Source organism: Tachyglossus aculeatus, chromosome X1 (genome assembly GCF_015852505.1).
Source record: "Tachyglossus aculeatus isolate mTacAcu1 chromosome X1, mTacAcu1.pri, whole genome shotgun sequence".
NCBI lineage: Eukaryota > Metazoa > Chordata > Mammalia > Monotremata > Tachyglossidae > Tachyglossus > Tachyglossus aculeatus.
In genome coordinates this window covers 36,531,972-36,602,772 of record NC_052101.1, presented here as the reverse complement: position 1 = coordinate 36,602,772, position 70,801 = coordinate 36,531,972, and the positions used below count along the sequence as shown (strand labels likewise).

The window sequence follows — 70,801 nt, the reverse complement described above, 5'->3', positions numbered from 1 at the left end:
CTGTATCTACCCCAGTGCTTAGTACAGTGCCTGGCACATAGCACTCAACAGACACCATAAAGAGAAGAAAAAAAAAAGTGGCAGCAGGCTTAGACCAAAATGAAGGAAGAGCTGTCATGCTGTCCTATGCATCCCAAGGTTGTTGAAACCTGTACCTCTGACATGCCACATTTAGCTCTTTGAGCAGTTCCATTAGCGTCAGTTAGGGCCTAATTTGTTATAAAGTGACAAGAGCAGGTTATAAACCGAAGCCCTGGAAGTAAGTCAAACTACTAGGTAGGACATGTGAGGTACAATACCCAAACAGTTGAATGGAGTAAATGAAAGCAAGGGGACCAGAAGAAACACTTTAAAGGTGTAGTAAACCAGTTTAAGATGACAGCTGGCTAACTTGGTTCACAGCAATTGAGAATGGAGTACCTCTAATCAAGAGGCTTGTGAAAGATTGAGAAGGCGAGGGATGCTTTAAGCAAACAAAACTATGACAGCACAACAAGGGACAATCTTTGTGCGTATCATGCAGAAGCAGTGTGGCTTAATGGAAAGAGCACAGGCTTGGGAGTCAGAGAATATGGGTTTTAATCCCAGCTCTGTCACATTTGCTGTGTGACCTTGGACAAGCCACTTAACTTCTCTGTGCCTCACATCATCTATAAAATGGGAATTAAGACTGAGCCCCAAGTGGGACAACCTGATTGCCTTGTATCTACCCCAGTGCTTAGAACAATGCTTAGCACATAATAAGCACTTAACAAATACCATAATTATTACTATTAGGACTGGGCTTCTCTTGGCTTTTTTTAATCACACTTGGAACTGTAAGTAAATGTCACTGAATTAGCATCTTTGAGTAATAATAATAATAATGATGGCATTTATTAAGCGCTTACTATGTGCAAAGCACTGTTCTAAGTGCTGGGGAGGTTACAAGGTGATCAGGTTGTCCCACAGGGGGCTCACAGTCTTAATCCCCATTTTACAGATGGGGTAACTGAGGCCCAGAGAAGTGAAGTGACTTGCCAAAGTCACACAGCTGACAATTGGCGGAACCGGGTTTTGAACCCATGACCTCTGACTCCAAAGCCTGTGCTCTTTCCACTGAGACACTCTTTGAAGGCAAAGTATATATCAGACAGTGTTATAGATTAGTGTATTTTCATATTTTCATGGCTATGTGTCTCAAAGTGGTATATTCTGGAATTGTTCAAGCACTTGGGAATTTAGGACTGGCTTAAGCTTGCATTACATGAAATAACTGTCTCCTTGATTGTGCAGAACTGGTAGCTTATCCACACTTTTGAGCTGTTTTTTTCTGCACATTTCTACCCTAAATTTTAGGGATATGGAAAAATGAAGCTCATGAGGTGAATTTAGCAGTTTAGCATTTCTGATTGAACAAAAAAGGGTTTGAGGGTAAATGTTGCAGCGTCGCCTAAATGAGGTTTGAAATTTTCACGTAGTTTAATCCGTGTTATTTTTGGGCCTCAGTGAATATGGAAAATCACTCTATATAACCATGACACAAAGCGGCTGTTTGCATTTACTTTGTACAAGCTCTAAGCAGTGGAAAGAGTGTTTCGTATGCGTCTTGACTTGTGTCAGGGCATCTATTAAAAAAAATAGCACCTAGATGTTCCATAATGTGTTTGGACATTTGAAAGTGAGATCAGATCCTTGAGTGGAAAGTTGGGAAAATGAACATGTTCCCTCTAGTGGTTTAAGAGGATCGTGGAGAAAACCAAAGTCTGGGCGTATTGTGAAACAAGAATTTACTTGCAAACCTCCGGTTGAGGCAATGCTCGCCAAAGAATTCTTTGTCAACAAAGAATTTGTTCTGGTTTAGCAGCTCTCCTCAAATGCCTTCAGATGAAGTGCAAACCCTTGAAACATTAAAAAATTGGTACTGTTTTTAGTAGTGGATTTTTGAGGATTGCTAGTGAACTGTAATAATCTTTTAAAGCCTCTCCTTATTAGTAGCATTCATTGAACAAAAATGACTGGCTTCCCGGATCCTTTCTCTTAAAATATTTTCGTCTATGATTCAATGCAAATTGACCATAATTTCATAGGTGATTCTTAATTTCAAAAGCAACCTTTGCTTTTACAATTTGAGATGTCGGTAGGCCTGACGGTAGTCTTGATAATGATTATGATAAAAATCAATTGTTACGTTCTACAGTGGTTGTTCAGGTTCGAATTGCTTTGTTAATGTACATAGAGAACAGAATTATGTCGACAGTATCTTGGAAAGGAGTTAACAGCAACCCTCAGGAAGTTGTAGAACTGGAAAGGACTGACATTTTATAGTTGGCCTTAGAAGTAGCTTTTCTTCATCCTGAAGGAAAATATTCCTGATTTTCATTATAAAGCCCTCTGAAGATTTGCCTGGTATTTGAGTGCCTAATATGTCCAGGGCACTGTACTATAAACACTTGGTGGACTTGAAACCGAGTAAAATACTGGATGAAGGCAATAGAAAGGGAAGAGGAGGGTTTTGACCATTCCTCTTTGGGTATCTGGGAGAACAAGTAGGGATGATTGATCAGTAAATGACATTTAATGGGTACATACTCTACAGAGCACTGTAACTAAACATGGGAGAGGATGAGGCTTGCAGCATCCTCTAAATGAAAATGCCAGGATTAGATGGTTTAGGGCTACGGTCTTGAATATGTGCCCTTGTGCTGGACAGATTTCAAATATTGCCTGATGCCCCTATTGCCCTTGACTCTGGGGTCTCTTTAAAATGTCTTCCTGATTCACTTCCACTTCCCCAGGTCTGACTGAGCAGCCCTGTTACTGTGCCTGGGTAACATCCTTTCAGGAAACTAATCTTGCACTAGAAAGCAGTGTGAGGCTGTCAAATCGATCCCAGGGCTTGCCTTTCTCTAGGCATTTCTTCATTGTTGTGTCCTATGGAAACAACTATTTTTGATTGTTTGGATTCTTTTCCCCCTCCCTGAAGTTCTGAGAACCTGGAATCCTGGGTGGTTAAGCCAGCTTGCTCATGTGCTTAAACGCTGTGTTTGAGGTCCCTCTCCTCCCCATCCCCCCTATTTTAGAAGATTTATATTCATTTTTCCTCTTTGCCTACCTAACTCACCATTGGATTTGAAGCACTTAATCAGCTTGCCCCATCCTACCTTACCTCACTAATCTATTACAGTCTATTCCACACACTCCGCTCTTCTAGGCCAGTTTACTCACTGAGCCCCAATCTTTTCTGTCTCGCCGCTGACCCTCTTTCTCATATCCTCCGGCCTGGGACTCCCTCCCCCTCCATATGCACCAGACCTATGTCCACCTTGTTAAGGTCACATCTCCAAGAGGCCTTCCCTGATTAAACCCCTTTTTCCTCGGCTCACTCTCCCTTCTGCACTGTCCATACAGTGGCACCCCACTGCTAACCACACTTATGTACATATCTTTATACAGCATAAATTATTTATATTAATGTCTGTCTCCCCCTATAGACTGTAAGCTCATTATGGGCAGGGAATGTGTCCACTAATTCCTTTCTCCCAAATGTTTAGTACAGTCCTCTGCGCTTAGGAAGTGATCAATAAATGCCATTCACTGACTGATTGATTAACTCAAGGGCTTGCAGCAGGAGAGGTGGCTTTGCCTTCTTGCCCAGGACTAGGTCTACATTTTGTCTCACAAGTTGTGCTTTCTCCAAACCTGGTGAACTTCCCATTTAAGATCTGGAACATTCATCCCATGGCAAGGAGTCATCCTTCAGACTACAGCGTTGCCCTTTGGGTTTGGCCACCGTGGTCAAGTTATGGGAAGACAGACCCTACTTCATAAAGCTTAATGCTGGAAAGTTTAATGGACAGGAAGGAGAGAGGTGCATTGGGTGTGTTTACCCAAGGCAAATAATATGGTGTCTTTAAGGTCAGGAAAGGAATGGGCCCTTCACTTCCAAGAAAACTAATAAGGGCTTTGTCTCAGTTCAGGGTAATTCGGTGACCATCAGGGTGAGTTCACAGAGACACAATTAGGACCCCGTGGATCAATCAATCAATCAATCGTATTTATTGAGCGCTTACTGTGTGCAGAGCACTGTACTAAGCGCTTGGGAAGTACAAGTTGGCAACATATAGAGACGGTCCCTACCCAACAGTGGGCTCACAATCTAGAAGGGGGAGACAGAGAACAAAACAAAACATATTAACAAAATAAAATGAATAGATATGTACAAGTAAAATAAATAAATAGAGTAGTAAATACGTACAAACATATGTACATATATACAGGTGCTGTGGGGAAGGGAAGGAGGTAAGGCGGGGGATGGAGAGGGGAAGGAGGGGGAGAGGAAGGAGGGGGCTCAGTCTGTGAAGGCCTCCTGGAGGAGGTGAGCTCTCAGTAGGGCCTTGAAGGGAGGAAGAGAGCTAGCTTGGCGGATGTAGGGAGGGAGGGCATTCCAGGCCAGGGGGATGATGTGGGCCAGGGGTTGACGGCGGGACAGGTGAGAACGAGGCACGGTGAGGAGATTAGCGGCAGAGGAGCGGAGGGTGCCGGCTGGGCTGGAGAAGGAGAGAAGGGAGGTGAGGTGATGGACAGCCTTGAAGCTGAGGGTGAGGAGTTTCTGCCTGATGTGTAGGTTGATTGTTAGCCACTGGAGATTTTTGAGGAGGGGAGTAACATGCCCAGAGCGTTTCTGGACAAAGACAATCCGGGCAGTGGCGTGAACTATGGATTGAAGTGGGGAGAGACAAGAGGATGGGAGATCGGAGAGGAGGCTGATACGGTAGTCCAGACGGGATAGGATGAGACCTTGAACAAGCAGGATAGCGGTTTGGATGGAGAGGAAAGGGCGGATCTTGGCAATGTTGCGGAGCTGAGACGGGCAGGTTTTGGTGACGGCTTGGATGTGAATGCCTTGAATGTGGGTGCCTCTTAAAGCCTGGGGTGGTCATGATTGGCAGCAGTATTCTTGGAGTACGGGTGCCTCTGGCCCAGGCTCTAGGCCTGAAGACTTCCAGAAGGCTGAAATGGCCTCTGCCAATCAGGTTGATATACTAAGGGTAAGGGTTCTGCAGTGGGTTCAGAGGTGGGACTGTTGATGTGGTATCTGTGAAGTTTGGAAGAGGGAGTCAGGGAAAAGGGCTTAATTCAGAAAGGCATCTTGGAGGAGATAGGACCCTAATCATATTTATTGAGTGCTTATTGGGTGCACAGCACTGTACTGAGCACTTGGGAGAGTACAAATGTAAGAATATATCAGAGTTGGTGGACTCATTCCTTGCCCACAGCGAGCTTACAGTCTAGGGGACTTTGAGGCTTTGAGGGTGGAGAGTGGTGGTCTGATGTATATGGAGGGGAAGGGAATTCTAGGCCAGAGGGAGGTCATGGGAGAAGCGTTGGGGGTGAAATAAAAGAGTCAGGGCTCAATGAGCAAGCTGGCGCCAGAGGGGCAAAATGTGCAGGCTGAGCTGTAGTTGATCAATTAAGTAGGCGATGAGGTAAGGTAGGAGGGGGCAAGGTGATTGGGCGCTTTGAAACCTAAGGTAAGGAGTTTCAGTTTGATGTGGAGATCGATGGACACCCACTGGAGGCTCTTGACCTGTACTGAACAATTTTTTAGAAAAGTGATCTGTGCAGCAGAGGGAAATATGGACTGGAGCGGGGAGAGACAGGAGGCAGCAGGGTGAGCAAGGAGGCTGATGCCATAGTCAAGGCAGGATATGATGGTGCTTGGATCAGCAGTGCGGCTGGATAGGACAAAACAATTTTAGCAATGTTGTGAAGGGTAGAAATGACAAGATTTGGTGATAGATTGAATAGGTGGGTTGTGCAAGAGAGAGGATAATGCCAAGGTTTTGGGCTGTGAGCTAGGCAAGATAGTGCTGTTGTCTACAGTGATAGGATAGAAGGGGAGGACAGGTTGAGAGATAAGGAGATCGGTATCAGCAGGACATCCAGGTAGAGATGTCCTGAAAGCACGAGGAAATGTGAGACTGTGCAAAAGGAGAGAGGTCAGGGCAGGAGAGAAATTTGGGAATCATCTGCATAGAGATGGCAGTTGAGGCCTAGGGAGCGAATGAGTTATCCAAGGGTGTAGGTATAGATGGAGAATAGAAAGGGATCCAGGGCTGAGCCTTGAGGGACCCTCACTGTCAGAGGGTGGGAGGCAGAGGGGCATCCTGCAAAAGAGACTGAGAGGGAGCGGTTAGAAAGATAGGAGGGGAGAGGAGAGATAAGATTAGAGAACAACGGATTTGGCAAAAAGAAGCTCATTGGTGACCTGTAGAGAAGGCAGTTTCTGTAGCATGGAGGGGGTGGGAAACAGATTGGAGAGAATCAACTAGAGAATTGGAGGAGAGGAAGTGGAGATGGGGGGCTTAGACAACACCTACATTGTTCAAGTCAGTGATGAATATAGGGTTGGATAAATAGAGAAGGATTGTGAGAAAGGGATCAAAGTGGTTCAGAAAATTGGCAAAGAGGCCTGGGAGGGCAGTAGTTGACCATGACTGGTTACTGGAGTGGGTGATAGAGGTGGGTAATGATAATAATAATAATGGCATTTGTTAAGCGCTTACTATGTGCAAAGCACGGTTCTAAGCGCTGATGATATGGGATTCAAGGACGAAAAAGAGGGGTTGTGCAAAAGCAGCACTGGGGGATAAGAAGGATGCCAACTCTACTCCCTTTCCCAGTGTCAAATGGGGCAGGCCACGTTTCAGTAATAAGTGGTATTTATTGAGTGCTTACTGTGTGTAGAGCACTGAACTAAGTACTTGGGAGAGTACAACAGAGTTGGTAGGCACATTCACTGCCCACAGTTACCTTACAGTCTAGAGGAGGAGGAGTGACTGGGTCAGAAAAATGTCAAAGACGAAGGGCAAGTCACGTAACTTCTGTGCCTCAGATTCCTCATCTTTAAAATAGGGGTGCCCTCCTGTATTGTCTCCTACTTGGACTGTGAGCCCCAAGTGGGACAGGAGCTGCGTCTGGCCTGATTAACTTGTACTTACCCCAGCGCTTAGAACAGTGCTTGACACACCTAATAAATAAGCACCTAATAAATGCTAGAATAATAGTAATAATAGTGATTAGTGAGTCACTCAGATGGGGAAATGTTGATGTGAAGCAGGGAAGGGGAGAAGGGAGGAAGAGTCTGGTATTCTCCCCCTTAGACTGTGAGCATCATGTGGGGCAGGAACGGTATCTGATTGTATTGTATCCCAGTGCTTAGTACAGAGCTTGGCACATAGTAAGTGCTTAGCAAATACCACAATTAGTATTTGGGTGGAGAAAAGGGAGAGGAGGAGGTGGAAGAAGGTGAAGCAGTTGGATGAAAAACATCCTTTTAATATCTCAGCTTAGAAACGAGGTCCGATGTGAACCTACATTTTCTCCAACTTCTACCGAATCTCACTTTTTAGTAGAAAGCCAGCATAACTCACCAGAAAATAACAACCACCAACACGAAAACTCCAGAGAGAAAATTTCAGAAAACTTTTATTTTTTTCCTTTCGTTTTTAATTGGATTCAGCATGGAAGAGTGTATGTATGATTCAATAAATATATTTTTATATACACTTACCACAGAAATTGTACATTCCATCTTCGAACTGCAGAAATAGATTTTTTTTTTTACAAGCCAAAAAAATATCTGCCATTACTTTTGTTGTGATTTCATGCAAAAAGGGTTACCTTGTACAAGTTTATTCTGAAGTAAAAATGTTGCTTTAAGGAAGCAGTTGCTTTGCACTCTGCCCGATGTTGTAGCAAAACAGGTCCTTAAGTGGAGCACTAAGGCCATACCAATTTTATACATATATACAAGTAAATTCACATATAAAAGATAGGGGTGTCACATTGTATTCAGGGTAAGGTTGGACAAAAGGAGCTTTTGCAAGCTTGCAGATAATTTTGAACACATGTTTTCAGCCTAATGAACTGAATAAACCCACAGATTGAATCTTGGAGATCTTGGGGATTCCCTAGGTGGTGTGACAATGTCGCAGAGGGTAAATCTTGTATTTCATTACTCTGATAGGGAGAATCTGCTCCAGCTCTCCCCGCAAACCCACACACACCCTTTTAGTGAAAATGATTAATCTCTCAGTGCGGGAGAGATGAATTTCTGATTTGGCTGATCCAGACTGCCTAAGTAATTTATCCCCCACTCACCTGGGTTGAGAAATGATGGGAAAACAGTGGTATTATCTGATTCTTCCAACTTTTCAGTTCCCTTGCCCTCTTTCCCCAGTCAGAGGTGAGTTAGCTGGGATTTCCTGAGTTCACTCTCATCTTCCTGCTTCTGAACAAGGGGTTAATATTAGGGATATTTCTTCAGAGCAGATTGTGAAAGGGAAGTTTGGAGACTAGAATGCTAGAGGTGGGAGACCCTTGAGCTCACTCTCTGCCTCTAGGCAGATGAGTGAGTAAATCATGCAAGATGGATATGTTTGTCTTTATGTCTGTCTCTCTCTCTCTCTCAGTGGTCTCTTGGACTAGACATGTCACAACCTTCCTTGTTAGCCCATCCAGGTGTCTTGTCTTTCCTGTTTACAGCCCATCACCTCCTTTGATCCTCACTGGATATGGAAAACCACCATGTCAAAAAGTCTCCTCTTAAGCCTCTATCAGTTGGCCTATACTATCCAAATTCCTATATCCTTTCTTCATAATTTGGACCTTTTTGTCACTTTTATTGCACTTTTCTCTGGACCCTCTCCAGTTTCATGATGCCCATTTTTCTGGTTTAGAGACTGAAACTGACACTAGAGAGTCTGACTCCTTTAGGGAATGGGGGAGGACTTGCCTCCCTGCCCCTGGGTGGCCACCTTCAATTGCTGCAAGCCAGTCCTATGTCCCCCGATGGAGTTTTTCAACAACAGGATTACACTGGTGACTCATCTTTAGCTTTAGCTTCTGGTCAACTATGGCCCCCGTGTTCTTTTCCATTATACTTGAGCCTATTCAACTTTTCCCAGTTCTTTGATTATGGTGTTTTTCATTCCTGGTTTGTTCCTACAGACTTTAATCTTGTCACAGCAATCGCTTTTCCAATCTGTCCCTTAGAAAGTTGGGATTCTGTTTCTAGGAATAGGCAACCTAAACCCATTTTAGTAGCTGCAGATTTGATTTGAGGCCTCTATCAAAAGCCTACCAACAGAAAGACCCCATCTTTTCCCAAGTTCTTGCTCCTCCTTCAGCCAAGGACCTGTCACCTCTCTCGACTGTTTGTTGTTGTGGGGTTCAACAGCTCTGCTATCTGTGGTCATAGCTAAGCCATCTTAAGTAACACCTGGGGCGGCTTACTGGTCCTTCTGTTGCAATGTGCTGTGCTGTTCTGCTCTCCTAGACTTCCCCATTATGCCACCTCAATCCTGCCTTGGGCTCCCAGCTTCTTTGCTACAACAGTCAAGCCCCTGAGCCTCCCCATCCTGCTGTCTTGCTCCACTCTCTTGTCCTCTTGACAGGACCCCTGTACTCCAGCCTGGCCAGCTGGTTGCAGTGCCTACTTTTTACATCAATGCATGGATGTGTACTTCTACACACTAAACTGGGGAGAAAAGAGAGCTGAGAGAGCCATTTCAATGGTAGAGGAATGCTCCTGCCACCACTGAGATAGGAAATTCCCAGGATAAAGGATTTGGGTTGGATTAAGTGCTTTTGGGATTTATAATTTGGGAAAAATGGACTGTCTTCCAGAGTCACCCTCTCTCTTTGGCAGTTCTTTTATTTTCCTCCAACTAATTTTTTTTCAAATGTTAGTGTAAGCTTGTATTTTATAGCAATATTAGCAGGGATCTGACTACATTCGGGGGGAGTGAGGGGTAAAGGGGGAGAAGGAGATGGAGGGCATGGAGGAGGGGGTGAAGGAGAGGGAGGGCGGGGAGGAGGAGGAGTGGGAGAAGGCAGGAGAGGATAACAAGCGATATCTCAAAAGCCAAGGTCCTTTTCTTGGAAGTGCAAGCATGATTCTGGGATAGGAGTCCCACTCTCTCATCAAATAAAGAACAAGGACAGGTAAGTGCTGAAAAGGAGGGTTGTTTCCCATGAAGAATGTGGACTCATTTGAAACATTTTTCCCGGGATTGTCTTAGGCAAAGAATCTATGAAACTAGGTAGCTCACTCTCCCACTGGGACTGAGCTTGCAAATACCGCAATATTGGCCCTAGCATCCTCAGGGTCAATTAAGATGATGGGGAATTTTTCTGATTAAATTTTCTGGGGAATGAGGCAAATGGACTGGTGCAGAGATGTGTGTTGCTGGCATGTAGTACTGGCTAAATCCCTGTGCTTTTCACTGCACCAGAGTTTAAGTCCCAGGAGTTAAGTGCCTAATCCTGACCAATACTGAAGAACAGTTAACCTCTATCCTACCATGATACTTCTTTGGCATTCGTCAGCTGCAGAGTGCCCTGTTTATCCATCCCACGTTGGGGGCTGCTTCCCAGGAACTACAAATACAGTGATGATGAGTGGCCAAATGAACCTTATGGTACCCTAGCAGAAATTCCGTTTTCATAGTAATGTAGTAGGACAACACCAGGTTTTAAGGTTCTCCATTTAACCTTGCCTATCTCCTATGCGTGTCTTTATTAATCTCAAACAGAATCAGGAAGCAACTTAAATTTAACTTGGCTTTTTGACTCTGGCTTTACTTCACATCATATAGAATAAGAAACAGACTGAGTCATAAATATTGGAATTTGCAGGTCCCTTCTGAAGCTGTCACTAATTCTCATGAACTCAGTGTGAAGCTGGTCCTGGAAACCTGGATAGCACTTATCTGAGCTTAGGACAACTCTGTCTTCCTCAGACAGGTAGCTAACATTCAATTCCTCTGCAAGCTGGAGCAAAGCTTCAATACCTAATTGCTTGTAAGTGCCTTCTCAAAATTCCAAATAATGGGGAAGAAGGCAGTTGGGTCAGGGAAGGATGTGAGTTCAGAGTCATTCTGCCCTCATTCTGTTAAGCCACAGTGTAGGAACTTGATATTAAGGCAAATGAAAGCAAAGCAAAGAGGCACAGTTTTACAACTATTTATGTCTCTAAATTGGGGAAAAATAGCCAGTCAGCCAGCCAGATTATTTGATGACACCACCTTTGCTTATGAAGATTCAATATGATGACATGACACCTTTTTTCCTTTTAATTCCACATTCCAGAAAATAGGGTTAGGGCTAGTTCATTCATTCAATCATATTTACTGAGTGCTTCCTGTGTGCAGAATACTTTACTGAGCACTTAGTAACTCTTCTCAGGAACAAAGTTTAAATCTCCTTTTAAAAGCAATCAATCATTTAACCTTCTCCAAAACAATCATACTGTGGCAAAATGTAAACAAAAGTTGCACTTATTTGTTTTTAGCTGCCTCTTTTCCTTCCATTTCTCTCATTTCGTGAACAGTCCCCTTATGCCTGCCCTCATGAGAGAACCCAAGTGCTCTTCAAAATGGGAATGTAGAACAGGGCTAAATTCCAGAAGGAAAAGGATGGAGGGAATTCAGTAATCCTCTTTCCAGCCTGAAGTCTGCATTTTCCACCTTTTCCACCCCCCCTTCTCTGAATCAAGAGAGGGGACTGAAATGGCTCAGCTGGCCTATTCCAACCGGCCAGTACCTCCTGAGAGCAAAGACAGCAGATACAGATGTAACCATGGATAGAATCAGACTCCTTGGGCTGGAATGGTCAGCTAGTCCATCCCTCTGTCTCCAGACAGGACATCATCCTTATGAATGCCAAAGAAAAATAGAGGCAAGTTCCAGTATTCCTGACTTCTTATTCTTATTGCTGGATCTTGTTTACAACATCAGATGCTGGATGATTAGTGAAGGATAAAGCTGCTGTTTCTCTCCCTAGCTAGAAGGGGCTTCCAAAGCTCAGACTAGACTTTATATGGGCGCTGACAATGTCAAGAGTCTCTTCGTTATCGTGTGGCTTTTATTCAGCCCGTTCTGTGAACAACAACGTGCCTGGGGAGAAGGAAGACTGGTTCCCCGCCGCCCCCCCCCCCCCCCAAAAATAATCAGGATTCCCAAAGAGAGGTGGTATTCATCCTTCTGCAGCTGCAAAATCCTTCCTGGCAGTGCCTGGGATTTGCCTGGGGCAGATTCAGACAAATTATCTGACACAAAAGAAGATGCTTTGCAGCTTATGTGAGGAGCTCAACGGCAGTGGGTGTGAAAGAAGCAAGGATAGAGAGGCTGACTAGTTGAACTGGCAGGGTTTGTTTATACACCGTGCACCTTAGAAGGGGAGTATTAGACTTCTTTGGGAGCACACTTGAGTCACCCTTCCACTGTACCATTCTCAGGTTGAGGATAGACCTGCCTCATAAACTCAGCCATAAATCTGTTCTGTTTTCCCTGAACCTGCAGAGCCAGAAATTGTAAAACATCTTCAAGATTGGGATGGTGGAGGATCCAGTCCCATTTTGAACTCTTCACTCCTCCCATTGCCCTGACTGATTCCCAGGACAGCTCTGGCCCTGACCATAAACTTGTACTGGTCACCTCTTCACAGGATCAAAAGAAAGTGTCTCTGGGGAAGGAGATTTGGCAGGAGGAAAGAAGGCTGCCTGTGAAGGTTGCAGAAACTACAGCATTCCTCTTGTTCTGCCCTTGACATTCTGATCACCACCCACATGTGTATCCCTTATTCAGCCTGAAGATTCACTAACTTGCTCCAGTCCTTCAGACTTCTCTTCTTCACTGGTAACAGTTTTAGAAAGCTTCATCCCATCAAACATACGGACAAACATGGCACCTGTTCTGGCCTACATTTAGACCCAGGCTCAGTAGGGTAAATCAAGATGTTTCTGTTTCCACCCTTATCCTGATCATAATTCTCCTCAAAACAGTTTCCCCAGCTCTCCTTCTCCTCACTGATTTTATCCTCCAGGGCAAGACCTCAGCTTGTGCTAATTGCAGCCCCCGTACCTCAGCAGAGACTGGAGTAAAATGCTTGCTCAGATTCATGGCTTGTGGACTCTGCCCAATCTGCAGACATCAGCCTCTGGGAAGGGGAAGTCTGGAAGAAAAGCCTGTGTAATAATGATTCTTGCCTTTTTGGATGATCCTTTGACATTCAACATCTTAGTTAAAACTGCAGATTTACTCAATCTGTACCCTACTCCTTTCCCTCTCACTGCTCCCTCTTCAGCTAGACTCTCCCCAGGGTCCAGCCCTACCACTCCTCTCCGTGTCTTCCTACCCCTCAGCTGACCTGGTGGCTCCAAGCCCTTCTGCTCCTCAGCTTCCCCCTCCTCTTTTCTGCTCCTCTTCCATCATATCTGCTCCTTCCCATGGCCCCTGCGTGTTACCTGCCCGGCCTGTGGCCCCACTCTCGCAGACACTCATTGGCCCTGAGCCAATTAGAGTCCATTTCTCCTTTATGTGAAATAAAAGAGAAAGTCCTTAGGGGTCTGAGATGTCTGAAAATCATGCTGTTTGAGGGACAGAGAGAAAGAAGGCTGGAGAGGAAAGTAGGGATGAGGAACAAAGAGAGGAGAGGAAGGAGTAAAGGAAAAGAGTGGGGGAGAACAGGATAAGTGTTGGTGTTGGGGAGCAAGTGTAAGTATGTGGGTGGGACAGTTGAATTCTGAAAAAGGAGGGTTCGGAGTTTCTGCAACCAAAATGGTCATCGCTTTTTCACTCACAGTAAGTGACTGCCACTCTGGATTCATTTGCAAACAGGCATAGAAGTCACCTAGTTTATCACCTTCTCAGAACTGCTCCAGCTTTCATGACAAAATTTTTCTCCCATAGCAGCAGGACTGTTTCTGACTCCCATATTTGTATTTTTTCCTGGAACTTAGTATAGTGTTCTGCACACAGAAAACACTTTATAAATACTATTATTCCTCCTCCTGCTCCACCATGGGGAGCAGGGAGCAAGGCCTTAAGGTTTTTAGAACAAGGAGCTTTGCCAGAGCCAGTGTCTGGCTTTGTCTCACCCCTCACAGGGCCCAAAGTTGCTGGCTTATGGCCGCAGGTGAACCCTCCACGCTTCCTCTATAATTCCCCCCATCCTCTCTGATACCTTTCTGGCCACCTGTGTACTTGCTGAGAGATGCCAGACACACCACCATCTCTAGAGAGAAAATAGCCCCCTGAGCCCCCCAATGTCCTTCGAGCGGGGACTATAAATGCTGCTAAGGTTTACCATTAGCACTCCTCCAGGACAAAGTTTAGCTAAGCTAATCCATCATGGTGGTTTCAACATGATTCTTTCTGCTCACTTCCTACAAATTGTGCTGGGAGATGAACAGGAAAGCATAGCAGGTAAACGTGACCATGACCCTTTCCCACAGAACTTGGAGGTGATAACAATGCCGCTTTTAGGGGGGCGGCAGGAGAAGATGCTCCCTCTGTCCCCAGTTCCCTCCACCAGGATTTACACCTCTTCAGCTACTGGCAGCAAAATCTTGCTTTGTCCCTACTCTGAGCTCTAAGCTTCTAATACTGTCCTCTGCCCAATCAGTACAGACATGATGATGATGATACACCCAGACCTCATCAGAGAAGGGAGCTAGCACTCTGTTCCCGGGTCCACCTGTGGGTAGCAAAATCACCCCAGGGACAGCTACTCCTCCACCCCAAAGTGCATGATGCAGAGCTGCTGCGGGCTAGGAGAGCAGTGGATATAGGCAAAGAGCCTTTCAGTAGGCTGATGGTGAAGAATCTGCTGGCAAAATTGAGCCCAAGAGGCCTCTCCAGGTGATTTGCTCCCTGCAGACAGCCCCAAAGAGATTGTTTTCACCTGAATGGCCTGTGTGGGCTGTTTCCAAGGAGCAAATCAAGCAGATCATAGCTTGATTATCCATTTCATTTGGGATAGGCGGTCCCAATCAGAAACCCACATTTTTGCTGTGTGTTTCCTCCTTGTCAGAGCTCCAAATGGTCAATTCTTCCTTTGCATTTCACAGAGAATGAATCCTCTGCTTGTCCAGCTGTTTCTCCTGCTTTGACCTCAGTGCCCTCTCACTGTCGCTGCTGGTAAGTACCAGAACATGGTTCTGCCTTGGGAGGGAATCCCAGCCTATGAAAGCTAGGCACCTCCACTTTTTGTTACCTGACATTCTCCTCTCCTACTGCAAACTAGCCCACAAACTTTGCTCCTCTAATGCCAAACTTCTCACTGTACCTTGATCTCTTCTACTTTATCACTGAGCTCTTGCCCACATCCTACTTCTGGCTTGGAATGCCCTCCCTTTTCATATCCGACAGACAAGTACTGTCCCCACCTTCAAAACTTCGCTAAAGGCTCATGTCCTCTGAGAGGCCTTCCCTGACTAAGCCCTCTTTTCCTTTTCTTCCACTCCTTTCTGTGTCACCCTGACTTCCTTGTTTTATTTATCCCTCCTCTCAGCCCCACAGAACTTATGTAAATATCCATAATAATTTATATTAATGTCTGTCTCCCCCTGTAGACTGTAAGAGCATTGTGGGTAGGGAATATGTCTGTTATATTGTTATATTGTACCTTCCCGAGGGGTTAGTATAGTGTTCTGCACACAATAAGTGCCCCCAAAAGATGATTGATTGATTCTCGCTCAGCTGCCTGGGGAGTTTGTTATCAAGGTATGTTGGAGACTCTGCAATGGGTATGGAAGGTTCCCAAGAGTGTAGGCAAGACCCTCCAGATGTAAAAGTGGAAGGGCACTAGAAGACAGAGGGAAAGCAGAGACTTTGCTAATCTCTCTCAATTGCTTTTCTTGTATCTGAGCCCATTGCTTAGTGCAGCCCTTTGGATGGAGAAAGTGCTTGGGGGAAATTAGTAATAAATAATAAAACCTCCAGATTGCTGAATAAGGGGGAGGATCCCATGATCAAGGCCAAGTAAGGCCAGATGTGGCACCCAACCAAACCACACACAGTGCTGAATCCTCAGCCCTTAGTACAGTGCTCTGCTCACAGTAAGTGCTCAATAAATATGATTGACTGATTGACATACAGCTGGTCTGGATGCATTCTCCAAAGGGAAAACAGTAGCCTGAGTTGAGAAGGGGAGGGATGGAGGTAAATAGGGAGCTTGTGTTGGGGTTTCTGGCCTGTTCTCTGCTCTGGTGGCAGAATGCTTTATTATTGGGGCGAGGGTCTAGAAATGGTGAAATGTGGAGCAGAAAGTAGAGAATGAACTCCCCTCTGGGGTCACAGAGAATTTAGCAAACAACTTTGCTCCAAAGAAACAATACATGGAGTTATTTGTGGTATTTATTATGTGCTTACTATGTGCCAGGCACTGTGCTAAGCACTGGGGTAGATACAAGAGAATTGGGTTGGACACAGTCCCTGTCTCACAAAGGGCCCTTAGTCTTAATCCCTATTTTACAGATGTGGTAACTGAGGCACAGGTAAGTGAAGTGACTTGCCCAAGGTCACACAGCAGATAAGTGGCAGTGCTGGGATTAGAACTCGGGTCCTCAGGCTCCCATGCCCATGCTCTTTCCATGAGCCCATGCAGCTTCTGAGTTCTCTGAGGCAGGGGTGCCACTCTCCATAATAATAATAATGATGATGAGGGAATTTATTAAGTGCTTACTATGTGCAAAGCACTGTTCTAAGTGCTGTTGATGCTCAGCGGGGAATGTTTTTCATGTAGACTAAGCCAGAACACTGGTCTATAAGCCCAAGCACCAGACTGGAGAAAGTCCTCACAGCTTGTGACACCCCCATGGAGTTGGGCAAATGAACACCAGTTAAGGGGATTTGCTATTTTGATTCTAATTTCAATTCTCATTATCCAAAGCTGATTGAGTTTGGAAAATTGAAAGAGAAAAGTTTGAACAACTGAACAAAGCCAGTCAAATTCCTGTCACCCTAACCAAAGCCAATTATGATTGGCTATCCAAACTTCATTTTTTTTTTAAGCTAACCTTCAATCTCCAGTAGTTTGGATAGATTGTATCCTCTTTGAGGACAGGAATCAAGGCAAAAACTTTCACTCAATTCTCCCAAGTGCTCAGTACAGCGCTCCGCCCACAGTGCTCAGTAAGTACTATCGATTAATTGAAAGTTGGAGGCCTACATTTTAAAAAGCAATTTTCAGGGCTGGATGTGTGGGATCAACCTAAGAGATGAGGAGACAGCAAGTGAGAATCTGAATATAAATGGGTCTCATTCAACCTGGAATGCTCTTTCCCTCCTGCTGGGGTTGATAAATGGGTCTGGTGACTGTCCAAAGTCAAGAACGTTCCATGATTGAAATTCTGCCACAGACCTGGGAAGCATTTTTTTTTTTTTTCCCAACCTGGGACTCGAGTTTAACATTTGGTGCTAATTGATCTCAGCCTTTATCCTTGTGATTTGAGAAGAAAGCAACTGAGGGGTTTTCCTGACTTCCTTCCTCAGGAGGAAGGATGATCCTTTGAATGCTGCACTGAGTGCCAACAGAACAAGACTTGGGTCGAGGGAGAGGGGCGAGAGGGAGCATCAGATTACCCATAAACTTCTAGGAGTTGCCTGTAGAGTCCATTCATTTTCCAGACAGGGTTAATCTCCTCTTGCCTTTCCCACTGCATTCCCCACTAGACCTTTTCTTTTAATTGCATTTCAACCCGGTCCTGTGATGTGCAAAGTTGCATGATAAAACAGTTGAATCAGAAGAAAGACAGGACAATAAAAAGGCGAGGGTATGAATCGAAGATGGGGTGTGGGGGGGATGTCATTATGCTTGGAATCTGTATGCGCCCTACATCTTTCATCCTGGATTAGTTAGCTGGTGCTGTTTGGTAGCTGGCTAATGGCCTTCTGCGGAATATGATTTCTATCACAGGGTTCTCAGAAGGGGATATTTTTGGCTCGGCATTTTCTCCACGCTGACTTCCCGATCCAATGTTCTGATGGAAATTTTCCAGAGCAATGAAACTTGAAAATGCGGGGAACGGGTGCAGAAAAATCACGATCGTAAAATGGAGACGGAGAGAAACCAGACATCCCATTCCAGCTCTCTGGAAATAACCACTTCATGGCTTGGTTCATTTGGAAGAATGAGATGTACAAGCCAATGAAACGGAGGAGAGACAGGCAGAGTGAGAAAGAGAGAGAGAGATAGAGGGAAAAGAGAGACAGAGAAGTAATGGCCCAGGGTACAATCTGAAGAAGCATTAATGATCCTAAAAATTATTGGGCAATAATTTCTACTATAGAACTCATCTTCATGCCCCTCAAAATGATCAAGTGCCTTAATTATCTCTTTAAATAACCTTGGCCTTCATCAAAATGGCAGAAAATGATGCTACATATTAGCAGCCTTATATCTTCCCTCCTCCGCCTTCACAGTATGAACCACTTAAGAGTCTGCCAGGCTCCAAAGGCAGATATAACAGGAAGAAGAAAGTGCATAGCTGGGAGGGAGGCACATTCTTGCCTCCTTCATCAGCTCCTAGTAGCAGAAGGGACCTTGTGTCTGTTGGTCCGTCTCCCTGCCTTCAAGCAGGACACGAGCACTCCAGAACGTCCTTTCCTTAAAAATTCTTCCAAAGAACCAGAGACCCACAATATCCAGCTGCAGAGGAAGTTTCGCCTACCCCAATTTTTCAGAAGCCACAGTAAAAAAATAAAAATAAAAAATAAGGCTTCACCCAAAATATGGTTTCCCTGCTTAGGCACGGATGATTCGAGAACAGCCATCTCTACTGAGAAAGGAAGTGTTTCTTTCTCTCCAAGGGCTTACACTTTCATGCAGTTTGCAATTCGTTCTGCCTGCCATAGGCCTCTGCAGTGTAACAAGTCATTCCAGTTTCAGGCTCCCTGACCTGGTGTTAAGAGAAATGAGGTCCTTGGGATTTTCCTCACATTTTTTGGTTCTCGTTTAGAGAATTTTATTTTGAGTTCTCAGTCGTTTGCTTTCAATTCAAACCAGAGCAAAAAGATCAGGCAGAGGGAACCAATTAAAATGTTTTTTAACTTGGCTTTTTCTGAAGAAACTTTATATTTTTGAAATGATGAGATTAAATAGTGTCAAACCAGCCCGTAACCCACACCTGGGAGAAGCAAAGGGCTTGAGGCCATGTGGGTGAGGGGCTGCACCTTACCTAATTATCATTTATCTACCCCTGTGCTCAATATGGTGCTTGGCACATAGTATATGGTTATCATACCATAGTTATTCTTATTATAATTTTTGGTGTGGCAATCCCCTGCTCCAGCTTGTCACTCTTAAGTCCCACTGGAAGTTATATCAGGGAACTAAACCCAAAAGCCAAGACCCAAACATATGCAGACTATCTAGGTGGAAAGGGACAGGGTTCCGTAGGCTACCATAAAGGCGGCAGACCTCTAACAAGCTGGGGGTTCTTCCACATCTCGGAACTCATGCTGATCCACAGAAGTCACTGGCCTCTAAGTCTGCCATCCAACATGGAGTGCCATCTTCAAACAGTGCCACTAACATCACCAACTTTGTCATCGTATTCAGCTCTTTTCAACATCAAAACACTGCAAGGCCTAAGGAACTTTGGTTCCTTGAAAGACAAAATGCTTCCCTGATGCTATCGAACTATTGCAGCAGCCACCCTCAGTGCAACAACACATAGACTAACAATCATAAAAATAATTTTGTATTTATAATGCTCATAAAGTGACATGCTTTGAGGACAGGAAACAGCTTCCCTGCTCTTTGCTTTTTTTCAAGCTTGAAAAAAATACAGTTTGTAAAAAAATACAGGGACCTATTCATAGGCTGTTGGAAGGGGAGGGAACGATAATCTCTCCTGAACTCTAGAGTCCAGAACTAAAAATAGAATTGTTTCAATATATATATACATTTTACTTACTCCTGCTCTTTGGCCTTCCCTTCCATCAACTTCATATGCTGGTTGGCTGGCCAACCAACCAACTTCATTCAGACTTGCAATCACCTCCTAAGCCTAGACTCCATGGAGTGGGCTTGTCTTGTGTGATAATGCACATGGATTGGTAAGAACTTGGAGATGTGCTTTTCCCTACAGTTTTTCATTCGTTGCTGCCTCCACTCCTGCTGACTGCTGCTGTGTGGGTGGTGGCAAAGGGCCATATGAGGGAAGGGGAGAATTTTCATGAGGGCAGAACAAGCTGGACCCTATCCTGCTTTCCTCCCCAAGTCCTCCTGAGAATGGAGGAACAGGAAAATGCAGCAGCTGAATGTTCAAGAGTGTGAGGCATGCGATTATAAAATGCAAAAAGGCAGGGCCTGGGACGTAGAGGTCAGCGTAACCCAATGAGCATCCAGTGAATTTTCAACCCCAAAGCAAGACTAATTTTTCTGGGACCATTTAAGTGGGGAAAGACCCTGGAAAAAAAAGTCCAGTGGAATCCTCCCCCTGCAAATAAGAGGAACTTGGAGAGGAGCTTCTGCCCCGAGTTCCATCCTGTAGTGCAACAAGTCAAAGAACAGTGGCAGCAGCAGTGTCAGTGTGGAAGGCCCAAGAACTAGCTCTCTTCCCCATCCCCTGGTGAAGTGCCAAAGTTCCTGTGGACTGGGCCCATGAATGCCACCGGTCCAGGGCTCCCTGTCCAGAGGGTGATGCCAGGGAAGCCCTACTACATTGGCCACAACCCTCAGTGCCCACAGCTTGCTCTTTTGTGAGGGCCTCACTCAGACCCACTGCTTTGTTACAGAATGAAATAGGGAAAGGATTTTTTTTTTAGGGTTTTTTTCTTTTTTTTAGATAAAGTGAATTTAGTGCTGATGAAAGGTGCTTTTGCAGCAGTCAAATAAGTAGATGTTCTTGGTTCCACCACCAGCATGGAAATCCCAGCTGAGCCCCTACCTCTACCCTTGGGGTTCAAAGCCCTCTGATCCAGGGACCCTGGGGTGATGGGTTCAGGGCGAGGATATCCCTTTCCTCCATGGGCTAAGCCAAATCCTCCAGATGCCACTCTGGGTAATTTGGTTTAGCTTCAAATGGGTGGCCCAGTGCAGGGCAGGGGAAAAGATTGTCCTTCTCTACCAACCTAAATATGGGCTGGGTGGGGTTCTGTTGTAGGGCTTGTTGTTTGAGTCCTTGCGGGCTAAGTGGGGAAGAGCAGGGTGGGGTCATGACCTGGTGGCTTTGGTCTATATGGGAAGCCCCTCTTGATTACCCTTCTCTTCTCTTCCTCCTCCTCCTCCCTCCCACTTTCATCCCTGGGTTCCCAAACCCAGGGTTCTTTTTTGTTTTTCCTGAATTATCCAGATTGTTACTACAAATAGTCCCCGTGCTTCACCTTGCCTGAACAGACCCAGCCAGGATTTCTCAGGTGAAAGGAGGAATTCTTCACCAGGGAGTCCCCTTGGGTGCATCCAGTGGCCTTTGATTTTCTACTTTTGAGCGTGACGTTTCCGCCTCTGTGACTCTAAGACCAATGGAACCCGACTGCTCAGAGCTCTGGGCCATGTGGTGGGGAACCAATTAACATCTGCCCTTCTACTGCTTGTATTGAGCCACTAAAGTGCAAATAAAAAAATAGAACCCGTCACCCTGACCTCTCAGTCTAGCTGCAGCGCTCTCCTCCTGGCTGGCAGCTGGGACACAGGGACAGGAAGAGACAGGCAAGCAATGCAGAGGACTTTAAGCGGACCTGTTTCAGGCACAGAGGTGGCCCACAGTAGCAGCGGTGTGGAAGCTTCATTTCTCTCCTGTAGTGCCACCCCATCACCCTGGCCCTGTGGGCAAGCCATCTGCCAGCCCAAATCCCACCTCTGGAGGGTGGCCATCTGGCCACCCCCTACTGTCCTTCCTGTGAGCCTCCGACTCCCTCTTTCTCCCTGTTCTGGAGAGTCGGGATACTCACAAATCAACCTTCTCAATCCTTAGAGCTAAACAAAGCACCAAAAAAGTTACAAAAATATAATGGGGGGTCATTTCCCCAGCTTCTATAATTACTGCTCTATGTAAATGTCAGAAAATAATGGTCTGTCTTCCTGTGCATTTCCACTTCCCACCCCCGACCATAGACCAAACCGGCCCCAATGGCCAACCTGCAGGCAAACAAACTCTCTGCCTCCTTTCCCAGAGGATGCAGCTTCACAGGTCCCCATCGGCCCCTCCACCTCAGCCATATAGAATCCACTACTTTCCCCCAACTCTACCTTCCCTACCAACCACCCCGTTGCTATTCCTAAGAGACTTACCAAAAAAATAGACCTTTAAAAAAATTGCATCTTTTTACGATCATTCTGTCTGCATATTACTTCTCGAGGTTTTTCTTTTAATTAAAAAAAGATTGCATATTGACAACATTTATAATGAAAAGCCACGATGGCTACCTCTGACCCCTTTTTTGGGGGTGGTGGTGGAAGAGCCCAGAGGAGGAGGCAGGAGGAAAAGGGATGACGATGGCAAGGAAGGAGTGGAAATTCTTTTCGTTTCCAAACCACCTGCGTCGTTGTCCCATTTGCTTCTGCCATGCTCCCCTCTCTGTCGCACCAGCCTCCACTTCCAAAGCAACCTCAGAAAGCATGAATGAAGGACTCTGTGTCCTGAGCCTGTGTTTCTGCAAGCCTGTTTTGAAACTGGTATGGCCTTTGGTGGGGTGGACATTGGGGCAAATATCGGGTTAAGCTCATTTGCCATCATTTCGTCACTTGGAATCGTAAATCACTCCAGTGACTTTAAAATCTAAGCAGTTAATAGGCTAAAACTCAAAAGAAAATTTTTTGCATTATAATTAAGCATGAATATATATTTTATATATTACACTGCTTTCCTCCTTAGACTGGGGCAAATGTGGCCCCTCTGAATTGGAAACCTGTCACCAGCCCCAGAATCAACCCCCCACCCCCGACTCAAATGTTTGAAAGCTTTCTTCCCAAGCCCACTCCCACCCACCCTCCCACCCCCCACCAGTCCTCAGTCCATATGTTTAAAAGACAACCCCCCTCCCCAACCCATCCCATTTTTAAATAGATATTGCCACATTCTTAAATTCATGCATTACTGCATTGCTATTGCACATGTAGGTGTGAAGAGACTGTCGCTCTGCTCTCTCTCACTTGGTTCTTTCCTCTTTCTCTCTCATACTCCTTGTGCCGTACCCGCCCCGGCCCCTGCCCTCCCCCCCTCCCCTCCCCCCTCACTGGTTGTGGACGTCTTCCCTGCGGACAATCTTGTAGATGATCCAGTAGAAAATGTTGAAGATGAGGAAGGCCATCGGGAAGCCGATCCGGGACAATTTGTCGATCTTCTTGGCCCGCTGAATGAAGAGTTTGCGCATCTCCTCTGGGGTCTTGGAGGGCGGTGGGACAGGATTGGTGGTGTTGTTGGTGCCTTTGACCGAGATGCCATCCTTGGCCTGCAGGCAGGCGGGACCCATCCCGTAGGCGGAGAAGTTGAACCGCCCTTCCCCGGCCTCGTCCTCCTGAAACAGATTCAGCATGGGGCTCTACTCAAAATGAGACAGGACCAATGCACCCTCACCATAAGGCTCTCCCAGGGTGCCGAGCCTCCTCTGTTGGCCCTGGGAATTGCCAGGCTCTCTGCCTTGGGGAGGTGCCTTACAGAAGGGTGCCGCTGAGTGATGGATGCACAGGTGCAAATCAGGGGATCCAGCAGCCTCTGGAAAGTGGATTGGCTGGCTTTCTTGTGACCCTTCCCATCTGGAAATTCTTACATATCCCCTGGTTTGCCTCTGCTCTTCTCTCCCCACCCAGCTTTGGTGGCTCCTCTTCCTCCTTTTCCTGGCCAGTCTGGAAGGGGGGATTTTGGAAGTCCCTGTGGAATATCAGGGATAACTCCAGGCTGTAAGCCACAACTGATTCCAAAGCCAGGGTGGTGGTGGCAGGGTTTTTTGGGGGGAGCGGGCAGTAGTGGTGTGTATGGGCGAACTGTTGGGGGGGATGCTGAAACACCATTCTTCCCCTGAATTGTTCATGTGCACCTTCCCCCAACCCTCCTCCACCCTTCTCCCCAACCACTACCCCCAGTCCAGCCCCAATACAGAATAGCTTTTACACGTCACCTCCACTCTGGATCGCACACCTAACAGACTCGGCTTAGAGTTTTGATTTGTTTGCAATTTGACAACAATCAAGTTTCAAAGAAACAATCGCTTTCTTTCACAGCCACCTTCCTCCCTAAAGTGCTCACACATCTGACTCTTAAAAAGACAGACTAGGGCTTCTTCTCCAGCATACAAGGTGTAGGCATGTGTGTGATTGATTATGTGTGTATGTGTGGTCTTACTGAATGGCTTCAAAGTTAGACTGGGTTGTTATACATTTTGAACCTCATGAGCTATACAGAGAGAGGGTGGTCTATTGGAACCAAGCCCTGATTTTTCCAAGGTCAGGGAAAGTGGGGCCCTTGCCTCAGGAGTCATGTACACTTGGGAGGCTCTACTGCTGCTACTGCTGCAAAATGGGAAGGTCACACTTATGAGATGGGGAGGTGAGTGCCATGGACACGTGGCTCATATCTTGGCTGTGGTCAGCCTCTCTTTCTTCTCACAGGCCCGAGGCTTCTGTTTGGTGCTCCCCTGCTAGGGCAGAGCATGGGTGCGCAGGGAGGAGAGGTCAGCCCCAGATGTAGGTTTGGATAGGCATGATCCTGGCCCAGACAAGTTCTTCTTTGAAAGGTTAGCCCTTCCCTCCCTTTGTCCCTCGCAGTAGCACTCTGGGATCTTGACCCCTTGGCCACTGCCATGATATGGCTGTTTCTCATGAAAAAGCAAAGCCAGACAAAATGGTTTTCCATTTCCTTAAAACTTGTTTGTTTGGGTGGCACATTTAAAAAGTAGCTGTGCTGTGTGATGCTATGTGACCTTGGGTAAGTCAATTAACTTCTCAGTTAAATGCCTCAGTTTCCTCACCTTTAAGATGGGGATTAAGACTGGGAGCCCTATATGGCACAGGAATGGTGTGCAACCTGATTATCTTGTACATACCTCAGCGCTTAGAACAGTGGCACACAGTAAGCACTTGACAAATACCATTATTATTATTGTTATCATTGAAGCTTACATATTCCAAAGAGATATCTTGGTCTGCTAACACATACCCTGATGTCATTGTAAATAAGCTTATCTGCCTCAAGGGGGAATCAAGAGTTTGGGGGCAGCTGGGACTCAATTTTCTCCTTGTAATGAGCAGTGACGACCATTCCCTAGTTCCTAGGTTTTCCCTTGAAAAAGATCTTCAAGTGCAAGTTGTCATCTAGGTTCTGCAACCTGAGGTGACTCTGGGCTGGGGAGGAAGGAGGGTTCTGGCACTGGCAATGAGCAGGTTGGGAGGGTATAGGCAGTTGGGAGGGAGAAGAATGAGGATCTGGCTTGAATCCCTCTCACCCAGCCTAGTGACAGCCTGCAAGGCTAAATCCAGGAGATGGTAGATCAACCTGGGGGTGGGGGAGGAAGGGGGAAGAAGGGATGCATCCTAATGGGGGGGATTATTATTATTATAATAAATAGTAATAACAACAATTTATCATTAATAAATAATGGTATTAATCAATAATTGTAATTTATTATTAATATATAATAATAATAATAATAATGGTATTTGTTAAGTACTTCCTATGTGCCAGGCACTCTACTAAGAGTTGGGGTGGATACAAGCAAATTGGGTTGGACATAGTCCTGTCCCACCTGGGGCTAACAGTCTCAATCTCCATTTTACAGATGAGGGAACTGAAGCACAGAGAAGTGAAGTAACTTGCCCAAGGTCACACAGTGGACAAGTGGCAGGGCCAGGATTAGAACCCAGGTCCTTCTGACTCCCTGGACTGTGCTCTATCCTCTAGGCCATGCTGCTTCTAGCCCTAGAGGGGAGTCCCTGGCCCTTTTGGACTTCAACAAAACACTGCCCCAGCTTCAGGAACAATCTCTTATCTCCAGGCAGTGCAGCCAAACACAGGAGCCTGAGAAAATTGGCTACGATCCTCCTTATCTCAGGATCAGCTCAGCTAGCAGAGCTCATCAATTTCTTTACTTTAAACCATTTATTTCTGAGCACTGAATACACTTAGTTCTTGAACAGAAGCGTTCCCACTTAATGCCAATCTGACTCTAGCAATCACTCTAGTGAAAGGATTTAAAGCCCAGCATTTGAATCGTGAGGACCTGGGAAGATATGAAGACCTGAGGAGAATCCCTCTCTCCCTCTTTCCAGACACCCAGGCCCTGAGAGATTTATGAAGGTCAAACAGGTGAAGCGAAACCACTTAGGATATATGGTGGTCATGAAGTAGGATTCCAACAGTTCTGTAAACCCTTCTCTTTAATTCCTTCTCTTCTTCTTGGCTTAGGAGCAAAGCCTGGGACTCTTGCCTTCCTACAGTCAGAACAGGTGGGAGAAGGGAGAGGGAATAAAGAGGGAGCAGGGAGGCTATGGGGAGAAGTAGTTGGAGAATACACAGCAGGGCCACTACTACTCAGGGATTGACCCAGAGTCTCCAGATTCAGTGTTCTGAGCAGGGTAGGGTAACCCCAAGCCCTGTTCAGGCTAACATTGCTCTCCTGCATCCCAAACAGATCCAGTTGTTCTGAACCTGTTCCGGTTCCTCTGTGGGACTACTCAGACTGCTGGAACCAAGGCAGAACACCTAGACACTTGTCTGACTTTTTGGGATGACTGGGAGGAGGAGGAGGAATAAGGAGGGAGGTCTGGGAGACCACCTGGCTCTGAGAAAGGACTGAAATAGGTGAAGACCAGCAAGGAGAGAAAGGGGATGAGGAAATAGTGGGATGCTCCACCCCTAGAGAATCCCTGCCTTGGCCTTTGGTCCCCAAAAAGAGTTGTTTGAGGATACAATCACCTGCTCTCTAAAAATGAGGCATCATTCATTCAATTGTATTTATTGAGCAATTACTGTGTGCAGAGCACTGTACTAAGCACTTGGAAAGCACAATTTGGCCACAGATAGAGACAATCCCTACCCAACAATGGGCTCATAGTCTAGAAGGGGGAAGACAGACAAATGATCTCAATCAATCGATCAGTCAATCATATTTATTGAGTGCTTCCTGTGTACAGAGCACTATTCTAAGTCTTTCAGGGAGTACAATATAATAGAATTGGTAGACCTGTTTTCTGACCATAAAAAGTTTTAGTCTAGAGGGGTGCACACATTTGTATTTTTATTAATACAAATAAATAAATTGCGGATCTGCACATAAGCGCTACAGGGCTGAGGGAAGGGTGAAATAAGGGTGCAAAGGTGATGCAGAAGACAGTGGGAGAAGAGGAGATGAGGGCCTAGTTGGGGAAGCTCTCTTGGGGGAGATGTGCCTTCAATAAAGCTTTGAAGGTACAGAGTATGATCACCTGTTGGATATGAAGAGAGAGGGCAGTCCAGGCCAGAGTTAGGATGTGGGCGAGAGGTCGGCAGTGAGATAGTCAAGATCGAGGTACACAGAAACCATGCCTAGACACAGTCTGTCCCTTAGGAAACCAAGACCAGTCATTCAACTGGGCATCTAGCCAGATGCATTTCTGGGATGTCTGGGGTAATCTGATAGAAGTGCATCTCTTTGAGACTGGGCCAATCCCTGATCTGGGGTAGTGGCACAAACTTCAAGCTCCCTCTGTCCCTCACACTCCTCAGGGGACTTTTAGGTTCAGTGTCAAAGAATCATCCCCCCTCCTCCGCCCCGCCAAAAAAAAAGCTCACACCCTTGGCTTGGTTCTCTTACCTTGCTTCTCTTTCCCTTCTCACTTAGCACTAAGTCTTGCAGGATCTTGAAGTTTCAGTGAGGTGCTCACTTTAAAAGTGGCCCATATTTATGACCTTGAAAGTTGAATTCTGCTCCATTGTAGACCTCTCCCTTACCAATAGCACTCACTTGTTTGCACATGGTAAGACAAGATTCTTAGTAGAAAAGTGAGCAAGAGGTGGCCTGGGATGGTCCCTTTAATAGGGATTTCTTCATTTTGTGATCAGTGAACTAAAGGACAAGGTGGTAGAATATCCCTGTGGGATGGGTATTTTTCATATATTTCCAAGGCTGAGATAGCTAATGGATGACAACAAATATTGTTAAATTTTTTAAATGAAATCATTAGGAGACAGTCATCAACATTTCTTACTAGGGAACTTAATTTTGATCATCAGAGAAATTTGCTTTCAAGTAGTTTGGGAAAATGAGAAGGGTCAGTGAGTTAGCTTTAAAGGAAGTGAGAGTTATTCACTCTGTTACTCTGCAGAGTTACTCTGCAGAGTTAACAGAGTTACTCTGTTACTTACTCTGAGAGTTACTTACTCTGCACACAGTAAGCGCTCAATAAATACGATTGATGATGAAAAAGAGGGTATTAGAGATGGGGGAGGAGATAAGAGGGGTAGCGAGAGAAGAGGAGACAGGCAGTTGGAAAGAAAAATGGGGGGAGGACAGAGAGAAGGCTAGAGGAGGAACATTACTGAGAAAAGAAATCTCCTTGATGTGAATGAATGAAACACTACAAGTGTAAAAGCACAGTCCCCCTCCTCAAAATACTGTGAGGAATGAATGGGGTGGGAAATGTTCTGAAGAAACTGGCTGAAAGCACAGACCCTGTAAAATGAGAACTCAAGTACTTTGCAGTTGTACCTGCCTGGGGAGGGGTGGGGTTTACGGGGGGGCTCTATCTCTGTGGTTCAGTCAGCCCATAGAATTTGATTACCCGTGTGCCACTAGCTTTAATTAGCATGGTTCAAAGCCAAGAGTCCAGGCCGTGGCGATTTCCACAGCCCGGGCACCCAGAAGACACCAATTAATTGCATGTGAAGATGATAAAATGCCCACTCTGAAATTTACTGTGATCAGAGCCAGGAGCATTTCACGGGATTTTGTGTGCAATGGGAGCAGGTGTGAAAGAGAGGAAACTGCTGAAAGAATGAGCAGGAAGGGACTTCGGAAACATGAATGATGACACTCTCCCCTGTTGTAGTTCTGTCTTTCCCTGAGGCCAGCAGGGCTTCCAGGACCCGGGATTGGGAAAGCGGAGAAGAGGCCTGGCCTTCCCACCCGTGGCCAGATGGTGTCGGTAAAGCCTGATTAAAAACGTTGTGGAGACTGGTGAGAAGCCAGCAGGACGAGGGGGTGCAGCCCAGAATCAGGCAGAGGCGCAGAGATCGAATGAGCTAGAAGCTCAGCAGAGGGTTTCCCTGCCTTAATCACCGGGCTGATGGGTTTGAGGGAAACAATGCACATGCCTCCCTGCTCCAGTGAACAAAAATGCTACAGGGAATTCAGGGTGGCCTAGAGGAACCTCATGCCTCCCCGCTCCAATGGAAAAAAAAAATGTTCAGGGAATTCAGCATGGCCTAGAGGAGAGATCACAGGCCTGGGAATCAGAGGACCTGGGTTCTAACCCCTGCTCTGCCACTTGTCTGCTGTGTGACCTTGAGCAAGTCACCTAACTTCTCTGCGCCTCAGTTACCTTATCTGGAAAATGGGAATTTAAACTGTGAGCCCAAAGTGGGACATGGACTGTGTCCAACCTGAGTGCCTTGTGTTCAAGTATCTCGTGACTGTCAGAGACAGAATACTGGGCTGAACGCATCATTGGTCTGACCCAGTCCTAGGTCAGAATCACTGTTGCTGAGGTTCTTAGGCTTTGAGTTATTTTGGGTCTCTCATTCACATTTGTGTTGTGAGGGGCACGTGGGAAGGACTGTTATCAGTTTTCCTGTAACGCACATGTTAAGGAAAGCTCACCCTGCAACTAAGGTCACACACAAGTCCACAACTGTTTCTTCGCACAACACATCATGTCCTAACAGGTAGATGTGCACTGTCAGAGGAACTTTCCCTAATCCCCAAACAATGCTTGAGTCAAAATGCAATAATCAAAACACACATTCTGGCAGAACTAGGTGTATTTTGGGTTCTTAGAGCACCTTTCTTCCCTGCTGCCCTTATTTGTATTAATGGCTTGTTCTTACAGTACCCAGGGGAGGGATTGTTGCACAGGTTTGTTTGTTTCATGTTAACAGTTGGAGAAACCAAGAAGTACAGAAAAAGTAAATATTATTATTGTAACAATAATAATATTTGTTATGTGCTTACCATGTCTCAAGCACTTTTCTAAGTGCTGGGGTAGATACAAGTTAATCAGGTCAGACACAGTCCCTGTCCCTCATGGGCCTCACAGTCTAAGTAGCAGGGAGTACAACTATTTAATCCCCATTTCACCGTTGAGAAAATTGAAGCACAGTCCCCGTCCCTCATAGGCCTCACAGTCCAAGTAGCAGGAAGTACAACTATTTAATCCCCATTTTACCGTTGAGAAAATTGAAGCACAGAAATATCAGGTGACTTGCTCAGGGTAACATAGCCAGCAATTTTCAGAGGTGGGATTAGAAACCAGGTCCTTCTGACTCCTGGGCCCTTGCTTTAGCCACTAGGCCACGCGATGGTATTTATGGAGCATTTACTATGTGCAGAAAGCACTAAGTGCTTGGGAGAATACAATTTAGGAGGAGCTGAAGACCCAGGACTGCCAAGTTGGGGGATATGCAAGCCAGGTATCCCCCTCTGTGGGATGGGAGAACCAGCCTCCCAATTAGCGGCATTAACTCACCCACATGACACATATGTTTGGCAGTGATTGGCAGCCAGAACAGTGAGCCGGTCTAGTCCACCCAGCCCAGAGCCTCACAGGTGAGAAAGAGATAGAGTTTTGGCAGCAATGGCTGTCAAGGATGTCAATGCCTGCTGCCCCTTGCAGTCCTCCTTAGCTCATCTGCTGGGACTTTCCTAGAAGCCTTTTGGTACAGGCAGTGATTTCAGGTTCCCGGATAGATACCTGGAACAGATACAGGAAAGGAGAATCTCAAGGGTCCAGTGAGGAAGAAGGCAGATCCAGGAAGATGTCCCCAAGCACTTGCATATTTGCAATCTATTCAGATTTGCAGAGAATGTAACCTTGGTCACACTTCAACTGGTGGGAGTACTTGGGTTTGATTCTAATTAGAACCGCTGGGAGAATTGCTGAGAGATTAGGTGAGAAGAGAGGCACTCTGTCTCCCATTCCATTTGGGGGAGCCAGCCAGGGTGACTTGAAGACAATCTTTTCTTGAAGTCTTTTTGATAATTGTAGCCCCTTCTTGCGAGCAAGATCTCAGTACGCAGATTACCCAGCTCAGAACGAAAAGGATCTTTATCTTGCAACCAATTGCTTCTCTAGATCTATCCTCAAAGGGTAAAGTTCAAGGAGCCCCTGGGTTTAGTGATCTTAACTTGGAGACTTCCAAGAAGCATCTTCTGTGATGTTGTAATCTGGATGCGGGTATTTTTTCTGCTGTATTTAAGAGGGCTGGATATGATTAATTTGGTCTCCCCTGAACATCTTCTTTCTGGGATGTATCCTGCTGTCTAGGCTTGGTTGCCAGCAGTCAGTTTAATCTAATTGGTGGTTCTTAGAAGCCAGGGAAGCAGCATGGCCTTGTGGATAGAGCACGGGCCTGGGAGTCCAAGGGACCTGAGTTCTAATCCTGGCTCCACCACTTGTCTGCTGTGTAACCTTGGGCAAATCACTTCATTTTTCTGTACCTCAGTTACCTCATCTGTAAAATGGGGATAAAGACTGTGAACCCCAAGTGGAACATGGACTGTGTCCAATAAGATTAGCTTGTATCTACCCCAGTGCTTAGTACGGTGCCTGGCATGTAGTAAGTGCTTAACAATACCATTAAAAAAAAAAGCAAAAAAAAAAAATGAACTGGGTCCTGTCCCTGCAGTGTCTCTCTGGGCCAGTTTACAGGAGATAATAATAATAATAATAATAATAATAATAATAATAATAATAATAATAATAATTATGGCACTTAAGTGCTTACTGTGTGCCAAGAACTGTTTTAAGCACTGGGGTAGATGCAAGGTAGTAAGGTTGGGTACAGTCCCTGTCCCACATTGGGCTCACACACTTAATCCCCATTTTACAGATGAGGTAACTGAGGCCCAGAGAAGTGAAGTGACTTGCCCAAGGTCACACAGCAGACATATGGCAGAGACGGAATTAGAACCCATGACCTTCTGACTCCCAAGCCCTTGCTCTATCCACTAAACCAGGCCTTCAGCTCCGCTCTAGCCCCCTCCTCGGGGCCCAAAATGGCAGCTGGCAGCCACCTTCCATCCTGTCCCAGCCATGAGAGAGCTCAGATCCCTTCTTCAGCCCTACCCTGAATCCCCTGAAACTGTTGCAATAACACCAGCTGTGGCAGCAGGGGAGCTGGGCTGAATACAATCAATTCTGCCAGAATATGCATTTTCACTAAGGGTATTCCCTAAAATGCTGCTCAAGAATTAGATAATGTTCTTCTAAAAAACCCAGCCCATTTGGATGCAGCATATGGTGTCGTTGGTTGGAGAGACTGTAAGGACCGTCTCTATACGTTGCCAACTTGTACTTCCCAAGCACTTAGTACAGTGCTCTGCACACAGTAAGCACCCAATAATTACGATTGAATGAATGAATGAGTGGCACCAGCTATGGAATGTGGACTATAGTGTAAGTTTTCCTTTATGTGAGGTTTTGCAAGAATGCAACCTCCATGTTTTAGCATGGTATGAGTACAAAATATATTTTAAAATGCACTTTATATGCTCTAGTTATAAATATCTTCCATAGTACATTCTCTACTTTATATATTTATATATTATGCCATCACATTTTATGTATATACCCATCACATCTATTGTAGATTATATATATATCCACGTACACACCCACAAAGATGCATAGACCCCCTATTGCAGCACCCCTAGCTAGGCATATTGGTTGCCAGACAGGCTCTGACTGAACACTAATGATTTCCATGCTCACTAGGACTTTATCAGCAGTGTCCATCAGGTGACTTGCTGGTCTGGTATCACTCTGAAGATAGATGGGGCCCAACAGGATGTCATTGATCTCCCATTAGTGCTCCAGAGTCCTCTCTCTCTGTGTCTCTCTCTGTGTCTCTCTGTCTCTGTCTCTCTCTGTCTCTCTCTTTCTCTCAGCAGGGTGGCTCCTTTAAAACTAACCCCAATGAAACAGGTCTTTCTGTGCAAGGCCCTGCTGAGAGCTCACCTCCTCCAGGAGGCCTTCCCAGACTGAGCCCCTTCCTTCCTCTCCCCCTCGTCCACCTCTCCGTCCCCCCCAACTTACCTCCTTCCCTTCCCCACAGCACCTGTATATATGTATATATGTTTGTACGTATTTATTACTCTATTTATTTATTTATTTTATTTGTACATATCTATTCTATTTATTTTATTTTGTTAGTATGTTTGGTTTTTTTTTTCCTCTGTCTCCCCCTTTTAGACTGTGAGCCCAATGTTGGGTAGGGACTGTCTCTATATGTTGCCAATTTGTACTTCCCAAGCACTTAGTACAGTGTTCTGCACATAGTAAGCGCTCAATTAATATGATTGATTGATTGATTGTGCAGACAGTGGAGCCCGTATCTACAGTGAGCAACTCTGGGCCTCAGGTAATACAGATCTCATTAGGACATTCAGAATGCCTAGCTGGACTGTCTGTCTGTCTCCCTCTCTAGATTATGAGCTTTCTGTGGGCAGGGAATGTGGCTACCAACTCTGTTGTACTCATTGTAGGGAAGTAGTGTGGTCTAGTGTATAGAGCATGAACCTGGGAGTATCTGGTTTCTAATCCCAGATTTGCCACCTGTCTACTCTGTGACCTTGAGCAAGTCACTTAACTTCTCCGTTCCTCAGTTACCTCATCTATAAAATGGGGATTAAGATTAAGACCCCTAGGTGGTACAGACACTGTGTCCAACCCAATTACCTCGTATCTACCCTAGCTCTTAGTACAGTGTCTGGAACTTAACAAATACCACAGTTATTACTATTAATTATTACTCTTCCAAGCACTTAGTACAGTGCTCTGAAGTGCTCAATAAATATGATTGACTGAACAGATGAGAACCCTGAGACTTAAGGGTCTCTTGATGGGCCTTGTTTCGAATGGGTCCTCCTGTGAATCCTATTCTGGCATGTGTTACCAACTTGTACTTCCCAAGCGCTTAGTCCAGTGCTCTGCACACAGTAAGCACTCAATAAATACGATTGAATGAATGAATGTGTGGGTGACTCAATAGAGATCAGATGAAGTGGGTGTATGGGAGAGAGGTCCAACTACCTAGCCAAAGTCATTTGGATCAGGGACCACCCAAGGAGGGAGGTCTGGACTTCTGGAATGGAAATAATACTTTCATCTTCGCCTTCCTTGATTCCATCAAGCTTCAGAGAGAGGGGGTACCCCCGTGAATTACACCCAAGATTCTTGAGGAAGTTCTCAACCCAGTGTTTCACAATTTACTGTTTGGGACCTCTCCTTCTGGGGACATAGTCCCCGCAAATAAGATAGCTGTGCCAACAGTTGCCCATTATCTATCAATCCACCAACTTTTTGCTCCTGGTCTGCCCTCCTTCCCAGAGTACACCAGGCGGCACAGATATTCTGGTCTATGTGTTGAGCATAAATAATTCTTCATGCTCAGTGAAAGGCTTTCAGTGTAGTTGGAAGAATGGCTTCCAGAAAGTCTATTGGTGAATGCATTAGGGCGGCAGTGGGAGGACCAGGCCTTTCTTCTATCTTTACTCATGAAGAGGTGACTGATACTCAGTACATTGGGCTGAGCCATCTAGACAGCTGGGCCCCATCAGGATGGCTCCACCTGATCAATGGGGCCAATGACGGGACTCTTACCTTATGATGTCTCCTCTTCCTCCTGAATCTGAGCAGCTCTTTGTGCTGGCGGGACACAAAATTGACGGCGGCATATTCCAGCAGGGCGGAGAACACGAACAACAGGCATACCGCCATCCAGATGTCGATGGCTTTCACATAGGACACCTGTCATTGGCAGAGGGAGGAAGGTTAAACCGATTGCATCAGTTGAGGGAGAATCTTGCCCTTTCCCAGCCCGCCTTTCCAGGATCAGCCTCCTCCCCTGGGGGCGGAAAGGTGGGCTCACCTTGGGCAGTGAGGCCCGAGAGCCAGAGCTCTGGGTGGTCATGGTGAGCACGGTGGTGATACCCAAGCCCACCCGGGCTGGTGCGGCATCCATGTTGATCCAGAAGGAGATCCAGGAGAGGATGACAATCAGGAGGCTGGGGATATACATTTGGATCAAGTAGTAGCCCATCTGTCGCTCCAGGTGGAAGCGAGCCTCTATACAGGTGAATTTGCCTGAAAACAACGGGAGGGAGTTAGCTTAGAGCAGGGGTTTCTGGGCATGGGGTGTGTGTAGAGGGGAACACACCTCAGAGAGCTTGGGGCATGTTCTGTGGGGGCTGTGGAGATGAAGGGCCATTTGACATCAGTCAGCTGTGGAGTGGGAAAATGGGCTGGGCGGATGTTTCTGGGACAGGTAAGGGGCAGGCCACCTCACCAACCTGTGTTATAGTGCTTGGTGCAGTAGCGTAAATCCTTCTCTTCCTTCAGGATGAATTGGGGCAGAGTTAAGCCATCAGCCACCTGCACGGCTCCTTGTTCCTGCCACTCAAATATCAGGTCGTTCATGGTGTACCCAACTAGAAAAGAGAGGAGGGGAGAAAAATCAGAACGAGAAAGCTCTTCGGTGAAGCTGGATTCACTTTTCTGTAGGCGAATGTTGGAAAGGCAAGCCTGGAACTGTCAGCGAAATAAAGAGTTTGAAAACAATCAAAGCTTCTAACACTCTTTGCCAGTCGAAAAGCAGATGGATGACTTAATAACGCTTCAAATAAGGAACTAGAGGCAATGGGGTTTTACTGTACCAAGTGGGATGGGGACTGTGTCTGATTTGATTGAATTGGATCTACTCCAGCCCTTAGCACTGGATTAGACACAAAGTGAAGGCTTGGCATATACCACAGTTATTACTGTTAGGAAGGCTTTAGATTAGACATAAAGAAAATTACCTTTAGGTGGTCATTTGACCCTGAAATGGGTACCTGAAGGAGGCTGGACAATTTTCTCCCAGGGAAGTCTTTAAAAGAATGAGCTAGGTACTCATGATTTAAATGCCCCTGCCCAGAGGCCGAGGCATGGGCTAAATGATCGCTTTCTCTCATGGATTTAAATTTCTGTTTTTGAAAGGCTAGCACGACTAAATTTGCCCTTTGCTTATGGGTTTTATCATCCAGGCTCAACTCCAACCTCAGTGGTGGGTGGACGAAGGCCAAACTGAGGGAAAACTGAAAAAAAAGGTGACCAAAAAACTTTTTCTGAGCAGCCCAGAGGGGGAGAATGGAGATAAAAAGGAGACTGAGTGCCCCTCCACTGGACTTGCAAGCTCTCTTGGTCTTTCTCTCTCTTCCACACACACTCTTTCCAAGTCAAGGGAGGATTGTCAGACAAGGTGTTGGAAGTCATTCCCAAAGGCAGGCATCCCTCAGGACTCACAGCTCTCCAGCTGCATGATACACGTCTGGACATCCATGGGAAAGTTCTTCAAGTCCATGGGGCAGGCGAGAGTCAGGGTAATCCTGAGGAGAGAAGAAGAAAGGACAAGCTAATTTTAACTATGCAGTTGACCTAGTGCCTGAACCTCTGGGGTCTAATATTATTCAGATAGGGGGCCTAAAAGAAATTAGCTGGCACACCTAAAACAATTTTAACAAGCCTCTCTCCTCTCCCACCCCACATAAGCACACTCTTTTCCCTTTCTTCTTTCTCTCTTTTCACCCTCTCTTTTTGTGGGAGCTTGTGTCAGGGCTGGGGGAGGTGAGGACAGACGCTTCTTTCCACCTGAAGCTGGTGACTTGGGCAGAGCCGTGAGGTCCATTTGCAGATCTGTAACGGAAATGTTCTGGGGTTTGTGTTTTAAATTTGAGAAGTAATAATAATAGTAATTGAGGTATTTGGTAAGCACTTAATACATGCCAAGCACTGTACTAAGCACTGGGGTAGATACAAGATAATCAGGTCCCACAAGGGGCTCACAGTCTAAGCAGGAGGGTGAACAGGTATTGAATTCCCATTTGGCAGATGAAGAAACTGAGGCGCAGAGAGATTAAGTGATTTGCCCAAGTTCACCCAGCAGGTAAGTGGCAGAGTTGGGATTAGAACCCAGGTCTTGGATGAAACATCTCATTTGAGGGTGGAGTCCAGTCACCTATTCCAAAGTCAGGGAGGGAAGAGAGTGATGGAGGCAGGCAGGCAGAGGAGAAGGTCACTTGGGGTAATGGATTGATCCCTTCCTCCTTAGCCCCTTCCTCCCCTGGTGACAATGCACTGGACTATTGAGGACTTGTGATAAATCTCCTTTTCTGAAGATCTTTCTGAGATGGAAAGGTCCATGTCTGGGGCAGTCTGGGGGCAGTCCTGCCTAGGGGTGGGAGAGTGATGCTCCCTACCCATCACTCAAGAGACTTTCTGCCTCGGCTGGGAAGAGAGGAGGTTACAGTTAATGATGGCATTTATTAAGTGCATACTATGTGCGAAGCACTTTTCTAAGCGTTGAGGGGGAATACAAGGTGATCAAGTTGTCCCACGCGGAGCTCACAGTCTTAATCCCCATTTTACAGATGAGGTAACTGAGGCTCAGAGAAGTTAAGTGATTTGCCCAACAGACATGTGGCAGAGCCGGGATTAGAACCCATGACCTCTGACTCCCAAACCCGGGCTCTTGCCACTGAGCCACGCTGCTTCTCAGATTCTCAGTTACTGCTTCTCAGAAGAAGTAACTGCTGAAAAGAAGTAACTGCTTCTCAGTTACTGCAGAACACCTGGGCCCAGTGCCATGGGAGAATGCAGAAATCTTATTTTAAGATCAGCAGCGAGGAGCGGGGGCACCTGCCCCTGATTTGCCCACATGGGCCAGAGAGGGCTTAGACCCATCTCTCAGCTCTAGATACATCATTTCCTGCCCCTGCTTTGCCCACAGTGGTATGAGGCTCCAGATCCATCTCTCATGCTAGGGTGATGCCAGCCTCTTGGCCAAGCACTAAAAAAGACACCTGGTGACCCAGGTCAGTGGCAACTCTTCCAGGTGCCTGCTTATGGCTCACCAAAAATTTCAAACTGCATTCAAATCCCAATTTCCCAACCCTGTCTACGTGCGCGGCAGTTTGGGTTACTGCTACAGCTGTCCATCTGGAGGCTTTCGGACCTAGATCTGCCTGGCTTGTACCGAGGCAGCCTGGGTTAGAGTGGTGGCTGCTTAGTTTTCATTTTACAGTCTAGCGCGGGCACTGATAACATGAGGTAAGCGACATAATGGAATGCAACCCCTGCAACTCGTGGTGGTAATACAAGGCTTGAGCGAACAGGGTTTCACAAACATCTGAGGCCTGAAGACAGAGGAGAAGAAAGCAATTCTCTTCAACCTGTTTCTCGGATTTGCCTCTCCCTTTCGCATGAGTTTGCATTATGAATAAAACTGGCATAGCCCCAACCTCTCGGCTGCTTTCCTCGCGAGGACGATCTCTGCTGAACCCACCAGGAGGAGTTATCTCAGGGGCCTGGGCAGAAGCCGGGAACCACCACCAGCTGGGCTTATGCAGGCTGAGGCAGGCAAGGATGTGAACAGTCTGCAAAGCCAGAAGCAGTTTCGGTTGACTCTGCATAGCTTCTGGTGCTGACGTTCTCTACGTCTTCCGCCTGGGCCCTGACAGTCTTCTCCAGCAGCCTCGGGGAGAATGGCATCAGGAAGTTCCCCAAACACTATGGTGGAGAGACACCCATTCATGGCTCCAAGGGAATCTCACACCTGAATGACCCTTCCAGGCCAACGGCCAGGGGAATCTGGCCTGCTCAACTTTTTCCTCTGCCCCTCACCCCTTTATTCAAATCCCGGCTCTGCCAATTGTCAGTTGTGTGACTTTGGGCAAGACACTTAACTTCTCTGGGCCTCAGTTACCTCATCTGGAAAATGGGGATTAAGGCTGTGAGCCCCCTGTGGGACAACCTGATCACCCTGTAACCTCCCCAGCACTTAGAACAGTGCTTTGTACATAGTAAGCGCTTAATAAATGCCATTATTATTATTATTATTATTATGGCTTTTTCCTCCTGGATCTCTCTCCATCCTATCTACTGGGTGAGCAAAACCAGTCTTTCGCTTTCCTGCCATGAAATTCAGGGTCTTGGGTGTCCTTCTCTGCCAGACTGCCACCCTGCCTCCCTGGGATCCTGTGTTGGCTCCTCCATTTTACCAAGGAACCTCCATCCTGACCTGACCTGTGCCACTCCAGTGAGACAGAGAAAAGCAGCTGCAGCCTGGCACCGCTTCCACAAACCCTTTTTTTTATTTTTTTGGTATTTGTTAAGCACTTACTACATGCCAGGCACTGTTCTAAGTGCTGGGATAGATACAAAGTTAATCAGATTGGACGGAGTCCACATCCCAGTGGCTCACAGTCTTAATCCCATTTTACAGATGAAGTAATTGATCAAGTGTTATGTGCAGAGCACTCTGTTTAGCACTTGGGAGAGTGTGATACAACAGAATTGGCAGACATGTTCCCTGCCAACAGCAAGTTTACAGCCTAGGGAGACTCTACCATCTGCTGGGGCTTTTTCTGGCAGATAAAACCCCACTGCAGTCTAGGAGGTGCACATGTCCCAGGCCATTTCTTCAGGTTGGGGTTAGGGTCCTTTAAGGCCAATGTACAGAGATGGGGGGCAATACATCCGGGGACAGAGGTTTGGGTGTGGGAGGAGGCAGAGGTAAGGAGGCAGCTCCGAGTCTCAGCCATAGAGTTCTTGGAGATAAGAACTCCAAAGTGGGACAACTGTCAAACCAGGTTAATTTTTGAGGCTGAGTGACCTTGGCATTGTCCCTTTGAAACCACCAGCTTGGATCTAGAAGGTCCCAGCTAGTGCTGGCCTGGCCCATGGGTCCCAAAGCTCTCTCACTTTTCTGGCTTGCTCTCTGATTTCTATCTCTCTTCTTGCTCCCATACTAGCACTTCAACCGGCAAATCACCTCACAAATCCAGACCCACTTTTGGCTCCAATGACTCGGATGTTTTAGTGAAAATTATTTTTTCTGGACCTTAGCGAAGTGAATCTCAGAATCTGGGTAAATGCTCGTGTAGCGTCAGCCACACAGTTGGGACAATGGAAGTGAAAATGCCCCATCCAGATCAGTCTAAAATCCTCCATCTTTCTCAAACCAGCCCAAGAGGAGCATCAGAGGAAATATCCCCTTGCCTCTAAACCCCTCCGCTCCCCGACTCCCCACCACGTCTTGCTCTTCATGACCCAAACACTTAACAACGTAGTAACTGTCCCTCAATCTTGTCTACCCTCTCTGTAGACCCCTTGTTCATATCCATCCTCCTGTCTGGAATTCCAACCCTCTTCATATCCAACAGACCACCACACTCCCCTCTTCTAGGAAGCCTTCCCTGCCTAATTTTCCCTGCCTAATCTATCATCTCCCCATGTATTTTCCCTCACTACTGTGTCACCTATGCACTTGAGTCTGTAGCCCCTAAGCACTTTGATACTCACTCCACCCCGAGCCCCACAGCACATCCCCTGCTGCTTCCCCTCTCTGTAATTTATTTTACCATCTATCTCCTCACTGGATTGCAAGCTGCTCGTGTTCAAGTATTGGGTCTACCAACTCAATCATATTGTTCTCTTTCAAACAATTACTACAGTTCTCTGCACATAATAAGGGTACAATCAATGCCACTGATTGATTGATTGATTGATTGATGCCCACCTAGGACTGAATAAGAAGAGAAGGGCTTAAATTGAAGCAGGAAAGATTTCTCTTGGACATAATGAAGAACTTAGAGAGCACACTGATAAGACAGTGGAAGAGGCTACTCAGACCCCCCCCCCCCCCAACTATGGTGGTGTCTAAAGGAAGAACAAATGGTCTCAACATTGGGTGGTCAGTCATTTGCTTGGAGGCAGTGAGCTGGAATGAGGAATTCTTAGGTTTCTTTCAGCTCTAGGATTTTGGGAGACTCTGATTTTTGAGTGGCCATTTCAGGCAAACAGTGCAGGGGCCTTTCCTCTCCAGCCAACCTGACCCTAGTCACCTTGTAATGATTCCTGGGCAGAGATCAGCAGTAGAGGCAGATGGGAAATTCTTGGATGCCTCTGGGGAAGCTTTGGAGTTCAGGGACGTTCGCAAATCTAGGGATAGGTGACTAAACCCTCTTCCACTAGACTGTAAACTAATTGTAGGCAGGGAACGTGTCTACCAACTCTGTTGTACTCAGCCAAGCACTGTACTAAGTGCTCTACACACTGTAAGCCCTCAGTAAGTACCATTGATAAAACAGGTGGTGTTCAATTCTCGCTTGCTGGTTGGCCATATTTGGTATTTGTTAAGCACTTACTATGTGCCAGGAACTGCACTAAGCGCTGGGGAAGATACAAGCAAATTGTGTTGGAAATAGTCCCTGTCCCACCTAGGGCTCACAGTCAGAGGCACAGTGATTAAGTGATTTGCCCAAGTGATTTGCAGAGAAGTGGAGGAGCTGGAATTATAATTCAGGTCCTTCTGACTCCCAAACCTGTACTCTGTCCACTAAGCCACACTGCTTCTCCATATCCATTATGTCCATTATAGAGTTAGACAACGGGTTTGCCTCATTCCTTTTCTCCTCTAGGATCACTCTGTTGAGATTTTCACTTCAAATTGGTGGTGGGATGGGGTCATCACTTGCTACCAACACCTTCTCCCCCTCCTGCTCCCAGCTTCTCACCTGATGCTGTAGAGGACGTTGCCATTTCTAGAAATACGCAGGAGCTTGTTGTCCGTGGTGATTTCATGGAAGTGGGCCCCCTTCTCATTGGCAAAGAACAAATCAGGCTTCCAGATGGAGTCCAACATGGAAGGGTCTAAATCCAGGGAGTCATCCGGATACTCGTTGTATGCCAGCCGGGGGTCATTCCATTGCTGTCTCAAGAAGATATTCACCCTGTAATCCTGCAGCAGGGATGGAAGAGAACAGAATCCGGGTTGATTTATTTCCCTACACAACATACTGGTAAGAAATGACTAGTAGAAGTATCTGTTGTTTGCTCAGATTAAGTAGACAGAGTTGTTTTCTCTGCTCATTCTTGCTTCCTGAAATTTTATCCCTGTCATTCCCTCTCTCTTCCTCTCCTCTAAGGCTTCTGATGCTACCATTTGTTTATCAGTGGTATTTACTGAGCATTTATTGTGTGCAGAGGACTGTCCTAAGTGCTTGGGAGAGTACAGTACAACAGAGTTGGCAGACATGTCTGTCTAGAGGGTGAGACAGACATTAAGATAGATATACAGGTAAATAAATAAATGAATAACTAAAATAAATAAACTGCTTGTCTCTTCTTCTCTCCTTTTACTTGTTTCTTCTCTGTCTGTCCCTGTTCCCTGCCTCTCTACTCCCTGTCTTCTTTTTTTCCTCCTTAGTGTATTATTTCATTTTCATTCTCCCTGTTTTTGGCTCTTTGATTTTGTTGTTCTTTCCCTGTTTCTATTGTCATTTATCCCTCTCCAGGACAGATGCATTTCCTGGCTGGTTTGAGCTGTTGTGTAAATCAGACTTGAACACTACACTCAGGGATTGAAATAAATTAGACCATTCCATGAAGAAGCCAGGCTTTGGAAAAGTAAGAATAACAGTAATGACTGACAGTAGAAGTTACAGACTTGCTAATCTACCTCTTTGGGCTACAGATCCTGGACTCATTCAGATGCCTTGTTGCTTTGCAGGTTGCAATTTTATTGTGGGCAATATAACTTTTAAACCTGAATCAGAACCCAGAGAGAATGAAAACACTGTCGACTCAACCAGAATCAGATCCTTCTGGGCACCATTGGGGTTGAGTTCTACCAAGGTGGGGAATTAGTAGAAAGAAAACTGGCCAGAAGTCAAAAGACCAGGGTTCTTACCCTGGTTCTGTCAATGATTCTGCCAATGACTTACTCTGGGTCCTTAGCCAAGTCACTAATCCTCCCTGGGCCTCCAATTTTCATCTCTGAAAAATGGGGAGGAAGGAGGAAAATGGGAGAATATCTCCCATTCCAATAGGAATGTAAAGGATTACGAGATAATGGTTCTGAAAGCATATAGTTCCCATTTATTACTAAATAACCTTGTATTTTTCCCTAAGAACTCTATCTCCTTGTGCGAGTCTTTCACTTTAATATTCCTCTTGCCACAGATGTGAGAATAGAGAGCTGATTGGAAACTTGGAGACAGCTAGGATATACTGGTTTGAGTTATTATTTATTTTCCTCCTGAGCTTTCACTTCTAAGCTCACAATAACTTTCACCTTGCCCCTGGAGGTGGGTGGCTGGGTTAAGAGAAATCACAACAGAGCGCAACATAGGATGATGTCTTTTTTGGTTTCACTGCCAAGAATTTGATAACTTCATAAAATGCTCCCCGGTGTTTTATAGGGTTGGTCTCTAACTTAATTGAAGTCTGCCACCCCCACCCCCAGCCCGATTTAAAATGACGTTTTGCCTCATCTTCCTGGGTCTTATAAGTCCTGAGGTGTGGGATCGGTTTCAAAACCATCCTACTGGTCCCTTGTCGTGTTTACTTCTGGCAGGTGGAGGAATTGGGTGGCTGAGAGCCCCCAACCTGCATGAGGCTGGATTCTATGTCTTTCTGGCTGCAGACCCTCAGACAGTCTCTGTTCTCAGTGGGTCTGCCATGGTCACGGCTGACTGGCTGACTTTTCTCCCCTGCATCTTTAGGCGTAGGGAACTGGGCTGGCTGTTGCTGATAAGGAAAGACTATGATTTGTCAAATATCAAAGGGCTCATAATTTCTTGACTGTAAGCTCATGATGGGCAGGGAATCTGTCTATTATTCTGTTGTGTTGTACTCTCCCAAGTGCTTAGTGCCCTGCACTAAGTACTCAGTGAATATGATTGACTGATAAATTGACTGATCTAACCTCATTTAGAGGTTTGAAGCCCCTGAAGACCCAGGGAAGGTGTTTTTATACCCCCTCAAACATCTTCCAAAGTAGTGCAGAAGAGGAGATGCTGAGGCTCAACCCAAGCCCCAACACCTGTCCCTTCGGGATCTGTCACAGAGACTGCCAGCCAGGGATCCAGGGCTGACCACTTGGAAATGACAAAAGGCCTGTAAAATTTCATTTCTTTGGGCAGCCAATGAGGGGGAACAGAGAGAGTTCTGTTTTTAACCGCCCATCTGGAGGGAACTACACTCCTCAGAACCCAACTTCCAGCCCAACTCCACCAAGCACTGAGCTAAGCACTAGGTTAGAAACAAGATCAGACACAGTTCCTGTTCCACATGGGGCTCCTGGTCTAAGAGGAAGAGAGCTGGTATCTTTTTGCAGATTTTACAGATGAGGAAACTGAAGCACTGGGAGGTTAAGTGACTTGCCCAAGGCCTCATAACAGGCCAGTGGAAAAGAAGTAGAAATCAGTCCCTGTCTTTTAGTTCCACGCTCTTTCCACTAGACCATACTGCTTCCCCTCTGGCTGCATTGCTTTATCTGGCAAAGAACTACTGGGTGCCCTGAGGGACAACCTCTGTATTTGAGGTGGGGGAACCTGTGCTAAGGACTGGGTCAGAACCTGTTATCTTGTAACAACTGAGCTGGGACAGAAACTGATGTCCTAAATGACCCTCTTAAAATGCTATTAATGGCAAATTTCCTCCAAGGGACTTGTAAGTCGTAGCTCACAACATCAAATTAGCCAGGGAGCAGGGAGAGAGCAATTAAAAAAATAAATTAATGACCCCCCAATTTATATTTCGACAGTACACATAGTAGACTTTAAGCACCTTGAGGGACGGTTTTGTGTCAACTAAGCAGTCTCCCAAATACTACATTGCTCTGCACAGAGTAAGCACTAAATAAATACAATTGATTGATTGATTGAGAAAGGGACATATGTAATTTTTTGTTTGCTTGTTTGTTTGCAATTTGGTCCTTGCAAACTATGAACCCACTGTGACCCAGGGACCAGGGCAGTGGTGTTCCTTATATGATCTTAGACTGTGATCCCGTCGATGGATAGGAACTGTGTTTAATTCTCACCTGTGTTTTCTCTCCCAGTGTTTAATGCAGTGCTTTGTGCAAAGTAAGTGCTTAATAAATACTCTTACTATTACTACCACTACCACCACCATGGTGGCTCACAGCACTATCTGTGAGAGAATCCCTTTTTCTTTTAAAAAAGTGATGAAATAAAATGATGGGGCAGAGTTCAGAATGAAAGACGAGCTAAAGAGAAAAGTACTAGAGAAGGATGTGTTGAGACGGAATCACTGCTATCCATCTCCTAGGACATCAGTGAAAGAAAGTCTAGGTTTTGTGCTGAGTTCCTTTCAAAGATCATAATATGCATACTTAATAATAATAATAATAATGATGGCATTTATTAAGTGCTTACTACATGCAAAGCACTGTTCTAAGCACTGGGGAGGTTACGAGGTGATTGGATTGTCCCATGGGGCTCACAGTCTTAATCCCCATTTTACAAATGAGTTAACTGAGGCACAGAGAAGTTAAGTGACTTGCCCAAAGTCACACAGCTGAAGTGGCGGAGCTGAGATTTGAACTCCTGACCTCCGACTCCAAAGCCCGGGCTCTCCCCACTGAGCCATACTTGTTAATACTAGATAACAATTTTATAATTGCTTAAAATGGAATTATAAAACTCAAAGGTATCAGCATGGTCTAGTAGGTAGAGCATGGCCCTGGGAGTCAGAAGGACCTGGGTTCTAAGCCGGCTCTGCCACTTGTCTGCTGGGTGACCTTGGGCAAGTCACTTAATTTCTCTGTGCCTCACTTACCTCATCTGTAAAATAGGGATGAAGACTGTGAGCCCCATGTGGGACAGGGACTGTGTCCAACCTGATGAGCTTGTATCTACTCCAGAACTTAGAACAGTGCTTAACATAGTATGCTCTTAACAAATATCATTATTATTATTAGAGCATACGGGTGACAAAATGTTCACTCTATCCCAGAATGCCACCAATCACTAGGGTGGGGAAGGATGGTGAGGGATGGTAGCAGAATGCCCTCACTGTAGAAAAAGCTAGGCCAGACACCACGCAGGAGAGGCAGGCAGCACAACCCCTGACATTCTAAGTCTGATTAGCCACCCCTCACTCTGCTTATCACATAAGTGATGGAGCTATGATGTTCTTGCTTTTTTCCACCTTAAAAATCTTAGAATCCCAAATCTGGAAGGGGCCACCAGAGCTGGAAGGGATCCCCAGAGCTGGAAGGAATCTTCAGATCCCCTCTGGCCCATTTCTTCTTGTATGGGTCCCAGTGAACTTGAAAAGCATCTGGATCCATAAAATGCTGCATGGAATGGAAAATAGTTATTTAAGGCAGCCCTTAGCCACCTGTTAATCTGACTGAACAACCCAATTCTTTTAAGGTTGCCTCTTCAGACGTGTTTCCCTCCAGTTTTCATCATGGGAATCTATTTTGATCATTTGTGGTGTTCTTCTCTAGACCTTCTCCAGTTTATCAATATCTTTTTTCAAATGCTGGGCTCAATACTGGACACAGAGCAGGGCAGAAAGATTCATTCTCCCCTGTTGATGACACTAACCCCAATTCCACGTTGACTTTTAAAATGATGACACTGTATTGGTGACTTGTATTTGACTTATAGCCAACTTTTCTGTTACATTTGTATGCAGCATTCTTTCCTCTCTTGTTAAAGATGTGTGTTCCATCCCTAAGTGTGTTACTTGACATAGGAAGCTACTGAATTTCATCCTGCTTTTGTAGGATCAGCTTTTGACTGTTTCTCTGAATTCTAATACCTGTATCCTTTAAGCCCTTGATATTCAACTCACCCTTAGCCCCACGGCACTTACGTACATAGCTGTAATTAATTCATTTTTATTCATTTCTGTCTTCCCCTCCAGACTGTAAGCTCACTGTGGGCAAGTAACATGTCTACCAACTCTGTTGAACTGTACTCTCTCAAGTGCCTAGTACAGTGCTCTGCACACAGTAAATGCCAAATAAATACAATTGATTGATTAATTTATTGATAGTACATTAGCCCCTTCCAGTTTAGGATCATTGACCCATTTGATGTGCAGATTCTAGCTGCTTTCACTCAGGTCATCAAGAAAAAGACTGACAAGAAATAGTCTTAGAGGAGAAGCAGTATGGCCTAGTGGAAAGGGCCTAGGACTGGGAGTCAGGAGACCTGGGTTCTACTCCTGGCTTCACCACTTGCTTGCTATGTGACCTTGGGCAAGTCACTAACTTCCTATACCTCAATTTCCTCATCTGTAAAATGAGGATTTGCTGTTTTCCCTTCCCCACAGACAGACTTTGAGCCTATGTGGGACAGGGACTGTGGCTGAGCTGATTGTATTGTTTCGATCCCAAGACTTAGTGCAGTGCTTGGCACATGGAAAGTACTTAACAAATACCACAACCATTATTATTCAAAAGATTCCCTATGGGACACGATTCAAATTGTCCCCCTGTTAGGCCCTGAATCACAGGCCAGATGAATACCTACCTAACAGTGGTTGAGACCATACTTATGTAACTTCTCAGTGAGGGAAACCAAGGTCTAAGCAGGCTTCTCCTTGTCTCCGTGGCCTATTGCTGCCCAGGAAGATTAAAAGGCAATGATTTCTGGCCTCAAATATATGAAGTTTTTAATGGATTTTATGGGAAGGGTTGTGTTGAGTTGTTCTCCAAGTCCACTGAGGACTGATCAAGAGAAAATGATCTTAAATTAAACCAGAAGAGAGTGGGTATAAGAAAGTGTATCTTGATCATCAGGGTGATGAAACAGTGGAATAGGCTAACTAGAGAGGGGGTGGGGTGGAGATCATGAAGGAAAGAAAAGACTACCATCTGTCCCGGATCATTTGGTGAGTTCCTTGCCTGGAGGCAGAGAGCTGGACCAGATGATTTCTCAAGACCCCTTCCAGCTCAGTGATTCTCTATGTCTAAGATTACATCAGTCTGGCATGATTTCCTCTTTACAAAGCAGTGCTCATTGCTGCCTACTATCTTCTGATCTTGTCCGTGGTTGCAAATTGATTGTTTGAACATCATTTGTTCAAGTATCCTCCCAGGTAATGGACTTAGGCCAGAGCCTGTAATTACTTGAGTCATCTTTGAAGAGGGGGCTCTCCTGACCTCCAGAATTCTCCCAACACCACAATTTGTGGCTCTGCAGTAAATCCTGCCACTCCTTAAGTGCCTTAGATTGCCACACACACACAAATAGAGCAACCAAGTCGTCCTTCAGGTGGGGTACAAAGCAGCAACAGTGGAGCAGGGGACAAAACAATCTGTGCCTCAGATGCCTCAACCTGGGGCACAAAGAAAGAAACTCTCATCACTGCTACTGCTTCTTGCTGGGACCCCTGAATTCCCATTATCTGACCCCATTGTTTGTGGCAAGCTATCGATTGCTTGTTGTGAACTACCAATTGGTTACCTCCTGAAAAGAAGAAATGAAAGAAATGGAAGAGACTTCCATTGTAGGCTCAGATTACTTTTAGATTACGACTGTTAGAAGTCCCAGTATGTATATGGCACTTCACACTGGCCTGGTTAGGTTGAGTTGGGAGAGAGGATTATTCCAGGGGACTCTATGTTTATCTCTGTGCCAGAGTTGGATCAGAAAAGTCAGTCAGCATGACAGCAGGGTTAGGTTTCACTGTCGCTGTCTAGCGTTTCGAGCCCATTTCTTGGCTCCTTTGAACCTTGCCAAGAAGAACTGTACAAGTGAGCATATCCTAGGGCATCATGGTACAGTTTTGTAGTTCCCTGACTTCACTGCCAACTCACCTCTTCTCCCCTCACCTTCTGCCTCAGATAATGTGATGGAAAAGTGGCAGAATGCTAAATTTATGATGAGGGGTCTCCAGTTGAGAATGAGGGATGAGCTTGATCCTGAGACTTCAAGAATGAGAATGTGCATGGAGAATTGATTATAGTGTTGGAAGTCTGCTCAGCAGCCCTCAAATTCTCTCTTTCCTGCCAGTCACTTTCCTGCTGGGCCTTTGCGTGCCATGAGTGACTATGTAGGCAGGAGTAAAGCACATTAAGAAATGTGTATGAAACGTTGTTATTTTAAATGGGCATTTTGGATGTTAAAAACCCCTGGGTGTGGGCAAATTTATACCACACACACACACATACACACACACACACACACGGTTAATATGCCTCCTTTCCCTAAGAAAGCAGGCTAAATAGCAATTGAGGGAGCAATTGGATAAACTTGAATTACAAATGTGTTGAACGGACAACCCAGGCAGAGGAGAGAATACATCACTGTCATCTTCAAAATGTATTTATCACCCTGAGCTCATTGTGCCATACAAGGTTAAAGGAGCAGCTTGGTCTAGTGGATAGAGCAGGAGCCTGGGAGTCAGGAGGACCTGGGTTCTAATTCTGGCTCTACCACTTGTCTGCTGGGTGACCTTGGGCTAGTCACTTCACTTCTCTGTGCCTCAGTTACCTCATCTGTAAAATGGGGACTAAAACAGTGAGCTCCAGGTGGGAATTGGACTGTATCCAACCTGATTACTTTGTCTTTACCCCAGCACTTAAAAATACCACAATTATTATTATTATTTGGACTTCTGGGCAAAGACGGGGAAGAGAAGAGAAGGCAGGGCTCCAAGGCTTCTACTCTTTCTCCCTTCAACAGCAGCTACTTGAAAAAAAACCAATCACTGATTTTCCCCCTCCTCGCCTTATGCGACTACAGTCAGGGGAGATCGATGTAATTGGACTAATAGGTAGATGCAAAAGGCTGTTTTGCTTATTCAGCTACATTATAAGCCCTGGTCTGTGTCTCCTCATGTCTGACACGCTTCAAGCTGGTGTCGGGCTGTGTTCTCAGGCTCTAGAAGCCTAGTGGGGACACCTCAGGTCTCCCCACACAGCAGGAGGCCACCATCTCACCTCCAAGATGATGGGATGAGGCTGGAAATCTGCCCACAAGAAGGGAATCAAAGGAAGAGACACTGAGAGCCCCTGCTGCAGGGAGGAAATCCAGATGTAGTTGGAGATGGGAAATACCCCGGAGAAAGGCCAAAGTGCTTGCTCTAATCCACCCCCTACCAATCAGTCCCCTCTTGACTATAAGCTCATTTTGGGCAGGAAATGTACCTATTATACTCTCCCAAGCACTTAGTACAGTGCTCTGCACACAGTAAGTGCTCAATAAATATGATTTTCTAACTGGTGACTGACCAATGGTATTTATTGAGCACTTACTATGTGTGGGGCACTTGTTCAAGCATTTGGCAAGTACAATACAATGTAGTTGGTAGATGCAATCTCTGCCCATAGGGAGCTTACAGTGTACAGCGGATGGACTGACATTAAGATAGATTTCAGATGGGAATGGAACCATCTTTCAGGATGATTTGCAGGACTGGAAGGGGTTGTTGGGGAGGCAGAAGGTCAACACATTTAGGAAGATTGCTTGTTGAAACATTAGCATAAATTGAAATTAATTCAGTCCTACGTAGGTGGGAGCGGACTCACATGTAGACACCCACTGCATTCTACTGAGTAAATTCAAGCACAGGCAGAGAGATGCTTCCTTAACCTCCATGAGAGGCTCCCACCGTTCAATCTTCCACGAGGGAGGGTCCTGGGAGACATTAGGGAGGGGTGGGAGGAGCCAGAGAGCTCCATAACCTGCTCTCTCCTCTCTGATCTCTTGTTGAAACTCACCACAGATAGTTAACCATAGAAATGTATTTTTGCCCTTCTTCCTTTTCATCACTCTCTGCCTAAAGCTTCTCCAGTTCCTCCCCAATTTCTGTCCTGGTTGGATCCTTCTGGGTGGCTTTCTGGGTGCCAAGGGTGTGGTCCACCCTGTCTTTTCCCTCCATGTCTGCCGGCCCCTCCAGAGTGGCTGTCTCTCTCAGCAGACTGAGTGAAGTGTGCCATAATCACAGTAATTTTCAGATCCTTGAGTGCCATGGCTCAGCTGGAGCTCAGGATGTTTGCCCAGCTGTCTCACACGAGGCGACAGGGTTACATTTATTACTGTAGGTCCTGTCAAGAGCCTCGGTGAACAAGAGCAGAGGAGTTAATGGAACACTTTGGAGGCCGGTCCGGGGCCGGGGGAGTTCAGCTGTTCCAAGTATATTCTGGGTACAGGCAGTGGACACTCCAGGGAGCCCCAAAAGCAGAAGGAGCAGGAGCAGAAGATCAGAGGGTGCCTTCCTCAGGGTCTCTTGTCACAGAGAAGCAGCGTGGCTCAGTGGAAAGAGCACGGGCTTGGGAGTCAGAGGTCATGGGTTCAAATCCCGACTCCACCGCTTGTCAGCTTTGTGACTTTGGGCAAGTCACTTAACTTCTCTGTGCCTATTACCTCATCTGTAAAATGGGGATGAAGACTGTGAACCCCACATGGGACAAACTGATCACCTTGTATCCTCCCCAGTGCTTAGAACAGTGCTTTGCACATAGTAAATGCTTAACAAATACAAAAATTATTATTATTATTATTTTTCTGGTGGCTGCCACTCTCTCTTCCAGCAGAGGGACAGTTTGACTCTAGGCAGTATTTCTTTATGTGTGAGTGTGGAGAGGTGTGGAGAGGGGAACCTGTGGGAAGGGGATGGTGGGAGGGAGGTGTGCCATGCAGGTTGGGAAGAAACTTCAGGTGAAATTTTGCCACGGTAAGGGTCTTGTCTTGCCTTATGCTGTTGAGACGACACTAGTTTCTAAAATCACTTGAATGAGCTAACAGCATTCCCCCACAAATACCACATGTAAACCCCATTTTGCCTCCAGAAAAGCCAAAACTCCTGAAGTCATAAACCTAAACACTTGAGCCCTCTCTGCCTTTCCTGTGCCATTCTCACTAGACCTCACTAGTCACTCTCCTCCTGAACTAACAACAGCCCCAAACTGCCACGTCCTCTTACCTTTCTTCCCTCAAGGAGGACATCCAGAAGGGTGAAAGGTGCCCCCAAAGTTTCCACTTTATACTTGAAGAACTCCTATCTTGGAGGTTGCTAACCCAAAGACCTGCACCCTGTTGTGTTCTTTTATATTCTTTTATGGTATTTATTAAGTGCTTACTATGTGTCAAGCACCGTAATAAGCACTAGGGTAGATACAAGCTAATCAGGTTAGACACAATCCTTGTCCTACATGGGGCTTATAGTCTTAAGCCCCCTTTTACAGATGAGGTAACTGAGGCACAGAGAAGTTAAGTGACTTGCCTAAGGTCATTCAGCAGACAAGTGGTGGAGCCGGGATTAGAACTCAGGTCCTTGTGTCTCCCAGGCCCTTTCTCTATCCACTAGGCCATGCTGCTCTGCAAGGAACACATCAGAGCAGTGTATAGGGGTATGGAAGAGTAGCCAAGCCTCTGGTTCACTGCTCAGGCTGACAGTGTAGACTTACCCACTTCACTCAAAGGGAAGACACTTCAGACCCTTAGCTTTGAGGCATCTTTCTTTGCTTCATCAAGTCCCTTCTCTGACACTTTCATTAACGGTCATAATGGGCCAAATGATCTCTATTCCTATTTGTGGACTATTTTTGGATATCAGCTCATCCCATTGGCCAGCATCTGACCAGCTGTGAGTGGAGTCAAGCATTAAGCAGCCTCTTGGGAGAGGAAAGCTTTGTTCCACAGTGATGATTTATACCTAGGGCAAGGCGGTTCAGCTGGTGATTAGCCTAGTTCTCATAGGGTTTCTTTTTGTGGTATTTGCCGTGTGTCAAGCACGGCTCTAACCACCGGGGTAGATGGAAATTTATCAGGTAAGACAGTTCCCTATCCTGCATGGGACGCACAGTCTCAATAGGAGGGAGAACGGATATTGAATCTCCATTTTACAGATGAGGAAACTGAGACACAGAAAAGTTAAGTAGCTTGCCCAAGGTCACACAGAAAGCAATTGCTAAGATTCAGTTGACTCTAGCTCACAGACCTGTCCTTTTTCCACAAGGCCATCCTACATCTTTAGGTCATACTGTTTCTCTTGATGTGTTTCAGAGGAGTATCTGAATTATACTTGAATTATCCTATCTTTGAAGTTGTTCATCTCTTCCCTGGAGTTCACCAAATCATCCTAGTTCCAGTTACTAATGCTGTGCAGACTTAATCTCTATTTTCCTTATCTGTGAAGTGACAGTTTACCTAACAGAGAAGCAGGCCTGGTCCTGCCAGTTGGCTGCTGTTCCCCTCATAAAATCAATCAATTGTATTTATTGAGCGCTTACTGTGTGCAGAGCACTGTACTAAGCGCTTGGCTAAGCTAAAACATGCTTATTATTCACAGCGGAGACTTCTTAATTTTCCCTATTCTATTACCCTACCTCAGATTCACTGTACAGACTCACCTTCAAGAAATGAAGAACTCTCTTCCTCTTAAATGAAACTTCAATTGCAAAGTGAAAGATCCTGAGGGATATTATTGCCACAGACAATGAACTGAAGTGAATTTGCAGGCTGAAGTGCCAGATTCGTGGCCATACGGGGTGGGCCAGATTGGAACTGAGGATTCCAAACTCTTGACTCCCACCGTGATCCGGGCTCGACCAGATGTAGGTCCCGCGGTCTACAGCTCCTGTGAATGACCTCAATGCGAAACACCACCAGATATATTGAGTCCCCTGGGATCCTTCCATTCCTCCTTCTCAAAGCACCACCTGGTCATCATGGAGGTGGACAGGAGCGGAAGGAGGGAAGAAGAGGAGGAGATGGAAGGGATGCAGCTAATTGAAAATAAGATAGGGTATCCGATTGCCAGTCTCCATGCAGGTGGCCCCAAACCATTGCTTCCAGTTGTCTTAGTAGAACCTCCAGTTGCTCGTAACCCCATTAAGCACAGGTTTAGTAGAGATGTAGGATACCGACTAGAGGGGAGGAAGTATCTCTTCAAAAAAAGAGTGGTAATGTAATATTTGTGAGTTAAATGCATATTATGTTCCCAGCACTGTACTAAGCATAAAGTAGACACAAGATAATCAGATTGGACCCTGTCCCTGTCCTTCAAAAGACTCATTGTCTTAAACAGGAGGGAGAATAGGCATTTAATCCCCATTTTAAATATGAGGAACCTGAGGCACAGAGAAGTTAAACGACTTGCTCAAGCTCACCCAGCAGGCAAGTGGCAGAGGTGAGATTAGAACCCAGATCCTCTGGCTCCCAAACCCATGCTCTTTCCACTAGGCCATGCAGCTTATCAATTCAATCATATTTATTGAGCACCTGCTATGTACAGAGCACTGTTCTAAGCGCTTGCCCAAAGCTGGTGAGAAATGAGCTGTCAATGGTCCCAAGCAGAAGAAGCCCAAAATCCAAACCAGAACTCACTCTGTGTTTCAAGCACATCTCCTGGCTCTCTCCTTCCCCGGCCCTAGGTCAAGGAAACCCTGTAGAACTACAGGAGTGTTGAGGCAGAAACTGCCTGAGGCTTTCTGGTTTCCAAATGTGATCTGAAAGGAGGCAGTGTGCACAGCACCCCGGCTCAGCTGGATGGACGGCTGCATCACAAATTTAGTCACATGTGGGATTTCCCTCTTTGTACAAGGTTGCCATAGTAACATATTTGGACCAAAGGAGGTCAACCAGTCCACCGAGGTCTGTCCACCCATCTGTCTGGCATTTATACCGCTTGATGCTCTTCTCCGTAAAGGGATTGTCCAACTTTCAGATTCCCCAGTATCGTCTGCCTGGGCTCTCTTTGACTCCACTTTTTATTCTGGGCCCAAGTTTCTTCTCTCTCCTTCCACAACTTCTAAAGTTCCTGCACCTTCACAGAATCACCAGGACTTTCCTCTCTCCAGTTTTGTCAGGTCCTCTTCTTCTCCCCCAACCCCACAAGCTCAGTTCCTGTTCATTTCTTCCTTGGCAGCTGCCTGGGGGCCTGTCCTGTGAATCACCATCAGTTTCCAGAATCCATTTCTATTCTGGGACAGATCAGCACTTTCCACAGCCTTTGGGATGCCGGAGATCTTAAGAGACCGTCTAGTCCAGTTGCCTACCTCCAAAACCTGTTCTCCCTCCCACTTATTCATTCATTCATTCATTCATTCAGTCGTATTTATTGAGCACTTGCTGTGTGCAGAGCACTGTACTAAGCGCTTGGGAAGTACAAGTTGACAACATATGGAGTTGGCCCCTACCCAACAACGGGCTCACAGTCTAGAAGGGGGAGACAGACAACAAAACAAAACATGTGGACAGGTGTCAAGTCATCGGAATAAATCATCATCAATCGTATTTATTGAGTGCTTACTGTGTGCAGAGCACTGTACTAAGCGCTTGGGAAGTACAAGTTGGCAACATATAGAGATAGTCCCTACCCAACAGTGGGAGAGGTAAAGCTAGATGCACATCATTAACAAAATAGATAGAATACTTAGACTGTGAGCCCCATGTGGGACCGGGACTGTGTCCAATCTGATGCTCTTTTATCTACCCCAAAGCTTAGTACAGTGCTTGGCACATAGTAAGAACTTAACAAATAGCACAAGTATTATTATTATTATCATGTGCACTCCCACGCCCATCCTTCCACACTTTTTGGAACCACACAACCTCCTAGAGTGACTAGTTCTGGGGCTCAAACCTTCCATACACTCTTCAATAGGGATTGCTAGTTAGACATCAGGAAGACTTTCCTGACTGTCAGGTTTGTGAGACTTTGGAATGCTTGACCAAATGATGCAGTGGTCTTCTGCTCTGCAGATTTGAAAGCAAAGGGTAAATGCCTCTTTCTTGGGGGGAATTGTGTACCATCTTGCCTGGAGGCAGGGGGTTGGTTCATTCATTCATTCAGTCGTATTTAGTGAGCGCTTACAGTTTGCAGAGTACTAAGTGCTTGGAAAGTACAATAAGCGCTTGAAAAGTACAATAAGTGCGTCGCGTGACCTCTGGGCAAGTATGATTTCATAATATTGTTTCTAGCTAGATCGTCAGCTTCTTAAGGCAGGAATGGCTATCCCTGCATCTCTGCATAATAGGGAGTTTGCCCACAGAGCCCAATCAATAATAAATAACGTGGATAATGAAAAGACTTTCTGGCACAGGCCTTTGGCAAACCCTTGCAAGAGTTGCACACCCCAGTCACGTCCCGTCTGTGAGCCAAATTCTCAAGAAAGAGATGGCAGCAGCACAAACCCGCCCACGCTCATAGCCAGCATGCAACATGGCCCTGGTGGCCCTGCCAGGTCTTCCTGGGCCAGCGCCATTGTTGGACAACCGAGTCTGCTGACCTGTTCTTGTCCAGGGCCCTCTCTGTGGGTGCTGTTGACAGGCGTCCAGGCCTGCAGATGTCCCTGACACATCTTCATTTGTGAATCTGGATCCTGGAGGGGCCCTGATTGAGCTGTACAATCTTTGGATGAGCTCTCCGCAGGTGGATGCCAGGAAGCAATTCAGGAGGGCTATTGGGAATGGAGAACATTCAGACCTGGCTGATGTCTGATGTCTCTTGCCGCTCTGCACATCTATGCCCAGGAGACTGTTTCCTGTTTCTCTGTAAACCCTTCTCAAGAGCTTTCTTGCCTCTTTGAAGTCTAGAGTGCCAGATCTTGCCCTCTCTTTGGGCTGGTTTTCAACATACCCCACCCCCACAGGTCCTTGAAAGACCTCTTTCTGATGGGCAGAAACTAACCTCGCAATTTTAAATACCACCATCAACAAAGGACAGGTAAAGCAACTTTCCTCTACACCGACTCCCCTGCCAATGCCTCTCTAGAAACACAGTCATTGACCAAGGCTCTAGATTGTAAGCTCATTGTGGGCAGGGAATGTGCCTGTTATATTATTTTATACTCTCCCAAGTGCTTAATATAGTGTTGTGCACACAGTAAGCTCTCAATAAATATGATTGACTGACTGGAAACCTGGTTTGGGAGAAATCAGTGACCTAAGAAGTTCTTGGAAGGTGAGTCATGTTGGAAAAGAGTCTTTTGGCAATGGTTCTAAGTCTTGGGTTGGATTATCCCTCTAGAAAGTAAGCTCCTTGTGGACAGGGGATGTGTCCACCAAATCTGTTTCATTGTATTCTTCCAAGCTCCTAGTATAGTACTCTGCACATAGTAAGCACTCAATATAGACTATAGTCTAGAATAGTCTGACTAGTCGTCTGAGCTGGGAGAGGACTGTTACACCTGCTATTTCATTTGCCTTCGGATGGTAAAATTTAACCCCAGAGAGGCTAAGTGACTTATTCATGGTCACATAGTGTACAATGGCAGAACTGAGCTTAGGACTCCTATTCCTGTTCCATATACGAGACCAGGCTGTTTCCCTGAGGGATCCAGTTTTCAGGGCACTGGAAGTTGTCTCTTAGAGAAGCAGCGTGGCTCAGTGGAAAGAGCACGAACTTTGGAGTCAGAGGTCATGGGTTCAAATCCAAGTCACTTAACTTCTCTGTGCCTCTGTTACCTCACCTGTAAAATGGGGATGAAGACTGTGAGCCCCACATGGGACAACCTGATCACCTTGTAACCTCCCCAGTGCTTAGAACAATGCTTTACACATAGTAAGTGCTTAATAAATGCCATCATTATTATTATTGAATCTTCCCTACCCCTCAACTCTCTAATCCACCAAACCCCAGTGCTACAGCAGCAATAGACAATCCAATCTACCAAGTCAACCTGAAAGCATTAGGTCATAATAGACATCTCACTGACTGCATGTCAATAAGGGTTTGGCATAGGATGGTAAATAGCTGGTCACTCCGCCCTTTCCTGGCAGAATTAGTTTCTCAGAGGAGGAAGCATGGACAGGCAGCTGGGATATGATGAAAGTTCATGGAACCTGGAACTCTTAAGAGCTTGACCCTATCATGTTAAAACTACATTGTGATCAGCTTAACTTGGGATCATTCTCAATCTCTCCGTGTCCATCCTTGGAACTTTGGAGGGTCCCAAGAGCAGAACGCTGAGGGCTAGTTCTGGGAAGGAAGTTCCTGGAAGATGTAGATAAGGGATGGTGAGCACTGAACAATTTATCTGATATGGCAGATGGAGAGCATTCTATGTTGGTGTGCTTATTTGCCCATCCTTGCAAACCTGCCTGTCTATAAGAAGCTGTTTGAGGTGAAGTGCAAAGACCAGCTGAATGCCCTGAAGAAACTGATTGAGCTTAGTAACATGAACTGGCAGTATAAGATCATCGACATCATGCTTAAGGGTTGTTCAAGGTGCTGAAGGACTCCGTGGCTGTCCTCAGAGCCACCGACGAACGCCCCCACCCTCGATGGGCCGCTGCCTCAGGATGAGAAGCTGAAGGACGCCTAGCCTGCACCCTCTGCTCCTCTGCCGCTAACCTCCTCACTGTGCCTTGTTCTCACCTGTCCTGCCATCGACCCCAGGCCCAGGTCCTACCACTGGCCTAGTATGCCCTCCCTCCACACATAATAATAATAATAATGGCATTTATTAAGTGCTTACTATGTGTAAAGCACTGTTCTAAGTGCTGGGGAGGTTACAAGGTGATCAGGTTGTCCCAGAGAGGGCTCACAGTCTTAATCCCCATTTTACAGATGAGGTAACTGAGGCACAGAGAAGTTGAGTGACTTGCCCAAAGTCACACAGCCGATAGTCGGTGGAGCTGGGATTTGAACCCATGACCTCTGACTCCAGAGCCCGTGCTCTTTCCATTGAGCCACGCTGCTTCTCATCTGCCAAGCTAGCTCTCTTCCTCCCTTCAAAGCCCTACTGAGAGCTCACCTCCTCCAGGAGGCTGTCCCATCCTGAGCCCCCACCTTTTTTCTCTCCTCCCCCTTCCTCCCTCTGCCCTGCCCCCTTCCCCTCCCCACAGCACTTGTATATATTTGAACATATTTATTACTCTATTTTATTAATGATGTGTATATATAGCTATAATTCTATTTATTCTGATGGTATTGACACCTGGCTACTTGTTTTGTTGTTGGTCTTCCCCTTCTAGACCGTGAGCCTGTTGTTGGGTAGGGGCCATCTCTATATATTGCTTATTTTACTTCCCAAGTGCTTAGTACAGTGCTCTGCTCACAGTAAGCACTCAATAAATACAATTGAATGAATGAATTAAGCTTATTCAAACAGTGTATTAGTACTGTTGCAGAGTCTCAGCTGGGGAACAAACCCAAATAGGAAACTCAGGTGTTTGGGACAGGATTCTGCATTCCAACCAGCACAACAGAGAAGAAACCCAGTCTGAAGAGGCTTAGGAGCAGGAAATTGCCATCTTCTGCCACACTGTTTGCGCAGAGCAGGAGATTTATACAGCTTAAGCTAAAGCTCATCTCTAAGAAGACAAAATACAGGAAGAAGCCAAACTACTCAATGGCCTAGAGGTCTGTGGGTCGGTGGGCCACCAGGTGAGGGATGAAAAATTACCATCAGAACCCACCAGGAGCCTGTTTCCATGCGGCTCTCAAACCTTGGGCACTATATGCAGCTCTAGCTCAAACACAGTGGTAATATATTCTAATTCTGGCTCTGCCACTTGTGTGCTCTGTGACCTTGGGCAAGTTACTTCACTTCTCTGTGCTTCAGTTACCTCATCTGCAAAATAGGGATAAAGACTATGAGCCCTATGTGGGACAGGGACTTTGTCTAACCTGATTTGCTTATATCCACCCCAGCACTTAGTACAGTGCCTGACACATAGTAAGTGCTTAACAAATACTATAATAATAATAATTACCATTATCATTATTATTATCTACTAGCCATGTTCTCTCTGAGAGGCAGCATTGGGGAACACTGGACCCAGGACAAATTAAACATTTTTTTTTCAGGATGGATGACCCAGATTTTCTGCTGTGATACCAGGTGGTTAACCCTGTTTGCATATACATTTCTAGATACACATACACACACACACACACACACACACACACACTCTCTCTCTCTCATACACACACACAGTAAATCCTTCCTTGGTGGATTAAAGGAAGTTCACTGTTGATCAGTGAGCAGTTTAAATTGCCAAAGTGTTTTAAAGCAATGCAACACTAGGAATAGTTTGCCAGTATTTTGAGTCTATGTGTGCACATGAGTGTGTCTGTGTTTGTCTATATATTTTTCTCGGTCTCCTTTTGAATATATCTATAGTACACGAATGCCTGTGACAGTTCATCAACACCTGTCCTGCAGAGAGCTGAACTTTAATGCCCAGGCAGCAGCAAATTAAATTAAAGAATGGGAGGGAAATATTTGTGCTGTTTTTTATAATCTCATGTTGCTTTTTGTGAGGTTTTCCCTGTGGCCCTTCTCTGGATGGTGGATCCATGGGGAGATCATCTGTAGAGAAACATTAAATTTATAAAAGTTTGGTCCCTCCCCAAGGTCATTCTTGCCAGGGATGAGGGACATCCCTGGGATCCAGGAGTGAGTGAGTGAGTGTGTGTGTGTGTGTGTGTGTGTGTGTGTGAGAGAGAGAGAGAGAGAGAGAGAGAGAGAGAGAGAGAGTGTATTTGTCCTTTGGGTTCAAAGATGATTTCACCGACAGAAGCAGTATGGCCTAGTGGAAAGAGCATGGGTCTGGGATTCAGAGGAGCTGGGTTCTAATCCAGGCTCTGCCATTTACTTGCTATGTGACCTTGGACAAGTCACTTAACTTCTCTGTGCCTCAGTTACCTCATCTGTATGATGGGGATTAAATCGTACTCCCATTCAGTAGGGCTATCTGAAGACCCATTCAGATCTATGCATGTTTCTGATTGCACTCTAATGGAATGCGGAAAAAACCACGGCACTTTCTGAACACTGCAGTGATTATGTCACGACTGATCTTTAATCGCCCTGTCTGCGGATTATTTATTCCCCTGTCCGGCGATAGTCTCCTTTGAATAGCTCATAAATTGGTTCCATCTATTATCGATGTTCACTAATTTCCCCTGAAGAGTCTCAGAGCCTAGCACATGATGCACGATTTCCATTTTTAATAACATTTGTGTTGCGGTAGACGGCTGGCTCGCCTCAGCTATTGTGGCAGCCTCAGAGGTAACCAGCTCAAGATTTGTGGTTGCTTTCCTCATTTTTACAGGCTGTTCCAGACAGCAAAGCTTCAAGTATCTACAAGGGGGAAAGCCACACGTGAGTTACTGCTCTGATTCCTGGAGCGTTTCTACATTTTCAGCCCACACTGAGGGCAAGGGAGAGAAGAGGGGTGGGAAGGTACCCAGAGCCCCTTGGCACATATTCCTAGTACATCATTTCCATTTTCATCAGTCAGCCAGTAGCCACCTGGAGTCATTAGCACATTTGAACACTTTCTAAATAGAAAACACTAGGGTCTCAGGGTGTTTCCGTGTTGTAGGCATTAAAGCACTTTTGTCGGAAAAGGGTTTGTTTGCAAATAACATCTTGTTCTGCTGTAATGAAGATCAGACACAAACAAATTCAAATCAAGGGACTGGGTTCAGTTTTATTCAGTTTTTCCTTTTATGAAGAAACTGGAGGGAGTTCGGAGATGTGCACTGAAGGCAGAAAGGTGGTCTTAAATGCAGCAGGAGAGATTTAGGTTAGATTTAAAGAATAACTTCCTTAGAACGCTACAACAGTCTTGAGCCCAGAGGAAAGATGATCATTTGTCTTTGATGGTTGAGAAGCAATTTTATTTGAAGGCAGAGGGCTGGACTATAGTCCTCTAGACTGTGAGTCTGTTGTGGGCAGGGAATGTGTCTGTTTATTGTATTGTACTCTCCCAAGCTCTTAATACAGTGATTTGCACACAGTAAGTGCTCGATAAATATGATGTAATGAAGGAATGAATGGACAAGATGACTCCTTAAAATCCCTCCCAGTACTAGGATCGAGTGCTTAATACAGTGCTCTACATACAGTAAGCGCTCAATAAATACCATTGATTGATTGAAAATGCACAAATAGATGTGCCCTTGATAACCTCCCCCTGAAGTCTCTGAACTCTAGTTTGCTGCTCTCTCAACAGATCATTTTGGATACCCTTTCCAGGCAGGCTCTTTCTAGAGCCCTTTAGTACTTCATAAAATGGAGTTTACTTGAGATGAAAGGTGAGAACATGACACAGCAATTCCAGTTGTGAACAAACCCCATCCTTTGGATTAGGTGAAATAAGATCAGATTCAAAGCCTCTTTCAGGGAGACCCAGACCCAGGCTGCAAATAATAGAAAAACGTGGCAGGTGCATTAAAAGAAAAGTACATAGTCAAACTCACCATAGTTGTTTCTGCAATGGAACCAAAGCTGTTGATGAAAATGTTACAGCTGACATTAACCGGAGGGCCTGCAGAACAAGAAGCAGTAGATTGATATCCCAGGCCACAGCTATTGGCCTTTGTTCATCTCCTTGAGTTTTACGGTAGGTCATCATAATCTTGCTCCTCCTCCAGAGTGCTTCTGGGGTCCAGTGGGCCCAGATGAGCCCACAGGCCTGGTGTTTATCAAAAGCCTAGGAGGCTTGCAAAATGCTTGCTCAGCTGCCTTAATTTCATGGTCCCAGAGCGAGTGTCAGATCTGGACCAGGAGGGTCAACCCTGAAATTTGCTTTCATTAACACAAAGATGTTTCCTCAACCCACCATATGGTCCTTTCTTCAACCCTTCTCTGGCCCTTTTCTAATTTGAGGCTGAAATGCACAACGCTGCAGCTTTTGGACTCCAGTCTGGGATTCGTGATCTGTGTTAAATACACCCAGGTGAGCATCTGAACTCCAAATGTCCTTTTACATGGACCCATGTAACTGGAAATACCTTTTGAAGGAGAGGGGTGAGATCGGCTAGATAGGAAAGAGGCTGGCAAACTAAATGACGTTGCAATGGAGTTGCTGAGTAGACACAATCTCCACCCTCCTCCTTCTGTTTGGTGTCCATCAGAGATTAGAAGAATCAACAGGGCAGCAAACTGTTTTTCAATAACAAGGTCCCCATGGTCCTTTATTGGCTGGCACCAATATTTCAGGATAAAAATAACTGTTCAATTCACCCTGAAGGGTGTTACGGCAGGGGAGGAAGAGATGGGGACCAGGTATTGTTCTTTTCAGAGACAAAAAGAACATCAAACATCTCAAGGCCACTGACCCTACCAATAGACCTAGAGCAGGGGACAACTGGAGAAATGTCTTCTTCGCCCACTCCCTTCTGTGTCACCCTTGCACTTGGATTTACAGCCTTTATTCATCCCTCCCTCAGCCCACAGCACTTATGTACATATATGTAATTTATTTATATTAATGTCTACCTTCTCCTCTAGGCTGTAATCCTGTTGTGGGCAGGGAATGCACCTGCGGATTCTGTTATATTGTACCCTCCCAAGCACTCCATACAGTGCTCTGCACACAGTAAGCACTCAATAAATTCGATTGATTGATTAACAGGGAGAAGTGTCTCACCCACTGCTCATCAGAATGGTCCTCTGAGAGCCTGAAATAGAAATCAGGAGTCTTGTATACTAGAACTGGGTGCTAGACTGGAGAGCAATCTATTTCCTGAGTGGATAAACTAGAGCAATATTGTTGGTGCAGTCTAGGTTCTTTGTTCTGGGAATGCGTCACTAGAAATATAATAAGTACTCAGGATAAGCTCTCTTTTAAGCTGTTTGAGAATCTTAATGTCTGTCCCATATCTCCACAGAGGTAATTCTGTCTGTTCCTCTTTTCAGCCCTCACAGTTGATGCTCAGAGCAGCATTCTTTCTCTCTCAGGAAAGATGAGATTCATTTCTTAAACCAGAACTGGTGCTTTCTGGAGCTTGGGAATGTTAAGCAAATTCTGCCCTGTTAGCAGGACTTTCATTGATTTAGCACTCTGTGCCCACAAGGATTTCAAAGTGTTTGGCAAGCCCTTTTCCATTGTGGATACACACATACACATATACACACACAATAATAATGATAATAATAATAATAAATGTGACATTTGTTAAGTTCTTGCTAAATGCCACTCATTGTACTAAGTGCTGGGTTAGACGCTGGGCAAACAGGTCCCATGCGGGGCTCGCATTCTACGTAGGAGGGAGAACAACAGGTATTGAATCCCCGTAGGTACCTGAGGCCCAGAGAAGTTAAGTGACTTGCCCAAGATCAAACAGCAGGTAAATGGCAGAGCTGAGATCAGAACCCAGGTCCTCTAACTCCCAGGCTCTTACTCTTTCCACTAGGCCACGCTACTTCCCAACAGAGATCCAGGCATGGACTCAGGAGTCCATCTTCTATAGAGATATGAGGAATTTAATTGGGCGGGGGCTCTGGGTGGGATTTGTGCAGCGGTCTGTGGGTCAGGGATTATGCTGCACTGCCTTTGCAGAGTTGTCAGGGAGAAGCCTGCCCAGGTGGGATCAGCAGGATCCAGGTTCCTGCTGTCACACTCCATAACTCTGACTCACTGGTCTTACAGTGACCCCAGGAGAGGCCCTCAGTTCACTGCCCAGCCCTCCTCCAAGCCTCATGTTTGCTGGAAACCTGACTTAGAGAGGAAGAAGTCCCTGCATCCCCTCCTGCCTCATTAAATTCTTCCCTTTTTCTTCAGAGAAAGCATCATCGATCCTACCTCCCCTTCCCTTTTATTTTTTCATTTAGGTCCCAGCCATTAAGATGCCCTGGTGAGTTACTGCCAGTTCATCTGAATGACACTCTCCAAGCACCACAACTTGGAGCTTTGAGTGACGGGGGGTTGTGACTTCCATACAAATTGCATACTGATTTATGTGTGGGAGAGGAAGCCAGAAAACTACCCCCATGGGGAGGTATACTTCATTGAAATAAATCTGAAATTAAATTACCCTGAATAAAATTACAATTCAGCTGCCTTCAGCAGAAGGGTAATGTATATATTTCATTAAATATTAAATTTTAATTTCTTTTTGGTGCATGTGTTTACACTGGGGTGGGAGGTTTTCAAGGGAGGAAAATTTGCCCAGCTCATGAGGTCCCTGCTTAGGAGACAGGGCCACCCCTGACCTCAGAAGCTGTTCTCTGGGCCTTCACCCTGGACACTGGGGTATCCGAGCAGGCTCTGACCAGGGTTTGAAACAGCCTTCCCAAATCACTGAATGATGTATCACTCCCTCGAGTCTAAAGTGTTGGTAGTCCTGCTATGACACAGCCCAGTGAGTGGGAGGCTGGGCTGGAGAGAGCCAAACCACAAACGGAAATTATTGAAACCATCAGCAACCACACTTGGCTTCCCTGAGTCTCAGACGAGCCTGAGGAGCTGCAGGTGGACAGGAAGTTCTATGAGGGAGACTTAGGGAATAAAAAAAAGGAAAGTGACAAGGGAGCTATATGCAACAGAGAAGCAGCAGCATGACCCAGAGGATAGAGCATAGGCCTAGGAGACAGAAGGACCAAGGTTCTAATCCCGGCTCTTCCACTTGTCTGCTATGTGGGTAAACCACTTAAGTCTCTGTGCCTCAGATCCCTCACCTGTAAAATGGCAAAAAGAGCCTTCCTTGTCTTTTATCCTCCATTTTAATGCAGATCAGGTGTTGTACTAGTGACAAAAGGATCTAGAGCATTGATGGTCAACCTTCTTTTGAGAAGCAGTGTGGTCTAGTGAAAAGAAATTGGATCTGGGGGACAGAGATCCTGACTTCTAATTCTAGCTCTGCTATTTGTCTGCTGTGTGGGCTTGGACAAGCCACTTAACTGCTCTGTGCCTCAGTTTCCTCATCTGTAAAATGGGGATTCAGAACCTATTCTCCCCAGTACTTACACTATGAGCCCTATGATTAACCTGTAGCTACTCCAGTGGCACATAGTAAGCACTTACCAGGTATTGTTGTTATTATTATTATTATCATTACTATTATTATTATAACCGAGTCAGAACATTCTTAGCCCTTATTCTGCTGTACCAAAGAGGCATGGGAGCATCACATAGATTCAGAATGGAGAATTAAACCAGCACTTATGGAGATGAGGTGAATTTTAATTGAGTAGCCCCTTTACGTTAAAGAGATCCAATAGTTATCAATAGCAAATGCATAAAGAAACAGGTAACTATCACAGCCCCTTTGAAAGCCAATACTGTAGCTTTTACCTAAAGCAGTTTGGTGGTATACATCAGTGGAAAGGACTTTTGCAGAGCTCTGAGAGCTGGTACACCTCCCATTAAAGAAAGGCACATTGCATTAGAACACAGGTCTAAGGTGACCTGCTTTCCAACCAGGGCTCAATAACCTTTTTATTATTTTGATTTCCCTCTCCCATCAGGTGACAGAGTGGCCATCGCCCCTACTGCCTTTTTAAAGGAATATTTCTTATCAAGCAACCGCAAGACTCTGAAATAAAAGGGGTTCTGTACCTTTAAAATTGGGCCTGATTCTGGCATCGTATCCTGAGGTTCTCCCCATCAGTTTATCCAGGAAATCCGAAGGGGACATGGGCTTGGGAGCAGAGCGGGCGGCAGCTTCAGCTTCTTTGGAAGCTGCCAGGCTGGGTGACAAGAGAGGAAAGGAAAGGTTTAATTGTCACAATTTCACCATCTTGCGGCGCTATCACGGGACCTGAAACCCCCCTCCCTGAACCGGCTGCATTTCGATGCTATGAGATATGACAGACAACTCGGTGGATTCTTAATAGAGCGGGTCCCTGCTAATTTGTTTACCAAGCCCAAACAACGACTGAACGCAGGGTCTGGAAGCCAACCAAGAGCCAGAGATACCATGAACCGACAAAATCCTCCGAGTGATTTAAAGACAGAACCCTCACGTCTGAATAAATCACAGAAGAGAAACTGGCACGTGGAACCCCAAGGAATCCGCAAATTGAGGATTATCATTTCTACACCACGAGACTGGCTACCAATTCATGGCCCAGCAGATTCCTTCACCGTTTCTCGCGGGGCTCAGATATTGCCATTTGACAAGCAGGTGTGTATACAGAACCTACAATTCACTTTCAGCCTTACTCTCCTTAGCTTTCCCAGACAAAGTGAGGTTTTCTTTAGCAAACATGCAATACTGTGTTTTGGATAGTTATTTCCTAGGTCCTGTAAGTGAGCCTACCAAGTGAAAAGCAGGTGGGGAAATGAGAGAGAGGATTCAAAGAAGAGAATCAGTGGCAAAGAGGCCGAGGGGAAAAAACATGGGACTGAGAGTCAGGCAACCTGGGTTCTAGTCCAAGCTCAGGTACTGGTCTGTTGAGTGACCTTGGGCAAATCACTGAATCTCTTTAAGTCTCAGATTTATCTGCAAAATGGGGATAAGACTTCTGCTCTCCCTGTGAGCCATGTCCTGATCTGATTATCTGTATGTACCAAAGGGCTTATCCAAGGCTTTTCTTGGCTATCAAAAAAAATGTAGCAATTTAGATCAAATCATCATTAAGAAAAATCACCCAGTAGACTACGACTCCTTAAAAAAACCCCAACAACTCCTTGCTCCTGTAAGGTAAAGGAGCATCTTTCCCCATTTTCTCTATGATTTCCTGTGTCAGGCTTGTGTTCTCAAGGATTTCAGTTAGATTATGTGACTTCAGTTCTGATTTAAATGATTTCAATCAATCAGTTGTATTTATTGAGCGCTTACTGTGTGCAGAACTCTGTACTAAGCTCTTGGGATAGTACAATTTAACAGAGTTGGTAGATTCGTTCCCTGCCTACAACAAGTTTACAGTCTAGAGGAGGAGCCCATTCCTCTCCACATCGAGCAGAAACTCCTAATCCCTTGCTTCAGGGCACTCATTCAGCTGGCTCATTCAGCAAGCAATCATCAGAGCTGGGATTAGAACCCAGATCCTTTTTAGCTTCCTCTTGGCTTTCTTTTTTATCTCTTTGGCTGATGGTCGGACTCTTTCACTGTCTCCCATTTTCTAACGATGGGAGTCCCTCAGGGCTCAGTTTTGGGTCTCCTATTCTCAGTCTGTACTTACATCCACTTAGACTTCTTCATCGACTGCTTCTATGATCATGACTCCCAAATCTACCTCTTTAACCCTCTCTCTCTCTCTTCAGTCTCACATTTCTTCCTGCCTCCAGTACATCTTTACACAGTGGTTCTACTGGTTCCTCAAACTCCACATATCCAAAACTGAACTCATCCTCCTTTCCAAATCCTCTCCTCCACCTAACTTTCCTATCACAGGCAACAACACTACTATCCTCCTAATCACTTCTGCCTCTGGTCTCTACCACCTCTGTTGTATTGTGCTCTCCCAAGTGTTTAGTACAGTGCTCTGCACCCAGTAAGTGCTTAATAAATACCACTGATATGATGACCCCTTGGACATGCCCTTCTTCCTTCTGCTTTATACCTGCCAGGCTATAGCCTTCTTCATCTTCAGAGCCCTTCTGAAATTGTATCTCTTCCTAGGGGTCTTTGCTGATTCATTTTTCCCTTCCCCTAGTTACCATCCTAGGCCTTAGTCCCAAACATGAACCTGTGTATTTTCAGGGCCCCGTAAAACTTTTGGACCTATGCTATCACCTCAAGTCCCTGTTTCTTTCTTCCTACTTATAAATTATTTTAGTTTCTGCCTGCCTTGCTAGCTTGTAAGCACCTTGAGGGCTAAGATAATTACCTACTAACTCTCTTGTACCCTTGTATGGGGCTTTATATTGACTGATTAATAATGGATCCATTTCTGCTCTTTGTCATATATTTTCAAAACCAAATTTCCAAAAAAGGAATTACATCTGTCTATCAATCATATATCTTGAACACTTACTGTGCACAGAGCACTGTACTAAATGCTGGGAAAAGTACAATACAGCAGAGTTGGCAGACAGGTTTCCTGCCCTTAACAAGCTTAGGGTCTATAGTATCGAAAACTGACAATGATTAAGATCGCTGATCACAGAGAAAGGTAATATCCTGAATAAATGAAAGGTGTCCTGATGTTTTAAATAAGTTCTACTTCATGAATCAGAGGGGATTCTGGAGATTCACAGCTATTCCTTAGCCATTTTCTCCCAGAGTTGAACAGCCTCACTTGTCTGTTTTCAAAGAATGAAGGAAGAATAGCAGCTCCCTGGACTCAGTCCTGCTTGTTGTTTCTGCAGAACGGGATTCCTGTGACTATCTACACCTGGCAGCAAGGTTCTGTGAACAGAAGAAACTAACTGTGAGAAACTAGGTGCTAGAAGAAGCAGCATGGCTTAGTGGAAAGAGATCGGGTCTGGGAATCAGAAGACCTGGGTTCTAATTCAAGTTCTGATAATTGCTTGCTGTGTGGCCTTCGGCAAGTCACTTAACTTCTCTATGCCTCAGTTTTCTCAACTGTAAAATGGGGATTAAATCCTACCCTCTCCTAGTAGACTGTGAGCCTCATATGGGGCAGCGACTGTGTCCAACCTGATAAATGTGTATCTACCCCAGTGCTTGACAAGTCCTCTTGAAGCCAGTTAAAACAGGCCCTCATTCTACTCCAAACAGGATTTGTTGGTGGCCCTGAGGCTACTCTGGTGAACTTTTGGGGAACCAGTGGCCTAGAGTCCTGAAGGCTGCAGTGTGTCTTCCTTGCTGCCTTCAAGCAGTTTGAAGATATAAGGGCTAGGATCAGCCATCTCCAACTTCAAGAGTGGCAGGATGAGAGAAAATGTGTTAAAATTCTGAGAGACTGAGGTGAGATAGTGGGCTGATCTTCCAGATGATAAGGATGGTTCACACAGGAACAGGCTAGTTAAGGGAGGCTGGGAAACTCCCATTCTCCCAAATCTTTAGGTACAGGAAAGGTGACTATATCATCTTCCCATTAGCCTCAAAAAACATTTAAGGAAGCATGTATAGACAACACAGTGCTAGGTGCTGTACAAACTAAGCTAAGCAGACCTGATCCCTGGTCTCTAAAGGCTTCCTATCTCATCCAGGCATCCCTTGAATGTGCGACTGTTGGGCTGAGGGGCGAAGAGCCTGGAACTCTGCTCCACTAGCCACAGTGGCCGTGCTCTTGTCATATACTCATCCTTGTCTTTTCTACTGATTTGGGATTTACATCATTCCTCAAGTGTCTGTCTCTACCTCCTCCCTCATTCTTAGGTTGTGAAGCCTCTTGTGGGGCCAGGAACCATGTTCAATTCTCATCCATATATTTTTTTCCCCTTGCTGTGCACACAGTAGGCACTTAAATACTTTTACTACTTACTACCCATTCTTTGAGTAAATGAGTAATAGTTGGATAATGTATACGCATTATAGACAAAGGAGCAAGGGCACAATATCGGGGTGAGAGAAGAGGCAGTCATGGGAGATGTAGGTAGAAGCAGGGTGAATTCTCCACCTCGATCAGTCAGTGGCATTTACTGAGCCCTTACCCTGTGCACAAAGAGCTTGGGAGAGTATAATATAAGAGTTGATAGACCCTTTCCCTGCCCACAAAGAGCTTACAGTCTAAGCAATGTCTCTCACTCAGGGAAGGCTTCATGTAGATGGGATGAATTAGATCACTTCTCAAGGTCCCTTCTGTCTGTAGACTTTTGTGGCCCCATGAAGAATATCCACCTAAAACAACCTCATAGGTTAGATCCATTCAGACTGAATGAGGAAATGTGTGTGTGGGTGTGGGGGGTAGTTCTCCGGGTTTTTGTCCTAATTTGCCAGGCGAAGACCGCCTTTGAGCAAATCTCCATCCACTGCCATGTCTGATGATGCTGATATTGGTATTTGTTAAGTGCTCACAGTGTGCCAGACACTGTACTAAGCACTGGGGTGGATACAAGTAAATAGGGTTAGACACAGTCCCTGTCTCACATGGGGCTCACATTCTTGATCCCCATTTTACAGATGAGGTACCCAAGGCCCAAAGAAATGAAGTGACTTGTCCAAGGTCACACAGCAGACAAGTGGCGGAGTCAGGATTAGAACCCAGGCCCTTCTGACTCTCAGGCCCGTGCTCTATCCATTAGGCCACACTGTTCTCTGACACCTTCTTCTCTGACACCTTCAGAGTTATTTGGGAAGCACGGCCAAAGCTATCTGTCAATTTTCTCCCAGAAATTTCAGGTAAGAACCTATGAGAGGTCCAGGCTGGTATTAGAGGACTTTGTCTCTCATCCTAATTCGCCTGTAGCAATCCCTTAGGAATTGGCAGTTATGAGGCTTGCTAACCTCAGTCTCTCCCCTCCCTCCCTCCCAGGTAATACGATTTGAGAGCTTAGTA

The 70,801-nt window shown here is 45.7% G+C and overlaps 1 protein-coding gene across 1 annotated transcript; it reads right to left on the bottom strand.

Moving 5' to 3' along the window:
• Positions 1 to 23,006: 23,006 nt before the first annotated feature.
• On the bottom strand, positions 23,007 to 66,135 carry GLRA1 (glycine receptor alpha 1). Its single transcript, XM_038740165.1, has 8 exons — positions 66,009 to 66,135; positions 61,927 to 61,994; positions 41,514 to 41,737; positions 36,244 to 36,326; positions 35,253 to 35,390; positions 34,832 to 35,046; positions 34,564 to 34,710; positions 23,007 to 23,291 (listed from the first exon to the last, which is right to left on the bottom strand). The coding sequence occupies exons 1-8, from the start codon at positions 66,085 to 66,087 to the stop codon at positions 23,007 to 23,009; spliced, it is 1,239 nt and encodes a 412-aa protein (XP_038596093.1). The 5' UTR covers positions 66,088 to 66,135.
• Between the last annotated feature and the right edge of the window lie 4,666 nt (positions 66,136 to 70,801).

Bases quoted from the DNA above. Each gene is read 5' to 3' on its own strand.
- GLRA1 (XM_038740165.1), bottom strand. From the start codon at position 66,087: ATGTCCCCTTCGGATTTCCTGGATAAACTGATGGGGAGAACCTCAGGA. The intron at 34,711-34,831 runs GTGAGCCCACCT...TGCCAATGACAG, and splicing joins CTCGGGCCTCACTGCCCAAG to GTGTCCTATGTGAAAGCCAT. The intron at 23,292-34,563 runs GTAAGAGTCCCG...AATCTGTTTCAG, and splicing joins GGAAGAGGAGACATCATAAG to GAGGACGAGGCCGGGGAAGG.